Source organism: Rhinopithecus roxellana, chromosome 8 (assembly GCF_007565055.1).
Source record: "Rhinopithecus roxellana isolate Shanxi Qingling chromosome 8, ASM756505v1, whole genome shotgun sequence".
Taxonomy (NCBI): Eukaryota; Metazoa; Chordata; class Mammalia; order Primates; family Cercopithecidae; genus Rhinopithecus; species Rhinopithecus roxellana.
The window spans coordinates 13,588,270-13,656,055 of NC_044556.1; the positions used below are offsets into that span (position 1 = coordinate 13,588,270).

Genomic DNA, 67,786 nt, shown 5'->3' on the forward strand with positions numbered 1-67,786 from the left:
CTACTTCAGCATGACGTCATTGTAACTAATTACCTCTGCATCGGCATCGTAACTAATTACATCTACCCTATTTCCAAATGAGGTCCTACGCCCTGGTACCGGGTGTTGGGACTTCAATATTTTTGTGGGGGACACCCATTGAGCTTTCACTGGACACCCTGAGGGGAGGACAGGGTGCCCCCATCTGACCCTCTGCCAATGGAACTCAGCCCCACACTGCTGTGGAGTGGGAATCCGGGGAAACTGTGAGCCCCTGAAGGTGGTGCACGCCACTGCCACCCCACGTGCACTCTGGGGTGTCCTTGACAAGACTGAGCACTCCACGGATACCAGCCCCATCTCTGAAGGCCAGAGATGGGGCCAGGGGCTCAGGGTCACCCCACTGAGGGAGGCTGGGCCAGAGTGTGGTCGCATGCTCCCAGCAATGGGGGCCCCCAGGGGTCCTGGTCTCCTGGTGTGGTTGGTCTGCCCCTCCCCAGCAGGGTTCACATTCTGCTGGTTCCAGGAAAAGGGCTGGGAGTGTGAGTTTGGGGCCCTGCTGTGCTTCCATGGACCTCAATTTCCTTGTCTGACCAGAGAGCCTGACCGGAGGGGCCTCCTGGTCTTCTGGCGGCTGAGGGAGTGACGGTCCCGGCCTCCGAGGGGATCCCAGAGGCCTCCAAGAGGCCAGGGCTTGATGCTTTGTGCACCAAGAGATGAGGAGCCTAGGGGATCTGGTAGGAAGTGCTGAATGCTGTGGCGATTAACCTAGATTGGAGGTACTAGATATATTATTATTACTATTATTATTGTTGTTGTTATTTGTTGAGACAAGGTCTCACTATGTTTCCCAGGCTGGTCTCGAATTCCTGGGCTCAAGTGATCCTCTTGTCTCCACCTCCCAAAGTGCTGGGATTACAGGCATAAGCCATCATGTCCAGCTTCAAGTATGTTTTTATTGTGGTTAAAGTACACACAGCAGGAAAGGGGCAGTGGCTCACATCTGTAATCCCAGCACTTTGGCGGGTGGATCACCTGAGGTCAGGAGTTCGAAACCAGCCTGGCCAACATGGTGAAACCCCATCTCTACTAAAAACACAAAAAATTAGCCGGGGGTGGTGAGGGGCGCCTGTAATTCCAGCTACTCGGGAGGCTGAGGCGGGATAATTGCTTGAACCTGGGAGGCGGCGGTTGTAGTGAGCTGAGATCACACCACTGCACTCCAGCCTGGGCGACAGAGCAAGACTCCATCTCAAACAATAAATAAAATACACACACACACGGCACCACTTTCACCACTCTAAGGGCCCAGCTCAGCGGCCTGACGCACATTCTCACAGCTGCTCAATTTTCTCAACACTGTCTCATTCAGCACAGAGTCCTTTTTTTTTTTTTTTTTTTTGAGACGGAGTCTTGCTCTGTCACCCAGGCTGGAGTGCAGTGGCTGGATCTCAGCTCACTGCAACCTCCGCCTCCCAGGTTCACACATTCTCCTGCCTCAGCCTCCCGAGTAGCTGGGACTACAGGCGCCCACCACCTCGCCCAGCTAGTTTTTTGTATTTTTTAGTAGAGACGAGGTTTCACCGTGTTAGCCAGGATGGTCTCGATCTGCTGACCTCGTGATCCGCCTGTCTCAGCCTCCCAAAGTGCTGGGATCACAGGCTTGAGCCACCGTGCCCGGCAGCACGGAGTCCTAAAACAGAACAACACAGGCTGGCCGGCTTACACAATCACTTTTTTTTTTTTTTTTAAGAGAGACAGGGTGTCGCTCTAGGGTTTCATCATGTTGCCCTGGCTGGTCTCGAATTCCTGGTCTCAAGTGATCCTCCTGCCTCAGCCTCCCAAAATGCTGGGATTACAGGCAGGAGCCCCGGGTCTGGCCACAACCACTCTTTATTGCTCACAGTTCTGTGGCCTGGAAGTCCAAGATCACGGGGCAATAAAGAGAGGGCCACATCCTGGCTCATAGCTGGGACACCTCTCTTGTGTCCTTGTGTGGCAGACACAGCAAGCTCTGGCCTCTTTTTCTACTTCTTTTTTTTTTGAGACGGAGTCTTGCTCTGTCACCTGGGCTGGAGTGCAGTGGCCAGATCTCAGCTCATTGCAAGCTCCGCCTCCCGGGTTCACGCATTCTCCTGCCTCAGCCTCCCATGTAGCTGGGACTACAGGCGCCCGCCACCTCGCCCGGCTAGTTTTTTGTATTTTTTAGTAGAGACGGGGTTTCACCATGTTAGCCAGGATGGTCTCAATCGCCTGACCTCGTGGTCCGCCCATCTTGGCCTCCCAAAGTGCTGGGATTATAGGCGTGAGCCACCGCGCCCGGCCTCTTTTTCTACTCCTAAGGGCATTAATCCCATCATAAGGCCCTACCCTCGGGACCTCATCTAAACCTGACAACCTCCTCAAGACCCCACCTCCGAATATCACCCCACCAGGGGTCAGGACTTCAACGCGTGCATTGGCAAGGGCACCACAGTCCACAGCAGCCATGCATCTCCAGAGCCTGGGGGGGGGGGTTTGTGGTTTTTGTTTTTAGATGGAGTTTCTGTCGCCCAGGCTGGAGCGCAGTGGTGCGATCTTGGCTCACTGCAATCTCTACTTCCCGGGCTCAAGTGATTTTCCTGCCTCAGCCTCCAGAGTAGCTGGAATTATAGGTGTCCACCACCACGCTTGGCTAACTTTTTTTTTTTTTTTTTTTTTTTTTTTTGAGATGGAGTCTCACTCTGTCGCCAGGCTGGAGTGCGGTGGCACAATATCGGCTCACTGCAACCTCCACCTCCCAGGTTTGAGTGATTCTCCTGCCTCAGCCTCCCGAGTAGCTGGAACTACAGGCGCCCACTACCACGCCCGGCTAATTTTTGTATTTCTTGTAGAGACAGGGTTTCACCATGTTGGTCAGGATGGTCTCGATCTCGCGACCTCGTGATTGATCTGCCTCAGCCTCCCAAAGTGCTAGGATTACAGGCGTGAGCCACCGCGCCTGGCCCAACTTCGGTATTTTTAGTAAAAACGGGTTTTCACCATGTTGCCCAGGCTGGTCTCAAACTTCTGAGCTTGAGTGAGAACTCTCGCCTCGGCCTTCTAAAGTGCTAGGATTACAGGCATGAGCCACTGCACCCGGCACTGTGTTTGTGTGTTTGAGATATGGTCTTGCTTTGCTGCCCAGGCTGGAGTCCAGTGGTACAATGATGGCTCACTGCAGCCTGAACCTCCTGAGCTCAAGCGTTCCTCCTCCCTCAGCCTCCCTGGAGGCTGGGACCACGGGTATGGGCCACCACGTTAAGCTAATTTTCTTATTTTTCGTAGAAGCAGGGGTCTCACTGTGTTGCTCAGGCTTGTCTCAAACTCCTGGACTCAACAATCCTCCTGCCTCAGTCTCCAAAAGTGCTGGGATTACAGGCCTGAGCCAGAGTTGGGCCACATTCCTGGAACTTTCTCACCTTCCCAAACTGAAACTCTATCCCCAGAAACACTCTCCACCCACCTCCCCAGCCCGACACCCCCCATCCTACTTTCTGTCTCTGTGAGTCTGACAGCTGTAGGGACCTCCTAGGAGTGGAATTGGTGTTTGTGCTTTTGTGCCAGGCTTCTCAGTGACCGTGACATCCTCAAGGCGCATCCATGCTGTGGCCCTTGTCAGGGTTCCCTTTTTTCAGGCTGAGTCATGTTCCATCACAGAAGGGATCCTCCATTTCTCCACTATCTATGGATGGGCGCCTGGGTTCCCTCCACCCTTTGGCTGTCGAGTTGTGCTGCCATGAACATGGGTGTGCAAATGCCTTGTCTGAGCCACGGGTACTTAAATCCCTCGGCTGGTCCGTCCACACTTGGCTGCCCGGCCCAGCATCATCCTGGACCTCCCAGGCAGAGCCCAGTTGCAGGGATGGGGCACTGGACCAGTCGGCCTCCTCAGTGCCACCTGGTGGCTGTGTCCCACAAGGTTCCTCCGTGGCCAGGCTGCGGTTCCCAGTGGCTCTGTGGCAGGTGACCTGGGAGTTCTAAGGCATCCTTCCTGCCTACGGGACCGGATGAGATGGGCAGGAAGAGGAAGGCACATGTGATCCACTCACTTAACATGCTTACAGCTGGCACCAGGAGACACACTGTGCATTCTTTTTATTTTATTTTTTTTTTTGAGACGGAGTCTCACTCTGTCACCAGGCTGGAGTGCAGAGGCGCTCTCTCAGCTCACTGCAAGCTCCGCTTCCCGGGTTCACACCATTCTCCTGCCTCAGCCTCCCGAGTAGCTGGGACTACAGGTGCCCGCCACCATGTCCGGCTAATTTTTTTTTTTACTTTTAGTACAGACGGGGTTTCACCATGTTAGCCAGGATGGTCTCCATCTCCTGACCTCGTGATCCGCCCACCTCGGCCTCCCAAAGTACTGGGGATTACATGCGTGAGCCACCATGTCTGGTGCACTGTGCATTTCTTTATGAGACAAGGTGTTGCTCTGTCACCGAGGCTGGAGTACAGTAGCGGGATCACAGCTCACTCCAGCCTCTGCCTCCAGAGCTCAAGTGATCCTCCTGTCTCAGCCTCCTGAGTAGTGGGGACCACAAGCAGCCCCACAAGGCCTGGCTCACATACAATTTTTATGTGGATGTACATTTTCCTGCCCCTGTGAATATACTAAAACCACTGAATTGTACACTTAAAAAAAAAGATTTTAGGGTGTGTGAATCATAGCTCAATGAAAAAAAATAAAGTTAAAAAAAGGCCAGATACAGTGACTCACACCTCTAATCCCAGCACTTTGGGAGCCCAAGGAGGGTGGATCACTTGAGGTCAGGAGTTCGAGACCAGCCTGGCCAACAAGGTGAAACCCCATCTCTATTAAAAATACAAAAATTACGGCTGGGCATGGTGGCTTACGCCTGTAATCCCAGCACTTTGGGAGGCTGAGGTGGGCAGATCACCTGAGGTCAGTTCATGACTAGCCTGACCAACGTGGTGAAACCCCGTCTCTACTAAAAATACAAAATTAGCCAGTGTGGTGGCGCATGCCTGTAATCCTAGCTGCTCGGGAGGCCGAGGCAGGAGAACCACTTGAACCTGGGAGACGGAGGTTGCGGTGAGCCGAGATCGTGCCATTGTACTCCAGCCTGGCCAACAAGAGCAAAACTCCATCTCAAACAAAAACAGAAACCAAAAATTAGCCACATGTGGTGATGCACGCCTGTAATCCCAGCCACTTGGGAGGCTGAGGCAGGAGACCCACTTGAGTCCAGGAGGCGGAGGTTACAGTGAGCCGAGATCGCCCCACTGCACTCCAGCGGGCCACAGGGCGGGACTCCATCTCAAAAAAAAAAAAAAAAAAAGCCTCCTCCAGGAGGGTGAGGCCCTCTCTGAAACCACGTGGGAGACCCAGTAGCTGTGCTGAGTGCTGCTCCTCCAAGGCCACCGGCCTGTGGCTCCAGGCAGGGCAGGGGCTCCCATGTGGGACGCAGCAGCATCCGGAAAGGTGCAAAAGGACAAGAAATGACTGACCCACCTCGGCTGCCCGGAGCTTCCATCTCATTGCAATCGAAACATCCAGGGGCGCCAGAGACCAAGATGCCGCAGCTCCTAGGACACCGTGAGGCTCTGCGAGGCCATCCAACTTTGTCCCCTTCTTCCCGAGGAGCACAGCGGCAGGCAGGGAACACAGAGAGAAACATGAAAGCCTCGGAGGGCACATCCCCGTTGGCCAAGGACTGGTGTATCGATACCCCTGCCAAGGTCTGAAGCGCACAACACGCTGTGTATCTGGAAGCCGGTGTTTTATTTCTCTTGGCTGCAAAGGGCCGCTCTTGTCTAGGCCTGCACACGCGCCACGACAGGGCTCGCGGAGGAGTCCGCAGCAGGGAACCCCACAACCAGGGAACAGGCCTTGGCAAGGAGGACACATAGTAGAAGACCCCACCAAGCCCGGAGCCACCCAGAAGCGTGGGGACTGCCTGTCCGCCGTCCACCCCACCCTCCCTGTCCCACGACCTCGTCCTGGGCCAGTGGCAGCAACGGGCAGCACCCCGCTGAACTGCCCACAAACCCTCCCCCAGGCCTGGGCCTGGGCCAGGGCTGCCTTTGGACGGCTGCTGTGCCTCGGTAACCAGTCCCATCCTGGGTCCCAACCCTCACAGCGCCAGAGGCCACGCTGCCTGGAGGGTCCTGGCGTCACCAATGATGCAGGAGCGAAGGTGAAGGCTGGCTTGGAGGCTGTGCAGCAAAGCAGCCCCGTCCCACACCCACCCTTGCCCTCCGGCTCCTCCCACTCCGTCTCCAGCCTGGGGGCAGTGCACAAGGGCTGGAACAGGACAGGAGGAGCAGCGTCCACAGGAAGCGCCCCCACCAAAGGCCGAGCTCCAGCTGTCCTGGGGCCTGGCCCACCCCAGTGCGCCTAGCGCAGCCCGCACTCCACGCCCTGCAGCTTCTCCTGCTCCAGGGCGCGCACCAGGTCCTGCACGAAGCGCATCTCCGAGGCCACCTGCTTGGCCAGCGCCTCGTAGCGGTTCTCCAAGCGGCTGAAGCGGCGCTTGAGGCCGCTGGTCCCCAACAGCGCGCCCTTGGCCTCCTCCTGCGCCTGCCGCTTGAGTGCCTCGGTCTTGAGCAGCTCCTGCCGCAGCCGCCGCAGGTCCTGGCCCAGGCTGTCGCTCTCCTCGCGGTACCAGGCCTCCTTCTCCTCGTAGATGGCGGCCAGCGCCTCCACGTCCTCGTGGCAGAGCCGCCGGCTGCGCTCCAGCTCGCGCAGGCCCTCCTCGGCCGCCGCCACCTCCTCCAGCACCCTGGAGAAGCGCTCGAAGTTGGCGTAGCTGTTGTTGGGCGGCATGCTGGAGTGCGACTTGATGGTGTACTCCTTCAGACGCGTGGTCTTCAGGCGCCGCCGCTCCGGCTTGCGGCCGCTGTCCTCCCCACGCACGTTCCGCCGCCGGATCGCCTAGGAGGGAGGGAGGCCTGAGCAGGGTCCCCGCGACGCCACCCAGCCCTGCCAGCCCCCACCTGCCAGTGTGAACTGAGGTTCCGGGGCTCATCCGGCAGCCGAGTCAACGCCTCGTGACAGAGACTGCCCGGCCCAATGCAAAGCCGAAAGTGCTCATTCGAGAAAAACGTTGCGGCCGTGGCCCTGGGAGTCTCAGCCCTGCTGGACACACACCAGCCCAGGACGCCACCAGGTCTGTCGGGTGCCAGATGTCCCACGCCCAGGACCCGACCCCCACCACCCAGGCCCACTCCTCTGGGGACCCTTCCCAGCCACTGGGGTTTGTCACATCCACAAGCCTTAAATGCTGAAGGCCATCCGGACCCGAGTGAGAAGGCCAAGGCGGGAAGCCCAGGGAACTCCCCCGCCCCCCGACTTACCTTAATCCAGGAATGTTCCAGGCTCTGGGCAATGGTCATTCTCCGCCTGGAAGACCCCTGCCCTGGTTAGTTACACCTGCACCATCTATCCCGTCCTCCCACGGATGACTGACTCCCAGGACCCCCAAAAGCCCTAACGTCACCCCCCAGCCTCTGCTCAGCCAACCATAGGAGCTGAACAAGGGGACTTCAGGCAGCGCGGGGTTTTCTGGGGGATGGTGGAGAGAGCTGAGACTTCAGGCTGGAGTAGCAAACCCAGGTGCCCGAGAGAGAGGCTGCGTGGCCGGGGAGGCCCAGGGAGGTCTGGGGGTCTGGGGAGGCCTGGGGACGCCCAGGGAGGTCCGGGGAGGTCAGGGGAGGCCCGGGAAGGCCCTGTGAGTGAGGGCTCAGCACTGCCGGGATTCTAACCATTTACAGGAAAACAAGTCACCTGGAACTTTACATGGAACCTTATTTTACACACTGGCAACTAAAAGTTTGTTAAAAACACGGCAAGCAGCCAGACACAGTGTGTCACGCCTGCAATTCCAGCACTTCGGGAGGCCAAGGCAGGCAAATCACTGGAGGTCAGGAGCTCAAGACCAGCCTGGGCAACACGGTGAAGCTCTGGCTCTACTAAAAATACAAAAATTAGCCAGGTGTGGTGGCGGGCACCTGTAATTCCAGCTACTCAGGAGGCTGACATGGGAGAATATCCTGAACCCAGGAGGCAGAGGCTGCAGTGAGCCAAGATCACACCACTGCACTCCAGCCTGGGTGACAGAGCGAGACTCCGTCTCAAGAAAAAACCATGGCAATGGCCAACTTGGGCCATCAGTTTACTCTCTCCAGCCCGAGAGGGAAGCAATGTCCGATCCCCAGCCACAGGGAGGTGGCGCTGGGAGGAGAGGGCCCGTGTCCCATGTCCCACCCCGCGCCCCCTGCCAGCCCCTCGTACTTGGGATCTTTGACGAGCAGCCGGCGAATGAAGTCCTTGGCCAGCTCACTGGTGTTGCTAAAGTACTCCTCGTCGAAGTCATAGTTCACGGCTGAGATGTTGGTGAGCGTCTCCTGCTTGGTCTCGCCCAGGAACGGGGATGCACCGCTCAGGCTGTGAGACGGGCACAGGGTTCAGTGGGGTCCTGGGCTCCCACCACGACCGTGCCGCCTCCCTGGCTGCCCCCAACTCCGTCCTGCCCACGACAGGCAGAGCACAGAAGACAGGCTGACGGCAGGCGCCTGGGCCACTCACACTCCTGAGCTCCTAGAATCTTCCTGCAACGATCCCAGCCACCACCCAAGAGGCATTCAAAATCCACCCCCACACCCCGCCACTGACAGCAGCAGCAATGAACGGGCAGGGTCTCCTTGGAGACTCGAAGTATCTGTGCAGACGCAGGACCCGAAAGACCCCAGTCCTCAGTAACGCCGAGGGGAGGAGGGTAACTGCAGGGGGAGCCCAAGCTGACACCACCTTAGCCAAGGGATCAAAGTCAACAGCCCGACAGCAAGAGGCCCCGACAGTGTCTGCCTCCCAGCCTGATGCTGGGCAACAAGAGCAAAACTCCGTCTCCAAAAAAAGAGAAAAAAAATTAGCCAGCCGGGCATGGTGGCTGTGATCACGGTGGGACACCTGTGATCCCAGCACTTTGGGAGGCTGAGGCGGGCAGATCACCTGAGGTCAGGAGTTCAAAACCAGCCTTGACCAACATGGTGAAACCCTGTCTATACTAAAAATACAAAACTTAGCTGGGTGTGGTGGTGGGCGCCTGTAACCCCAGCTACTCGGGAGACTGAGGCAGGAGAATCACTTGAACCCGGGAGGCAGGGGTTGCAGTCCACAGCCGAGATCACACCATTGCCCTCCATCCTGGGCAACAAGAGCGCAACTCCGTTAAAATAAATAAATAAAAGCTGAGCATGGTAGTGTGCACATGTAGTCCCAGGTACTCAGGAGGCTGAGGTGGGAGGATTGCTTAAGGTGCAGGCTGCAGTGAGCTAGGACAGCACTCCAGCCTGGGCAACAGTGTAAGACCCCGTCTCAACAAATAAAAATACTAAACAACGGCAGGCCCGTGTGTGACCCAGGGAGGAGTCAAAACCCAGCCTGCGGCCAGGTCCCTTCCTTGCACTTTGAGAAGGCTGGGCTCCCTAGCAGCCGCAGGGACAGGAGCATACACACCCCCGAACCCGGGGCCTGCTCAGGGCTCTGTGAGTGTCCTGCCTTCAGAACTCTTCAGAAGCCTCTGGAACAGCAGCCACAGAGAATCACTCATCTGTTCACCCGGTATCCCCTGAGCACCTGTGATAGGTCACAGCCAGGCTGGGGAACCCCGGCGTCCGCATGAAACACACGGAGCCCAGGACCCGTGCCAGCTGTGCTGCACAGCTGAGGGGCCCCCGCCAGGTACTCACAGGATGTAGGTGATGACGCCGATGCTCCTGGGGACAGACAAGAGGAAACAGTCAGCGCAGTGTGGGGCCACCTACCCTCCCAGTGCAGGGCCCTGCCCATCCTCCTAGGACCAGGGCATCCAGAGCCCGTTCTAGGGCAATGGTCCCCCCATACACGAACAGCAGCAAGACCCCGCTTCATCCCCAGCTGCAGCGCTGGCCTGCGCTCCAGGACAGCAGGAAGGCCCAGGGGAGGGGGTGGCACACTCACCACATGTCCGCCTCCAGGCCCAGTGGCTCATAGTTCACAATCTCTGGGGCTGCAGAAAAGGGAGATGTGGATCAGGCGCTGGGGACACACTAGCCAACGAAGAGGCTCAGGACACAGGCACGGGGTCAAGGCTCTCACACATCACAGCCCCTGGGGCATGAATGCGGCAGAGCTGGCCCTCAGGGCCTGACAGTAGGACGCCTGGGCTGCACCAAACGGAGGCCCTGACCTCCTGCAATGCCGGGCCCAAGAGGGGCAGCCTCAGGGCTGTGGAAGCAGCAGCCGGCGCCGGGCATGACCCAACCCATGCCCAGCAGGCAGCCCCAGACCACCCTCCCCAGGCTGGGCTGCCCACTGGGCAGGGCCTCACCCACAAACTCCGGGGTGCCGAAGATGTTCTTGAACTCATTCCCCGCCTCGATCTTGTGCGCGATGCCGAAGTCGATGAGCTTGATGCGTGGGTTGGGCACGTTCTTGTCCAGCAGCATGATGTTTTCCGGCTGGGGCGGAAGGGGGCTCAGCCGAGAAAGCACGGGCCTCCCCCAACCTCACCCAACGCTCCCCCTACGCTCACCCCCACGGTCCCCCCCCACCCTCACCCCCAAGCTCCCCCAACCTCACCCCCACGCTCCCCCAACCTCACCCCCACGCTCCCAAGCCCCCCCTACCCTCACCCCCACGTGCAGGAGGTGCCCTCCAGGCTCTTCCCCGCCCCCACACTGGCTGGCCCCACGGGGCTCACCTTCAGGTCAAAGTGCGCGATGCGCTTGGAGTGCAGGTAGTGGACGCCATCCAGGATCTGCTTGAGGAACTGGGTGGCCTCGTCCTCCGTCAGCGACTCCTTCTCCGCCAGGAAGTCGAAGAGCTCCCCGCCAGAGACCAGCTCCAGGATGAGGACCACATCCGTCTTGTTCTCGAAGATGTCGTGCAGGGTGATGATGTTGGGGTGCCGGATCTCCCGCAGGATGTTCACCTCCCGCTCGATCTCCTCCCGGCTCACCCCGCGCCGGCTGGATGACAGGCGGCGCTTCTTGATGAACTTGGCCGCATACTCCTTGCCCGTGCCTTTCTGCCGGCACTTCCGCACGATCGCAAACTGGCCGCTGGAGGAAGGGGAGGGAGTGAGTGGGGGTGGCTGGCTCCCCGACACCTCCACCTGCTCCTCTGGGCGCAGCTCAGCACCAGGCACATCGAAGGACATGAGCCAGCCGCTTCGGGGGAGCAGACTCCACGCCTTCTCAGAAAGCAATACCCAGAGTCCTGCACCATCAGACACAGCGTTCCCACCCATCCCAGGGCTATGCCCAGCAAGTGTGCGGAGGCGAGTGCAGAGCCAGCACTCACCATATGGCACCAGCATATTATTGAAAAGTGAAAGAATGAAGAGTTCAATGCATATCAAGAGGGAACTGGCCGGGCGCGGTGGCTCAAGCCTGTAATCCCAGCACTTTGGGAGGCTGAGACGGGCGGATCACGAGGTCAGGAGATCGAGACCATCCTGGCTAACACGGTGAAACCCTGTCTCTACTAAAAAATACAAAAAAACTAGCCGGGTGAGGTGACAGGCGCCTGTAGTCCCAGCTACTCGGGAGGCTGAGGCAGGAGAATGGCGTAAACCCGGGAGGCGGAGCTTGCAGTGAGCTGAGATCCGGCCACTGCACTCCAGCCCGGGCGACAGAGCAAGACTCCGTCTCAAAAAAAAAAAAAAAACAAAAAAGAGGGAACTGAGGGGGGGCCAGGCACGGTGGCTTAGGCCTGTTGTCCCTGCACTTTGGGAGTTCCAGGTGGGCCGATGACTTGAGCTCAGGAGTTCAAGATCAGCCTGGCCAACATGGTGAAACTCCGCCTCTACCAAAAATACAAAAAATCAGCTGGGCTTGGTGGCGGGCGCCTGTAATCCCAGCTACTCAGGAGGCTGAGGCAGGAGAACCACTTGCACCCAGGAGGCAGAGGTTGCAGTGAGCTGAGATCACGCCACTGCACTCCAGCCTGGGCAACACAGCAAGACCCTGTCTCAAAAAAATAAAAATAAATTTAAAAAATAGAGAACTGAGCCAGGTGCAGTGGCTCACACCCATAATTCTATCACTTTGGGAGGCTGACGAGGAAGGATCGCTTGAGCCTAGGAGTTTGAGACCAGCCTGGGCAATACAGTGAGACCCCATCTCTACAAGAAAGAAATATTTAAAAATAAGCAAAGGCCGGGTGCAGTGGCTCAAGCCTGTAATTCCAGCACTTTGGGAGGCTGAGACAGGTGGATCACGAGGTCAGGAGATTGAGACCATCCTGGCTAACACGGTGAAACCCCGTCTCTACAAAAAACACACAAAAAACTAGCCGGGCGAGGTGGCGGGCGCCTGTAGTCCCAGCTACTCAGGAAGCAGAGGCAGGAGAATGGCGTAAACCCGGGAGGCGGAGCTTGCAGTGAGCTGAGATCCGGCCACTGCACTCCAGCCTGGGCGACAGAGTGAGACTCCATCTCAAAAAAAGATAAAAATAAAAAATAGGCCGGGTGCCGTGGCTCAAGCCTGTAATCCCAACACTTTGGGAGGCTGAGACGGGTGGATCACGAGGTCAGGAGATCAAGACCATCCTGGCGAACAAGGTGAAACCCCGTCTCTACTTAAAAAAATACAAAAAACTAGCCGGGCGAGGTGGTGGGCACCTGTAGTCCCAGCTACTCAGGAGGCTGAGGCAGGAGAACGGCGTAAACCTGGGAGGCAGAGCTTGCAGTGAGCCGAGATCCGGCCACTGCACTCCAGCCTGGGCGACAGAGCGAGACTCCATCTCAAAAATAAATAAATAAATAAATAAATAAAAATTTAAAAAATAAAATAAAAAAATAAAAATAATAAAAATAAATTTAAAAAATAAGCAAAGTGGCTGGGCGCAGTGGCTCATGCTTGTAATCCCAACACTTTGGGAGGTCAAGGCGGGCAGATCACTTGAGGACAGGAGTTCAAGACCAGCCTGGCCAACACGGTGAAACCCCATCTCTACTACAAAAATACAAAATTAGCCAGGCATGGTGGTGGGCGCCTGTAGTCCCAGTGACTCGGGAGGCTGAGGTAGAATTGCTTGAACCCGGGAGGCAGAGGTTACAGTGAGCTGAGATCGCACCACTGCATTCCAGACCGGGCAACAGAGCGAGACTCTGTCTCAAAAAAACAAAGAGCAAAGTGTGGTGGTGCACCTGCAGTCCAAGCTGCTCGGCAGGCTGAGACAGGAGAAGCACTTCAGCCCAGCAATTCAAGGCTGCAGTGAGCTGTGATCGCACCACCACACTTCACCTTGGGCGATAGAGCGAGACTTTGTCTCTAAATTTTAAAAGAGGCACTCATTTCCAGACAAATAAGAACTGAAAAGAAATAAATGGGAACTGGAAGAGATTTTGATTAATCCAGGGGAATTTTACCCAGTCATGAGAAAGAATAGGCCGGCTCTTTACACGTGGACAAGAAGAGACCTTCATGATGTCACCCACTCCGTGAGGCAGAGAACGCGGTCTTGTTCGTTAGAAAGGTACGGAGCTGGCCGGGTGCGGTGGCTCAAGCCTGTAATCCCAGCACTTTGGGAGGCTGAGACGGGCGGATCACGAGGTCAGGAGATCGAGACCGTCCTGGCTAACACGGTGAAACCCCGTCTCTACTAAAAAAATACAAAAAAAAAAAAAAACTAGCCGGGCGAGGTGGTGGGCGCCTGTAGTCCCAGCTACTCGGGAGGCTGAGGCAGGAGAATGGCGTAAACCCAGGAGGCGGAGCTTGCAGTGAGCTGAGATCCGGCCACTGCACTCCAGCCCGGGCAACAGAGCGAGACTCCGTCTCAAAAAAAAAAAAAAAAAAAAAAAGAAAGGTACGGAGCTACACAGCAGCCTGTCCGCAGCAGGTCCCCCAGGAGGGGGTTAAGGGCGTGCGCACAGAGGGAGGGTTTGCTTTTTATTTGGTGCAGTTCCATCCTGACCAAACTAGTCACCGCAGAATTCATTTCACCATTTTCGTAAATCTACGCCACTGACTTCGAAAGAGCTCCCTACTCAGCGTACAGAGGGAAAGAAACACGCGCGTTCGCAAGACAAGAGACCAGAGTGAGGATGTGGGGCCGGAGCCGCACGCGTCCAGGTGGAGCTGTGGAAACAGCCCGGCCCCTCGGAAGCTTCAACACGGAGTTTCCACGTAACCCACAATTCCACTCCTGGCATCTCCCCGAGAGAAACACACACACACATCCACGTGGTAACTTCCACAGTGATGCTCACAGCAGCAGAGGGTGGAAACAGCTCAAACGCCCGTCAGCGGAAGCATGGTCAACACATGGTGGCCCATCCACACACTGGAGCCCGAGCCAGCCATGAACAGGAACAAGTCCCACCACGGGCCACAGCACAGAGGAACCTTGAGGACATCACACCAGACACAAAAGGCCTAAGCCCTTCAGCCTGCTCCAGGCGCTGGAGTCGCTGCCATGGGCTGGGCGTGGGCCTGTCCTTCCCGGCCTCACGTCCTAGCAGCATGGAGGGCCACAGATAAACAGTGTGTGCTCACTGCACCTCCAGGAGACCCAGGTCAGGGTGTGCTGGTAACAAAACTCCCATGGCGGGCCACCAAGGACATACTCTGCACACACGCGGGGGGTCAGAGGCAGGGACATTCGAGGTGGGCAAGGGGAGGTGCCAAATTACTACTGATCATGGGGGAGACTAAACATAACAGCCCCTTCAAAGACATCATCCACGTGCTCACCCCGGGGACCTGCCAAGATGGCAGTCCTAACAGCAGAAGGCGCTCAGCCGACAGGATGAGGTTAAGGATCTGGAGATGGGAGAGCATCCTGGGTAATCCAGCGCCCAGTGTCCTCATAGCATCCTCGTGAGATGAGAGTCAGAGAGAGGCTGGAAGAGGCTGCGCTGTGGCTGTGAAGGGGAAGGAAGGAGTCCCCGAGAGCCAAGCGGGTGCCTCTAGACTCTTGGAAAGGTGGGAACCGCATTCCCCGCTGGAGCCTCCAGGAGGGCCCAGCCCTGCGGGTCCACGGTAGACTCGGAACCCCTGAGGGAAGCCATGGTTATCCAGGGCACTCACTTGTGGGGTTTGTTACAGCGGCTGCAGGAGCCTCACGCTGACAGCCAAGGGCAGAGGTGGGAGGAAAGCGAGGCAGTCCTCATCAGACTTGGCCCACCCGTCCCAGGCCGCGTGCAACACGACGTCCCCTGCATACATTCTGCTCCCTCCGACTCGGCCCACCCGTCCCAGGCCGCGTGCAACATGACATCCCCTGCATACATTCTGCTCCCTCGGACTCGGCCCACCCGGCCCAGGCCGCGTGCAACATGACATCCCCTGCATACATTCTGCTCCCTCGGACTCGGCCCACCCGGCCCAGGCCGCGTGCAACATGACATCCCCTGCATACGTTCTGCTCCCTCGGACTCGGCCCACCCGGCCCAGGCCGCGTGCAACATGACATCCCCTGCATACGTTCTGCTCCCTCGGACTCGGCCCACCCGGCCCAGGCCGCGTGCAACATGACATCCCCTGCATACGTTCTGCTCCCTCGGACTCGGCCCACCCGGCCCAGGCCGCGTGCAACATGACATCCCCTGCATACGTTCTGCTCCCTCGGACTCGGCCCACCCGGCCCAGGCCGCGTGCAACATGACATCCCCTGCATACGTTCTGCTCCCTCGGACTCGGCCCACCCGGCCCAGGCTGCGTGCAACATGACATCCCCTGCATACGTTCTGCTCCCTCGGACTCGGCCCACCCGGCCCAGGCTGCGTGCAACATGACATCCCCTGCATACATCCTGCTCCCTCCCTGGCGCCGACCTTGCTGTAGCACTCCCTGCACCTGGAGCTCCTTCCTCCTTCCCCTCTACCTGCACCCACCAAGCTGATGGTAATACTTCCACCTCCTATCGCAGGAGGACTCCCACGGCCACAGCATCCAAATCCAGTGGTACCCGTGCGCCAGGAACTCGGCAGGAATATCTGGATGTGTTGCCTCCTTTTTTATTTATTTATTCATTTGTTTATTTTTGAGACAGAGTCTCACTCTGTCGCCCAGGCTGGAGTGCAGTGGTGCGATCTCGGCTCACTACAACCTCTGCCTCCTGAGTTCAAGTGATTTTCCTGCCTCAGCCTCTCGAGTAGCTGGGATTACAGGTGCGCACCACCACGCCCGGCTAATTTTTATATTTTTAGTGCAGATGGGGTTTCACCAAGTTGCCCAGGCTGGTCTCAAACTCCTGACCTCAAGTGATCTGCCTGCCTTGACCTCCCAAAGTGCTGGGATTACAGGCATAAGCCACCACGCCTGGCCGGGCTGCCTCCTTTTTAAACACGCAGATTTTATTCCTCTAGTGTTATTCCAACCTGAACTAAAAAATAGAGGAGGCTGGGTGCAGAGGCTTATGCCTGTAATCCAAACACTTTGGGAGGCTGAGATGGGAGGATCACTTGAGGCCAGGAGTTCGAGTCCAGACTGGGCAACACAGTGAGACCCCCATCTCTACAAAACATAATTAGTGCACACAAAGGCACAAAAGAAGCGTGTCCATGCTCCTTCACCCCCAGTGAATCGGGTCAGGTGAGTGGATGTGGCTCTGCTTTGCTCCCAGCCCTGTCACAGTGGTGATTTCCAGCAGCTAGTCCAAAGTCAATCAACAATAAACGTTGGGAGACACAAAGTTCTGCTTAGAACGGAATCCCGGCTCACTCATGCCTCTGAACCTGAGGTCTTATCACAGTCACCCACGTAAGCCCCAGGCTGAGAATCCGGGGGAGGCCGGCCTCTGGGCCACCAGGTCCACACTTCCTCCCCACCCCCAGCTGATCCGGTCCACGCTTCTTCCCCCACTACAGGGCGGATCCGATCCACACTGCCTCCCCACCCAGGGCGGATCCAGTTCACACTGCCTCCCCGACTGCAAGGCGGATTGGGTCCACACTGCCTCACCTACCCAGGGCTGATCTGGTCCATGCTTCCTCCCCAGCCAGGGCAGATCCCGTTCATGCTTCCTCCCCACTGTAGGGCGGATCCAGTCCACACTTCCTCCCCACCCAGCTGATCTGGTCCACGCTTCCTCCCCACCCACGGCAATCCAGTCCACGCTTCCTCCCTACCCAGGACGATCCAGTCCATGCTTCCTTCCCACTGCGGGGCGGATCCAGTCCACGTTTCCTTCCCACTGCGGGGCAGATCCAGTCCATGCTTCCTCCCAACCTGGGGCTGATCTGGTCCACACTTCCTCCCCACCCAGGACGATCCAGTCCACGCTTCCTCCCCACCCAGGACGATCCAGTCCATGCTTCCTTCCCACTGCGGGGCGGATCCAGTCCATGCTTCCTCCCCACCTAGGCCTGATCTGGTCCACGCTTTCTTCCCACCCAGGGTGATCCAGTCCACGCTTCCTCTCCACTGCAGGGCAGATCCGGTCCAAGGGCCAGACCCTCTTTTTTTTTTTTTGAGACAGGGTCTGGTTCTGTTGCTCAGGCTGGAGTGCAGTAGTTCAATCATGGCTCACTGTAGCCTCGACCTCCTGGGCTCGGGCAATCCTCCTGCCTCAGCCTCTCAAGCAGCTGGGACTACAGGCACACACCACCACACCCAGTTAATTTTTTTTCTTTTTGTAAGGATGAGGTCTCACTCTGTTGCCCACGCTGGTCTCGAACTCCTGGGCTCAAGCGATCCTTCCCAAGTAGGTGGGACTACAGGCACATGCTGCCACACCTAATTTATTCATTTTACTTTTTGTAGAGACAAGATCTTGCTGTGTTGCCCAGGCTGGTTTGGAACTCCTGGCCTCAAGAGATCCTCCCACTCCACTCCCCCAAGTGTTGGCATTACAGGTAGAGCCACTGCACCTGGCCACTCTCCGCATTTCAAAGAAACTGAGGCTGAGAAACAGAAAGCAACTAGCCCAAGGACATGCAGTCAGCCAGCGGCGGGAGGATTCAAACCTTCAAACCAGGTGCTGCAGGCTCCAGAGCCCAGGTGCTCTCACAGGAAGCGGGCACCTGGGGCTGGGCACCGGGCTCCTGCCTGCCCAGCTCCCGGCTCCACCCTGTCTCCTAACAGAGCCAGCTGTCCCAGGGCAGCCTTCAATGCTCACTTTCAGTCTGTGGGACTCAGTGGTCCAGGAAAGGGGTGGAAGGGAACATGACTGGACCTGGGCAACAGAAAACCATGCCCTCCAGCCCAAAGAGACCAATCCAGTGCACATGGCTCAGAACGCCTGCTGGGAAGAGAGCCTCTCTCCCTCTGCTGGGCTTGGATTCGGGCTCATGGCAGGGGCCACCATGTAGAACGCTGCCTAAGAACACACCAGGACAGGAGAGGGGAGCCACCAGGCACTGCGGGTGGCACGTAAGCCCTGTCACTCACTCTGCCAGGGCGCCTCCTCCACGCTGGAGTGGACCTCGGCCCAGGGGACACAGGGCACCGCACACACCAGCACCCAGCCACACCTGCGGCCGCCGAACACCTGGACTCCCCAGTTCCATAAACCACGCCTTTCCCTGTTTTGCTATTGCCAACGGGATTTCAGGTTCTGCCACTGAGTCCTCCTATAGCAACACCAGACCACAGCCGCCAGCCTCCAGACAGCTCCCGGTCTCGCTGGCCACAGACGGACTTGCTCCATAGAGGCAAGGCCACCGGCGTGCTCTCAGTTCCTCTACAGGTGGAACTCTACAGGTGCCTGATCTCCCCAACCAGGAAAGAAACTCCCTGAGAGCCAAGCCCACCCGCTTCGCTTCTCTGTAACTTCCCTGGCCCCCAGCGCAGGTCGAGGACACAGCAAGCCCTCCTCAATGATGGTCTCAGGTATCACTCCCAAACCACTTCCTAAGTGCCTGCCACAACCCAGACACGACCCAAGTGTGGCCTACACACTGACGATTTCTACTGATAGGGTTTGTGATGTTTAAAAATGTGGGCTGGGAAACCAGGCATGGTGGCTGACGCCTGAAATCCCAGTACTTTGGGAGGCAAAAGTGGGCAGATCACGAGGTCAGGAGTTCGAGACCAGCCTGGCCAACATAGTGAACGCCCTGTCTCCACTAAAAATACAAAAACATTAGCCGGGCGTGCTGGAGGGTGTCTATAATCCCAGCTACTCGGGAGGCTGAGGCAAGGAGAATCGCTTGAACCCAGGAGATGGAGGTTGCAGTGAGCTGAGATCGCACCATTGCACTCCAGTCCAGGCGACACTGCAAGACTCCGTCTCAAAAAAAACAAAACAAAAATAGTGTGGGCTGGGGCCAGGCACAGCGGCTCATGCCTGTAATCCCAGCACTTTGGGAGGCAGAGGCGGGCAGATCATTTGAGGTCAGGAGTTCGCAAACAGCCTGGCCAATGTGGCAAAACCCCATCTCTACCAAAAATACAAAAATTGACCAGGCATGGTGGCAGGTGCCTGTAATTCCAGCTACTTGGAAGGCTGAAGCAGGAGAATTGCTTGAACCTGGGAGGCGGAGGTTCCAGTGAGCCAAGATCGAGTCACTGCACTCCAGCCTGGACAACAGAGCCAGATTCCGACTCAATTAAAAAAAAAAAAAAAATGTGGGCTAGGCAAAGTAGCTCACACCTGTAATCCCAGCATTCTGGGAGGCCGAGGTGGGTGGGTCAAACTCCTGAGGTCAGGAATTCGAGACAAGCCTGGCCAACATGGTGAAACTCCCTCTGCACAAAAAATACAAAAAAATTAGCCAGGGGTGGCATGGTACCGGGAGCCTGTAGTCCCAGCTACAGCTACTTAGGGGGCTGAGGTAGGAGAATTGCTTGAACCCATGAGGTCGAGGCTGCAGTAAGCAGAGATCTCACCACTATACTCCAGCCCGGGTGACAAAGTGAGACCCTGTCTCAAAAAAAAAAAAAAAAAAAAAATTAAAATTCCAAACCATTCCTAGCTTGCAGACCATATAAAATCAAGTGTCAGGGAAATAGAAGTGTTTGCCCCGGTTGGGTTTGGCCCACGGGCTGCAGTGCGCTGACTCCTGAGTAAACGAATCAGGACAGCAGACATGAGGGTGCACAGGCAGTCCGTGCTTGCAGTTTAAAAAAATTAGGCCAGGCGTGGTGGCTCACGCCTGTAATCCCAGCACTTCAGGAGGCCAAGACGGGAAGATCACTTGAGGTCAGGAGTTCAAAACCAGCCTGGCCAATATGTTGAAACCCCATCTCTAATAAAAATATAAAAAAATTGGCCAGGCGTGTTGGCAAGCGCCTGTAGTCCCAGCTACTCAGGAGGTTGAGGCATAAGAATCGCTTGAACCCGGGAAGCAGAGGTTGCAATGAGCTGAGATCACACCATTGCACTCCAGCCTGGGTGACAAAGCAAGACTCCGTCTCAAAAAAAAAACACACATTACAGCACGTTATGCTGCATTCTGGGCCTTCATCTTGCACTTCACGTATCTCTGAGAATGTTCCAGACCACTACCTGAAGCAGTGCTATCAGAACAGCAGACACTGGCCACCCAGAGCTGTCAAACCCGTGAGGTGTGGCCAGTCCTAGGAAGAACTGTGACATGAAATACACACCAGACGTCCAAGTCTTCACAGCAAACACAGAAGGTAAATATACCTTTTTAATTATGCATTTCTGTTCGTTTGAGAGACGGGGTCAACTTATATTGCCCAGGCTAGTCTTGAAGTCCTGGGCTCAAGCAATCCTCCCGCTCTGGCCTCCCAAAGCGCTAGGATTACAGACGGAAGCCACCACACCGGCCCTGCCTGGTTCTTTTTAAGAGCTGCATCCTATTCCAGCCCTGATGCAGTGGTTTGGGGGGGCCATTTAAGAGGCTGTTGTTCCCAGCAGGGTGCAGTGGCTCATGCCTGTAATCCCAGCACTTTGGGAGGCCAAAGCAGGCAGATTACCTGAGATCAGGAGTTGGAGACCAGCCCGGCCAACATGGTGAAACCCCATCTCTACTAAAAATACAAAAATTAGCCAGGGATGGTGGCAGGCGCCTATAATGCCAGCTACTCAGGAGGCTGAGGCTGGAGAATACCTGGAACCCAGGAGGCTGAGGTGGCAGTGAGCCGAGATCTCAGCACTGCACTCCAGCCTGGGAGACAGAATGAAACAGTGTCCAGAAAAAAAAAAAAAAGGCCGGGCGCGGTGGCTCACACCTGTAATCCCAACACTTTGGGAGGCCGAGACGGGCGCATCATGAGGTTAGGAGATCGAAACCATCCTGGTTAACACGGTGAAACCCCATCTCTACTAAAATACAAAAAAATTAGCCGGGCATGGTGGCAGGCGCTTGTAGTCCCAGCTGCTGGGGAGGCTGAGGCAGGAGAATGGCGTGAACCCGGGAGGCGGAGCTTGCAGTGAGCGGAGATCGCGCCACTGCACGCCAGCCTGGGTGACAGAGCGAGACTCCGTCTCAACAACAACAACAACAACAACAAAAAAAGGCTGTTGTCCTGGTAAACGTTGTTCTAGCGACTACCCCAGTCTTAAGTCATTCCATCCATGTATTTACATTTTTCCAATGAATTAATTCCTAGAGGTGAAATCAGCGGGTTAAAAGAAATAGACATCATCAATTTGGCTGAATTTTGCTGACTTTTGCCAAATGACCCCTAGCGGGAGGTCCTAACACATTTTCAACACTGAAGCAGAAGTCACTACAGGAGGAGGGGGCGTGCCTTCTCTGCCACTAACGGAGGAAATTCCTGAAGGAGGGACCTCAGGATCCCAAAAGAGTGGCAGCTCTCTCCCCGGGCCTGACACAGAGCTCAGTTATTTACATTCCCTTCTGGTGACATCATGGGGCGGCTCCAGGGAGGCTGGCCAGCAGCAAACTCACCAAATAAGGTTGGAGGCTCTACAAAAGGAGGCAGGGCCTAATGGTGTCTGGCTGGTCTGTAGGGGGCGGGGTCCCAGGGGACCCTCCAAGCTTCAGACAGGCAGGAAATCGGCTGCCTCCCTGGAATAGGAAACCTCTGCTTTTTCCCACAAGAATGTTAAACAGTTGACAGAGGTGTGGGCGCAGGTTGGAGACACGCCCCTCCCTCCCCCTCCTTTAAATATCCAAGAGCTAGGAAAAAACTCAAGGGCCTCCCACAAAAGAGGATTCACATAGGGAGAATTTTTTTTTTTTTTTTTTAATAAATGGGGTTTTACTCTGTTGCCCAGGCCGCAGTGCGGTGGCACAATCATAGCTCACTGCAGCCTCCGACACCTGGGCTCAAGCCATCCTCCCGTCTCAGCTTCCCTAGTAGCTGGAACTACAGGCATGAGCTATCACACCTGGCTAATTTTTTTCATTTTTATTTTTTGTAGAGAGGAGTCTTGCTATGTTGCCCAGGCAGAAGACACACCTTTTAATAACAAAAGCAGCTGGCATCTGTTGCTCTGGTGCCCCATGTCAGGCACGGTATTGGCTGCTGTAAAGGCTCAATTACTTTCCTCCCCACAGGAAACTGAGGATTCACAAGCAGGAATTCACAGCCAGGGCTGTCTGACTCCACGGCCCAAATTTGTTCCACCAGCACACGGTACTGACTCATTCCTTCTCAGGATACAGGATAAAGAACAGGAAGGAGAGTTGCTGTTCAGAAAACCCCACAGTGCCTCCCTCCTGGCGGGGGCGGACAGCTCACCTGCCCAGCTCCTCCCCCATCTCATAATGGTCCTCCACGTCCTCCTGCCTGAACGTGGACATGGCGGCCGGTCTGCCTTCCAGCAGCTTCCACTCCAGGGAAAGTGCAGTCACCGCAGCCTGGAGATAGGACCTCAGGAGTCCCCTAATGGTGACCCTGGAGGAGACAGGGAAAGAGAGAAGTGAGGAACTGAGACACCACCCTTTTCTCCTAGATTAATGGACAGACCTGCCTACCAAACACAAGCCTCCCACCTCTCCACTCTGAAGCTCCAGACTCCTCAGAGAGGTGCTGTGTTTAGTGGGCTGGGTCCTGTCATGTCACCTCTTTTAAAGCCCCATAACCACTCAAAAGGTTAGTAACAGTCCCACTGGGCCACCTTCACCCCACAAAACTCTCCAGACACATAATTCTGACTTCCCTGACGCTGCCTGCGCCTCTTTGCCTCTCCTAGACTTCTCCGAACCTGCTCAGCCAAAATCCCCCACCATTCCTGCACGTTCCCCACGCTCTCCTCAACCTCAAATCCCAGGGCTACCTTACTCCCTGGCCAATGTCTTAACGAAGTTCTTAAGTCTACTTCTTTTTGTTGTTGTTGTTTTGAGAAGGAGTCTCGCTCCGTCGCCCAGGCTGGAGTGCAGTGGTGCAATCATGTCTCACCGCAGCCTGGAACTCCACGGCTCAAGCGATCGTCCCACCTCGGCCTCCCAAAGTGCTGCCATTCTGGTCAAAATTCTCAAGTTAAGTTACTACCTTAACCCTTCCTTGTCCTTGCCCTCGGTAGGTCTCTTAAGAACCTCATCGATGGAACACCCCCGCCCACCCCTAACCATCTCTGACTCCCCCCAATTCTCAATTTTCCAGGAACTGGACGACGCCGTCCACGCTCCTGCAAGCCCACTTTGCCTCCCTCTCGCGCTGACCTCCACCGTCCTCGCAAGATTAACCTCTTCCTCCCCGCTTCACGTTTCAAAGTCCCCCAACCGCAGTCTCCCCTACCCCCCAAAACGGGCCTCCAAAAAGGGCACCATCTGAGTGTCCTCCACCGTCCTCCACCCCTCTCGCCTACAATCTCCGCACAAGCCTCTAGGCAGACCCCAATGGCTACCTTTGCAGAACCGCCCCCAAGGCCTTCCCCATCCCTAAGGCTCCGCTCCAGCATCCCTGGTGCCGCCACGCCCCTCACAGGCCCGGCCGAGCCCCTTCCACGGCCCGGTCAACCAGACGGGTCCCCAAACCTACCAGCCCCTCAGGTTCTCTCCCTCCCTCGCGGGCCCCCGGAGCACCGCCCCGAACCCACCCAGCCCTTCAGTCTCGGCCCGAGCCCGTTCCTCACCCTCCGCCGCCCGGAGTCCCAGAGCCAGCGCCGCCTCGCTGGCTACCGCCGCCTCCTGCAGAAGCCCCGCGCCCCTGGCGACGCGACGCGCCTGCGTCGACGTCACCACACCCGCCAAGTGCCCGCCCCGGGAAGCAGATCCCGTCGCCTATTGGCCGTTCTGTCCGCCGCTCGGGCCGCACCTCAACGCCCCGCCCCCAGCTGCCTTTTCGGCCCCCGCACCCGGATGCAGCCTCGCCATTGGCTGAGGACTCGCCATCCCTGATTTGATTGGCTGCAGTCGACGCTGGTCAGCGGACGGAAAAAAGGGCGACTTCTGGCCCCTTGATCGCCCCGCCCGCCTCTCCTCTGACCCTGGTGCTGAAGCTAGAGAAGTGAGGCTGAAGCCCTGCATCCCGCTTCCTGCCTTCCCGGAGCACCGGATGCGCGAATGGATGGCTCACCTGTGGCTGAGCGCGCATGGCAGCTCCTGGAGTGGACCCTGGGAATGCTTTAGTCCCTATGTGGCAGTTTCCTCCTCTGAAAACTGTTACCATATTCTACATACTTAAACTGCAAATGAGGCCAATCCGGGGTTGTCATTCACAGGGCCCCTGTTCGTCTCAAACTAGAGGATAACAGGCCGGGCGCGGAGGCTCACGCCTGTAATCCCAGCACTTTAGAAGGCCGAGATGGGCGGATCACGAGGTCAGGAGATCGAGACCATCCTGGCTAACACAGTGAAACCCTGTCTCTACTAAAAATACAAAAAAAAAAAAAAAAAAAAAAAAATTAGCCGGGCGTGGTGGTGGGTGCCTGTAGTCCCAGCTACTTGGGAGGCTGAGGCAGGAGAATGGCGTGAACCCGGGGGGCAGAGCTTGCAGTGAGCCGAGATCGCGCCACTGCACTCCAGCCTGGGCGACAGAAAGAGACTCCGCCTCAAAGAAAAAAAAAAAAAGGATAACAGCAAGCATTTTACTGAGACTTAGTATGTGCCAACTGACAACACTGGAAGGTAACTTTTTATTTTTTGAGACAGGGTGTCACTCTGTCACCCAGGCAGGAGTGCACTGGCGGTATCTGGCTCACTGTTACCTCCACCGCCCGGGTTCTAACGATTCCCGTGCCTCAGCCTCCCAAGTAGCTGGGATTATAGGTGCCCATCACCAAGCCCCGCTAGTTTTCCTATTCTTAGTGGAGACGGGCTTTCACCATGTCGCCCAGGCTGGTCTCTCCTGAGCTCAAGCAATCCTCGATCTCTGTGATCGCCCGCCTCGGTCTCCCAAAATGCTGGGATTACAGGTGTGAGCCACAAGCCGGCCTTTACATTTTTTATTTACATTTTCAACATACAATGGGTTGGTCAGGCGTGGTGGCTAGCGCCCATAATCCCACTTTGGGAGGCCAAGGCCGGCAGATCACGAGGTCAGATGGAGACCATCCTGGTGAAACCGTCTCCACTAAAAAGTACAAAAATTAGCCGCGTGTGGTGGCGAGCACCTGTAGTTCCAGCTACTCGGGAGGCTGAGGCTGGAGAATGGCATGAACCCGGGAGGCGGAGCTTGAAGTGAGGTGACATCGTGCCACTGCACTCCAGCCTGGGCAACAAAGACTATCTCAAAAAAAAAAAAAAAAAAAAGTTCAGCTTCCACATACCACCTTAACTTTTGTACTATTAAAAAAGAATAGGCCGGGCGCGGTGGCTCAAGCCTGTAATCCCAGCACTTTGGGAGGCCGAGACGGGCGGATCACGAGGTCAGGAGATCGAGACCATCCTGGCTAACATGGTGAAACCCCGTCTCTACTCAAAATAGAAAAACTAGCCGGGCGAGGTGGCGGGCGCCTGTAGTCCCGGCTACTCGGGAGGCTGAGGCAGGAGAATGGCGTAAACCCGGGAGGCGGAGGTTGCAGTGAGCTGAGATCTGGCCACTGCACTCCAGCCTGGGCAACAGAGCGAGACTCCGCCTCAAAAAAAAAAAAAAAAAGAAGAAGAAGAAGAATAGGGGCCGGGCGTGGTAGCTCACACCTGTAATCCCAGCACTTTGGGAGGCCAAGGCAGGAGGATAGTGAGGTCAGATCGAGACTATCCTGGCTAACACAGTGAAACCCGGTCTCTACTGAAAATACAAAAAATTAGCCAGGTGTGGTGGCGGACACCTGTAGTCCCAACTACTCGGGAGGCTGAGGCAGGAGAATGGCGTGAACCTGGGAGGCGGAGCTTGCAGTGAGCCGAGATCGTGCCACTGCACTCCAGCCTGGGTGACCAGTGAGACTCCATATCAAAAATAAAAATAAAAATAAAGAGCCAGGCGAGGTGGTGGACGCCTGTAGTCCCAGCTACTCGGGAGGCTGAGGCAGGAGAATGGCGTAAACCCGGGAGGCGGAGCTTGCAGTGAGCTGAGATCCGGCCACTGCACTCCAGCCTGGGCAACAGAGCGAGACTGCGTCTCAAAAAAAAAAAATAAAAAATAAAAAAATAAAAATAAAGAATAGGCCAGGCGCAATAATCCCAGTACTTTGGGAGGCTGAGGTGGGTAGATCACGAGGTCAGGAAATCGAGATCATCCTGGCTAACATGGTAAAACCCTGTATCTACTAAAAACTACAACAAAAATTAGCCGGGTGTGGTGGTGTGCGCCTGTAGTCCCAGCTACTCAGGAGACTGAGGCAGGAGAATGGCGTGAACCCAAGAGGCAGAGCTTGTAGTGAGCAGAAATCGCACCACTGCACTCCAACCTGGGCGAGAGTGAAACTGTCTCAAAAAAAAAAAAAAAAAAAAAAAAAACCGGAACAGGACCCGGTATGGTGACTCACACCTATAACCCCAGCACTGTGGGAGGCTGAGGCCGGCTGCTCTCTTGCAGTCAAGTTTGAGACCATCCTGGCCAATGCGGTGAAACCCCATCTCACCTAAAAATACAAAAATTTGCGCCGCCTGTAATTCCAGCTACTCGGGAGGCTGAAGCACAAGAATTACTTGAACCCTTAAACCCGGAGGTGGAGGCCATAGTGAGCAGAGATGACGCCACTGCAGTCCAGCCTGGGCGACAGAGCGAGACTCACCCTCTAAACAGTCATCCAAGCCGCCTACAATTTCCCCGACTGCTGGGAAACATAGTTCAGTTACAGCCCCAATTCAACAGCCAAGCCAAACCAAACCTCAGGCATACCTACGTGTGGGCAAAGCCTCAGCTGAAGCTTGGCCTTGGCAGTGCAGGGCCAGTGCCCCCAGCTTTGCCAGAAACCCACAGTGCTACTTCACAGTCCCCACCTGCCTGAGGACACAGAAACACGCAGAAAATGATGTTAACCTTCTTATCAGCATTGACAAGATTAGGCCTCCTCACATCTTAGGCACCATTTAGAGAATAAATGAGGTGTGGTGGCTCACACCTGAGATCCCAGCACTTTGGGAGGCTGAGACAGGAGGATTGCTTGAGTCCAGGAGGGAGACTAGCCTGGGCAACACCACACAGTGGCTCACACCTGTAATTCCCAGCACTTGGGGAGGCCGAAGCAGGCAGATCACTTGAGGTGAGGAGTTCAAGACCAACCAGGCCACAGCAAAATTCTCAAATAAAATAAAAATTAGCTGGGCATGGTGGCACATGCCTGGAGTCCGTTACTTGGCAGGCTGAGGCAGGAGAGTCCAGGAGGTGGAGGGTGCAGTGAGCTGATTGCACTACACTCATCTGGAAAACAGCAAGACCCTGGCTCTAAAAAATTGTTCAAAAGGCCGTGCACAGTGGCTCACGCCTGTAACTGGCCAAGGCAGGCAGATCACAAAGTCAAGAGATCGAGACCATCCTGGCCAACACGGTGAAACCCCCGTCCCTACTAAAAGTACAAAAATTAGCTGGGCGTGGTGGTACACGCCTGTAATCCCAGCTACTCAAGAGCCTGAAGCAGGACTTGAACCCAGGAGGTGTAGGTTGCAGTGAGCAGATGGTGCCATTCCACTACAGCCTAGGAAACAGAGACTCCATCTCACAAAAAATTTCAAAGCAAACAAATGGGTTTCTAGCAAACTAGTCAGGACTGGATGACCATAGAAAATCCTGATGGTGGATAGAACGTGTGAGCTTGTCAGCAATTCAGAGGGTTGCTGAAGTCCGCAAAGTTCAGTCCGGTGCTCCTCACTCCACAGGGCCATCCAAATGCATTCAAAGTGACATCTTATAATTTAATTCTTGGCCACGCTAATTCCCTGAGCACTTCAAACGCTCAGTAGACCCATGCATCTGGCAGCTGCTTCTCTGAATGACACAGGGGTAGGGCATTCCAACCATTCCAGAACGTTCCACCTAACACACTGAGGCAGTCCCAAGCTGCACCTAACTAGGGCCTGGGTCCCCTTCTAGGCTCTGGTGAGCCCAGTACTGGGCAGCCCTGCTCCCCTAGGAAGACATGGTGAAAAACGCAGAACGGAGTCACCACCATATCAAATTTATTATTCCAATGGCACTAGTACAGCTGGAGGTGCTCATGGTGACACCGCACAGGACTTCCTGCCTGCTAGAAATCATCTACCCGTTTGTTCCTTTCCCCTTTCCGGGGCAAAAGCCACTACGGGCCATTTACCCAAATAAACCTCTTAATGCGTTTGTTAAAATTTGTTTGGACATCTGAGTTTCCCTCTGAAGAAATGGAAAAAGTGTTGGGTGTCCCATCCCACCTCCCCCTCCCCGACCAGCCCAGTAGAAGTCCCTGCTACGAGGGCGTGTCTGCTGCCTCTGGACTCTGGAAATAAATATCGAAAGAAACGGCATCAAGTGTTAAGGTTGAGTGATGGCACGCAGCGGGCCCCGGAAACCTCTCAGGGGAGCGTCGCTGTGTCGGGACAGTCTCCAGGACAGGGTGCTGTGGGTGCTGCGAGTCCCCAGGGCAGCAGCTGCTGCAGGAAGGGCCGCCTACAATTTGTCCAGGAAGTTGTCCAGGGCCGGGATGCCTTCCTTCAGGCCCTTGCGCTTGCGGGTCTCAGCCACCACCTGGCTGGGGCGGCTGCTGTTGTCAAAGGGGTCTCCGGGCAGGATCTGCCAGTGGTCGAACACACACTGGGGGAAGGCCTGGCCGCCCGTGTTGGACCTCAGGTCAGCAGTGAAGCCTGCAGAGGGAAGCGAGAGGCTCACTGGGCTGCCAGGAAGGTGGCAGGACGGGAGGAAAGTCCTCTCGGGAGCTCAGGCTAGTTCCTCAGCCCAAGTCACCCTGCAGACCAGACACTCGGCCTGGTGCCCAGCACTTCACCAAGGGCCTGCTCAAAGGCCTCATGCCTCTGCTGGTTCGGGATGACCCTTTGCTACAGCTCAGCTACTCTACTGGCCCCAGGCCTAGGCCTTCAGAGCTCCAGGCCCAGAGCCATTCTCACACTGGGGATAGGAGAGTCCCTCCCCTGTGAATTCAGTGATTTGGGATCACAAGCAGTCAGAAGCTGGGCCACCTGCTAAGTCCATCACCTGCTTCCATCAGGACGCCTCCTTTAACACCCTGCTAAACTTACTGGGCTTCTGGCCCCCAGATTAGCCTGCCAGGCTCTGCAGGCCACGCCGGGTAAACACTCACCAAAGGACTCGTTGACAGGCAAGTAGGCCTTGACGACAAACATGGGGGTGCCGGCCACTTGGGACTCCTCGAACACGTGGCCCCGCTTCCTGTTCAAAACTCCATAGATGCCACCGACCACTTGCTCTGGACACTGCCAGAAGGGAAAGAGAAGCTGTCAGCAGCTGCTGGGCAGGACGGTGGCAGGGTCAATGGCAGGCAGGCAGACCTCACCTGGATCTCCACAAGGTAGATGGGCTCCATGAGGCGTGGCTGGGCGGTCAGCACACTGGCGTAGAGGCAGCGCCGCGCTGTGGGGATGATCTGGCCGCCCCCGCGGTGGATGGCATCAGCATGCAGGGTCACGTCATGGACGTCGAAGCGCACGCCCCGCATGTTCTCCTCACAAAGCGCACCCTGAGGGAGGGGGAGAGCCACTGTCAAGGGCCGAATGCATCTCGGCTGCTTGCCTTCCACCTGCCAAGTCCTGCAGGTCTCCACCGGGGGACCTGGGGCCTTGCCTGCCTTGGCCCTATTAGGGTCCCTGACTCAGCAGGCAGGATCATAAGGTCCCTCTGGAGCCTGGAAATGGGTGTGGTCTGCACGTGCTGAGCTGTGCCTCACCTCCTTGGTGGCCCACTGGAAGCCGGCCACCACACTGTCCTTGATCTCATTGAGGTACTGCACGCCCTTGGTGATGTCGGTGAGGATGTTGGGGCCAGTGCCGTCGGGCCCAAAGCACCAGATCTTGCGGGCCTCGGCCACGTCCCACTCGTACTTCTCAGCCAGGTAGCGCGCCCGCTGCTTGAGCTCCTGGCGGGCAGACACCTCGCCTTTATCGATGTCCTCAGCCAGGCCATCGGGGAAGGGCCGCGCCTTCATGTACAGTCGGTTGTGCTTGTTGGGGGACTTGGAGAGGCAGAGCACGTTCGACTCTTCACTGACTGTCTCGCGGTACGAGACGACCGGGTCAGATTTCTGCAGAAAGAAGAGAAAGGTCACACACCTGCCTGTCGGAAGAGGAGACTTTACACGCAGACGCGTCCTTAAACGCTTTTCCCAGTAAGGCAGACCTAACACAGCCTGGCAGAGCCACGACAATCAGAACCAAGTGGAATCAGTATTGCACCACCAAGCACATCTCACTCCCTGTAAGGACCAGCAGCAGGGGCTCCACCGAGCTCTCCAGCGCAGAAATCACAGGCTTGCGGAATTTTAAGCATTAACGGGAAAGAAACAAGGTCTGGAGCAGGCCTGGCCCGACCCCACCGGAGCATCTATGTATTTGTGGACAGAGAACAGCAGGATGAGCTGTCTCTGAGTTAACTCAAAAAACAGCCCTGGGCCGGGCGCGGTGGCTCAAGCCTGTAATCCCAGCACTTTGGGAGGCCGAGACGGGCAGATCACGAGGTCAGGAGATCGAGACCATCCTGGCTAATACGGTGAAACCCCGTCTCTACTAAAAAAAAAAAAAAAAAAAAAAAATATAAAAAACTAGCCGGGCGAGGTGGCGGGCGCCTGTAGTCCCAGCTACTTGGGAGGCTGAGGCAGGAGAATGGCGGGAACCCGGGAGGCGGAGCTCGCAGTGAGCTGAGATCCGGCCACTGCACTCCAGCCTGGGTGGCAGAGCGAGACTCTTGTCTCAAAAAAAAAAAAAAAAAAAAACAGCCCTGGAGGCTGGGCACAGTGGCTCACACCTGTACTCCCAGCACTTTGGGAGGCCAAGGCAGGTGGATCAAGAGGTCAGGAGATCAAGACCATCCTGGCTAACGCGGTGAAACCCCGTCTCTACTAAAAATACAAAAAATTTGCCGGGCATGGTGGGCACCTGTAGTCCCAGGTACTTGGGAGGCTGAGGTAGGAGAATGGCGTGAACTCGGGAGGCGGAGCTTGCAGTGAGCCGAGATCGCGCCACTGCACTCCAGCCTCAGTGATACATCGAGATTCTACCTCCGAAACAAAACAAACAAACAAAAAACAGCCCCACATGTCTGGAGAAAACCCTAAAGAGGAGACTTGAGGAATCTAAAATGCTGAGACCAAGACCAAGAGGGAGTCTAGGCGCCTGCACAGAGCCCACCTGGGCTCAGCTTTAAAACAGAGAGCAGGAGTGGGTGCCTGGGGGCCGGGGGTGGAAACCAACTGTCCCGCCTCAGCCTGAGGGGCGGAGACGGCTGATCACTGGCGCCTCACCTTGATGGGGATGCAGGCGTGGTCCTCCTCCAGGTCCTTCAGGCAGATCTCCAGGTGCAGCTCACCGGCGCCCGCGATGATGTGCTCTCCCGACTCCTCGATGATGCACTGAAAGGGACACGAGTTAGCACCAAAGGGGCAGGGGGCTCGAACAGGTGGGACACCAGGCTCCCAGCTTCCCTTTACCTAGGGAGAAGCTGGACCCCGCCAGGACAAGATGTCAGGAGAAGGTGCCGGGAACCTGGGACCAGCACAAACTCCTGAAGAAATGTAAGACCCACCAGCTACAGTGAACATGCGCAGGGCAGCCTAGGAGAGGGTGGGGGCCGCCTGGGCAGGAGTCCCCGTTTACATGACTTCGACCTGGGAGGTGTGAGCCCCACGGAAGCAGGGATTTTTCCCACAGCTGGGAACCCCTCCTTTCATGACAAGTCACCCCAATCTGACAACCACAGCAACCCACACAGCCACAGTGGAGGCCACAAGCTGCCCCCCCTCACGGTGTCTGCTCCCAGCGGGTACACTCCGCGCCCACCTGCACCATGGGGTCGGACTTGGCCAGTCGCTTCAGCCCCTCCACCAGCTTGGGCAGGTCAGCCGGGTTCTTGGCCTCCACAGCCACTCTGACGACAGGGCTGACGCTGAACTTCATCACCCGCATGTTGTGTGCGTGCTCGAAGGTGGTGATGGTGCCTGTCTTCACCAGGAACTGGTCCACGCCCACCAGGCCCACAATGTTCCCACAAGGCACGTCCTCGATGGGCTCCACATAGCGGCCCATCATCAAGATTGTTCTGGAGAAAGCAAAAGGCGGCAGCAGGCCGCAGGGATGATTCTGCTGGATCCTAGGCTAGAGGAGGTCCCTCCCGGGGTTGGTGGCCCTCCTTCCTGGTCCCAGGGCAGGCTGGCTTCCGCAACTCCCTGACTGCTGGGTGGAGGCTGCCAGGAAACATACCCTCTTTGGAGTCACTGCCCTCTCCCTGGGTATGGGTCAAGACTGCCACCACCCACCTGGAGCCCAGGGATACAGATGAGCGGGGATCTGCTGTGCCCTGGGACTTGTGGCTTCTCCAGGAACGCCCTCAATGGACTCTGAGAATAAAAGTTGTGGCTGGCACTAATATCACCCTACACTCCCTCTATGCTCCTCACTTCTAACTCCTGACCGAGAAGCCAAAGACCTGGAGCAGGACAGGGCCCACAACAGTGCTGAGGGGCCCGGCCATCACCCAGCGGCTCACCTCTGGATTGGCTTCAGGTAGAGGTCCTCCTTCTTCCCGGGGGTGTAGTTGGGCCCCATAATCCTGACCTTCAGGCCGGTAGAGACCAGCCCCGAGAAGACCCGTCCAAAAGCGTAGAACCGACCTTTGTCGGAGGTTGGCACCATTTTGGAAATATACATCATAAGGGGGCCTTTGGGGTCACAGCTTTTAATGCCTGAGGAACAGAGAAAACCCGCAAGCTTCATTCCAGTGCAGCTCAGACTCCCGGAAGCCTGAAACCTGCAACCTTAGGCAACAGGAAGTCCTCCGGCTGCAACTCAGGACCCGACCACCAGGACCACGTACCCATGGCAGCCTCGTCGTCCGGGGGCCCCTCATACAGGAGCTCGCAGCGGTACTTCTGGGCCGTCACAGGGGAGGGCAGATGGATGGTGATCATCTGCAACAAGGCGTCTCCGGCGGGCAGCCAGCGGCGCATCACAGCCTGCAGGGGCGGAGGGTGGCGCATCAGACACCTGGGGAGACCTGGATGGCCCCATACACCCTTCCTCTCTTGAAGCCAAGGAAGCCAAAGTCACGAGTCATGTTCTCCAAAGCACGACCCCTTCTGGAAGGGGGCAAAGGCCATGCACACTCCTGCTAAGGCCCTTGTCCGCACCTGTCCCAGATGAGGCTGGCTGCTAGGATGGGTCTCCAGCAGCACCTGAAGCCTAAAGCCAGAGGGACAGCAGCTGTCCCTGTGCAGCTGGGGACCTCAGCCCCCAGGGCCTAGGCTGTCAGAGCATCCAGAAGCCGCAGCCTGCGTTCCCTCCACCCGCGGGCTGGGCCCAGGCCGCACCTTCAGCAGGGGTTTGCCTTCTTTGTCCTTGTCCTCACTGTCCAGTTTGATGTCCAGTTTCTCTATCAGTTTTGCTGTTTCCTCTTTCTTGAAATTCATGATCGCATCAAACACCTAAATTCACCACAAGGAGACAGGAAAGCCCATCTGGGAACGGCAGGAGGAAGCCTGGCGCTGCTTCCTGCTCGGGAGACTGAGGTCAGCGCAGGGCACGCAATGCGGAGCAGGAGCAGGCCTGGCCTGCCTACCAGGGGCCCAGCCGAGCGGATGGGGAGCTGGAGGAAGCCTCGAGATAGAGCAGAGAAAAAGCCCACTCTGACTCATAGACAAGGGCACGAGTTCTGACTTACAAGCACTAAATGGCCACCTGTAGCCAAAACCACAAGTTACCCAAACCCCTCCTTGCAAGGGCGGTCCCAAGGCTCTGGCTGTGCAGTCCAGACCTTAATAGAAGAACCCTGACTCCACCTCAGTTAGGAGCTGCGCCTCCTCCCACCATGCACCTGCCCCACAGGGAGATGGGCCCAATTAGCTCACAGGCTACTGGCCAGAACCAGCAGGGCCAGGGGCCAATAGTCGCATTGGCACACATAGCCCAGGGTGCCCGGCGCAGCCCTCACTCCCCTCACCTTGAAGATGGGGTCCAGGATCAACTGGCAGAAGGTGCGTGGCAGCTTCTTCCCATCGGGGCTGGTGGCTGACTTGCTGAACTTGCCGTTGGCTGGGTCAAAGTACCTGGCAGGGACAGGCAAAGCCAAATCAAGTTAGGGCCTCCAAGGCATGCGGCAGGGGGAGACGGGATCACCAAGGGGACATGCTTGGGCCAGACTCTCTGGGGTGACTGGTGGGCTTCAGCTGTACTGTGAATATGGTACCACAACCCTGGGCGCTGCCACTCCCCCCAGGTGTCAGGAACCCCCCCCAACCATACACCGCAGGGCTCACCTGTCACCCCACAGCTTCTTCATCATGTCCTCCACTTTCTTGGCCCGCTCGGCAGGCCCCAGCTGGCCCTCCCCCTTGGCAGCAAACTTGGCCACGTACATCTCCGCAAACTGCTTCAGGGTGAAGGCCCACCCATGGAGGCCAGACCCGAAGCCCACAGTACCGAGGACAGGATCGATCTGAAAGTGTGAGAAATGGGAAGCGGCTGTGAGGATGGCCCCTAGGCAGAGCCTGCAGGTGCGGACTGGGTGCCTCGGGCATGGGCCTCAGACACTGGATTTCTTCAGTAGACATCAGGTCAAAGTGAAGAAATGATCAGTCATCACCAACAAGGGGACCAGCCCCTCCACCACCCATGTCACCATTCCCTGCGCTCGCCTCTTCCAGCTGCCCAAAGATTAGGGACTGGGTCAAGAAAATTGAGAACATTCCAGCCCCCCTTCTCTGTCACCCCAGCATTCCTGGCAGAAACACAGTTCCAGTCCCCTCAGCTCAACTCCGCTCCCCGCCAGCTCCTGCGGTGCCCACTGCGGCGGGCACACCACCCAGCCAGGGAGGGCCGTACCATGATGTTGCCCATGGGGCCGCTCTCGCCCTCGCCGTAGGTGGAGATGATGACGTTCACGTTCTCCACAATGCGCTGGAAGGTCTGGTAGAGCTCCTCTGGCTCCAGCTGCAGCTCCAGCAGGGCACGGTCCATCTTGTTCATCATCAGCACAGGCTTGATGCGCTCCGCAATGGCCTGCCGCAGCACTGTCTCCGTCTGCACACACACGCCTAGAGACGCAGGGGACGGGGCGGCGCTGTCATCCTCAAACAGGGAAGGCCCTGTGTTCTAGGCCCTGCCTCAGGGGGACCCGCTGCTTACCTGACACACAGTCCACCACAACCAATGCACCATCAGTGACTCGGAGGGCAGCGGTCACCTCCGAGGAGAAGTCGACGTGCCCGGGGGAGTCGATGAGGTTAATGAGGAAGCCGGCGCCATCCTTGCTCTGCTTGATGAAGTTCAAGTCATTCTCCGAGAGCTCATAGAAGAGGGAGATGGCACTGATGGAGGGAGGGATCCATCAGGGGGACAGGATCCACACACCTGGCCCAGAGAGGCTGGGATGCTGTCAGAAGCCAGGCTGCTCCTCCCTCCATGACTCATCCCTGGAGAGGCTCCCACAAGACCCAACCCACCCTTGTCCTTTGCCTCTACAATACCCTCTGTCCGAGACAGGCCCCCCACGACAGGGAACTCCTGGTACCAGCCCCACAGCCAGCTACTCAGAGCCCTCCTGACCAGACACTCTGCCCCACCGACTTGGTGCCCCCAAGACTCATCACACCTGACTCAAAGTAGCAACTAAAGACCCAGCAGGACAGCAAAAGCCTCCAGAGACTCTGGCCCTTCCCTCCTCACTTCTGCCCCTGCTCCAGTGGAAATGAAGAGCTTTAGCCAGAGACCCTCACTGTGGTGCCCACCCAGGACAAAAAGCATTTGGGATCACTGTGCTCTGTGCTCACGTTTTAGACTCTCACCCCACTCACATCAGGGGCCAGAAACTGTCACGGAATGAATGCCATCCAGTGCAACGCAACAGCTTCCCAGCATCCTGAGTGGCAGGAACACCCTCCCCTTCCAGGTGTGACAGCAAAACCTCTCCAGATATTGTAGGAGCCGGGGGAAGTCCCCCAGGGAAGGAGAACCACTGAATGAAGCCCCCTCCTCAAGAAAATCTTCCAGCTCGCAGCACCCCCAATCCCTGTGACTCTTGGTCCCGTCTCGCTGGACTGAACCTCACTCATTCTCCCATGAATTAAGAAACCAGGACAAAGAGCCATTGCCTAGTCTCTCCCCGCCCACCCTGGCCCAGTGGCCTCCAGCTGCCACGCCAGCACCTCCCTGCCTGGGTACAGAGGGCATGGGGAGCTCACGTTGACTTGATGGTGATGCAACGCTCCTGCTCATCCTTCCGGGTGTCAGTGAAGCGTGTCTCCCCGGCCCGGGCCGAGGCGATGATGCCCGCCTTGCACACCAGGGAGTCTGTCAGTGTGGACTTCCCGTGGTCCACGTGGGCGATGACAGACATGTTACGGATGTTAGCCTTCTTGTCCATGATGGCGCGGATCTGGTCTACCGTGAAGTTCACCTGGGCAAGAGGGGGAGGCTCAGACCAGCTCGCGATTTCCAGGAACACGGCTTGGCATGGAGCGTTCAGTCCAAACCGGCATGCCCAAGGCCAGGAGGGGGCTGGTGTTGGGGTGCCCGAAGCCCACCCAATCCTGCCAGCCTAACACGCCTTGAGAACTACCCCGCAATCTCCAAGGATCCACTGTCAACAGATGTCATCCACAATTGACAACCCAGAAATAAAAGCGTTCAGAAATAAAACTCAGTGGCAACAGATTTCCTTGACACCAAATACAAACACTAAAGAGTTATTAGAGGCCAAACACATAAGGGATGAACCCTCTCCCAAAGCCCCCTCCACGTTGTCATCTGGCCACCCAGGCTTCCCCGACCAAAAACCTCCATAATAAAATGCAAGGTCACCCCTCGGCAAGAGGGATCACACAAGGCCACCCTCCCCAGGAGATAACGGGGAGCCGGAACGGCCCTAACAGCCACAAGCCTACATCTCGTGTCTCAAAACGAGTCTTTGCACAGTTGGGAGTCCCAAGGACAAGCGCCTAGGGCCGACGGCTAACAGCATCAGGAGAAGGTATTCGGGAGGAAAAGGGGAGCCTTTCAGGTGTCGTTTTGCTCGTTCTGCCATTTCCCTGCCGCCCCTAGTCCCCCGGCAGAAAATCGATCTCAAACTCGCGGCCCGCGAGTTACATAAGGCGCCTGCCCGTCTCCCCGCTTCCACCGCGGTGCGCGCCATCACAACGCCTGCCACATCATCATACCCCACCCCCATCCTCCTTAACACCCCAGCTCCAACCGGGTCTGGGCAAGGTTACGGCGCCCCCGGAAGCGGAGAAGGGGCTCGGTGAACAGTGCGGCGCACAGACATGGCGGCGGCCGCTGCTCCAGTCCCGGCTCCTCCGGCGCCGCCGCCGCTACGTCTCCTCCCGGCAAGGGCGGCCCCAGCGTCCCAAGCTAGGCAGCGTCGGCCCCGCGGAGGCCCCGCCGCCGTTTCGGGACACCAGCGAGGCAGGGTTACTCACCATGGTGGCGGATGGCGGTGGATTCTCCCAGGTAGAACCGAATGAAGCGAGTCGCGCCGAGGATGGCGACGACGGCGGCGGAAGAGAACGCTGACGTCAACACTCAGCATTTTATAGGCGGACGCCGGTTGGGCGGGTCATGTGACTGCGCTGCGGAGGCGGGGCGAAGCGACGCCGCGCAAGCGCACGGAGGCGTTCCCGCTCGCCTCCCCCGTTAACCCATTCGGCGCTGGCGAGGCTGTTTTAGGATACAGTCTGGGCGTCTCGGGGATGGTGGTCGCCCTCGGTGTGCAGTGTTTAGGTGCACAAAGCAAAGAGCGCCGTTTTAGCTGGGAATAAGAACCATAGCAACGATATTAGCTTACAAAATGTCCAGCATTTCTATTAAAGCCACATTACAAGGTGAATAGAGTCTGTGGATTTTACCCACGTCAATTTCCCGGTTTGGGCGTTGTTATGTAAGTAGATATCCCTGGGAGAAGCTGAGGGAAAAAAAGACACTCGCGACCACTATACTGTTTTTCAACTCCTTACCTGTAATTATTTCAAAATAAAAAGATTTATAAGAAGCAGGCATCGGAATCACTGATCCCACAAATGCATACTGAGCATCTATGCACCAGGCATTGTTAGAGGTTTTGTAGATACAGCAGTGGACAAAACACCTTGTTAGCTTGACCACATTGCGTGCACTTCTACTAGCTACTAGGATTTCTCTTTGCCTCAGTTTCCTCGTCTGTAAATCGGAGGTGATCAATACCACCCTATTGTTTGGGGTGGACTAAAACGAATTAAAGACTTCTAAAAGAATTAGCACCGTGCCTGAGACCCAACGCTCAATAAACGCTATGTATTTTAATTAGCTAAGATTGCTATTAATAAAACATTTATTTCAGGACTGGTTTGCCATGTCCCAGGCACCCGGCTTAGCGCTTTACTGGCACAATTTCATTTTCTAGTTCATTTCCTCTCCAGGGGGAGGCGCAGGAAGACTGTTTAGCATTTGTGTCCTAATCTGACCCTAAGAAACTGTTGAATGTGTTTCGTATCTCATGAATTGGCATTCAGTTGACTATCTCTATTCCTTACGAAGAGCCCAGCCCGCTGTTTAGCACATAGTAGGTACTCAGTATTTCTTACATGAATGATGTTCTCACAGTCCAAATGAACCCCCTGCGGCACGTCTTTCCCTAAACTCACTTTGTGAAACAGAAGAGCCACTGCAGTGCTTTTCCTGGGCTGGGAGAGGGGGAGGTGTGGATCCACAAAAAGCAATGCAAATTCCAGCCTGGACTCTAAAATAAACCTGTACACTCCTCCCCCTCACAAATGCTTCGGGAACTTTGCTTTACAAAGCTGCTGTCTCAACCTTGGTTTTCATTTAATGGATGATTGCTCTTGCTATCACCATTTAACCCGATGGAAAACTGAAAGTATCTTCTGAAAGAATTGAGGCTCCGAAAGGCAGATGGCATGGCAGGGAGCAGAGGTGAGCGCCCAGGGTCCCTAACCACCTACACCTGTGCTGCCTGTGACGCGTTTAATGTTAAGTTACAAGTCAAGCGCCTGCGCCATTTGGGGGATGAGTTTTTAGCAGAGAGGTATTCCGTTTCTCATTCTTTTTTTTTTTTTTTTTTTTTTTTTTTTTGAGACGGAGTCTGGCTCTGTCGCCCAGGCTGGAGTGCGGTGGCCGGATCTCAGCTCACTGCAAGCTCCGCCTCCCGAGTTTACGCCATTCTCCTGCCTCCGCCTCCCAAGTAGCTGGGACTACAGGCGCCCGCCTCGTCGCCCTGCTAGTTTTTTGTATTCTTTAGTAGAGACGGGGTTTCACCGTATTAGCCAGGGTGGTCTCGATCTCCTGACCTTGTGATCCGCCCGTCTCGGCCTCCCAAAGTGCTGGGATTACAGGCTTGAGCCACCGCGCCCGGCCCGTTTCTCATTCTTAATAATAAAATTCTTCAAAATCTTTAAATGCACTAAGCACCTACTACGTGTTGGGTTCCCTATTGGGCGCTTCGCAGCCGTTTTTTCCTTGCAAGGTGGGGGCATTTCAGAGATGTAATGGAAAGGTTTTCACTGAAAGAGGGGTTAGGCGAGAGGCGGAAGTTGCCATTAGCCGAGATCGCGCCACTGCACTCCAGCTTGGCGACAGAGCGAGACTCCGTCTCAAAAAAATTAAAAAAATTAAAAAGGGGTTAGGCTGGGTGCAGTGGCTCTCGCCTGTAATCCCAGAACTTTGGGAGGCCAAGGCAGGCAGATCACCTGAGGTCGGGAGTTCGAGACCAGCCTACTCAACATGGAGAAACCCCGTCTTTACTAAAAAAAAAAAAAAAAATTAGCCGGGCGTGGTGGTGAACGCCTGAAATCCCAGCTACTTGGGAGGCTGAGTCAGGAGAACCGCTTGAACCCGAGAGGCGGAGGTTGCAGTGAGCCGAGATCAGGCCACTGCACTCCAGCCTGGGCGACAGAGCAAGATTCTGTCTCAAAAAAAAAAAAAAAAAAAAGGCGGGGGGGAGCTGTTCACATCTATCCCGGAACTTAATAAAAGAGGGGTTGAATTTGTTCTCAAGTGTACGGATTGCTTATTGAAAAATTCTTATATCATGTAATTTAAAGAAGTAGGGGGAGAGCTTAAGGGAAAAGGGGGAATTTTCAACCCCACAGCTGCAGGGATGGAGCCAGGTGTTGGCAGGGAAGGATCTCTCCCACTGTCATCCCCACATCCACGAATAGCAGAATCCTGGAGTACCACAAGCAGCCACAACCAGGTCAGCTGTCATAAGTACAATAATAAATACAGGCTGCGTTTAAAGGGTGGGGACCAAGAAAAAAATTCACCTCTGCAGAGAATCTCCGTTGCGCATGCGCCTGCTGCGGCGCCAGGAGGGCTCAGAGACCACAGTAGCGGCCCCTGCTGACCGACAGTCGCCAGTGCAGGTCTCTCGACACTGCCTTTTTCTTTTTTTTTTTTTTTTTGAGACCCAGTCTCGCTCTGATGCGCTTTTGGCTCACTGCAACCTCCGCCTCACAGGTTCAAGCGATTCACCTACCTCAGCCTCCCGAATAGCTGGGATTACAGGCGCGCGTCACCACGCCCACCTGATTTTTTCTATTTTTAGTAGGGGGGGGGGTTCACCATGTTGGCCGGGTTGGTCTTGAACCCCTGACCTCGTGATCCGCCCGCCTCGGCCTCCCAAAGCGCTGGGATTACCCGCGTGAGCCACCGCGCCCGGCCAACACTGCCTTTTAACGGTTTATTGAGTGTTTACTAGGACCTGACCTCACGGTCCTTTAAATCAAATACTTCACCTAACCTACCCACACCCTGGGCTTTGGGTGGGCTCCTTTACAAAGCCTGAGAAAATGGAGACTCAGAGAAGCCATTTACCCACGTTCACAGAGCTAGTAAAGGTGCAGCCAAATCCAACTCAAGGAGTGGTTTAATCGGGAAGGAGCCCGGCCCTGCGATTGTTGCCCAGATGCATTTCAGATTTGGGAAACGGGCCGGGCATGGTGGCATGCCTGTAATCCCAGCACTTTGGGAGGCAGAGGCGGATGGATCACCTGAGGTTAGGAGTTCGAGACCAGCCTGGCTAACATGGCAAAACCCCATAATACCAAAAATTAGCCGGGCGTGGTGGCGGGCACCTGTAATCCCAGCTACTCGGGAGGCTGAGGCAAGAGAATGGCTTGAACCGCAGAGTTGGAGGTTGCAGTGAGCCAAGATCAGGTCACTGCACTCCAGCCTGGGTGACAGAGTGAGATTGTCCAAAAAAAAAAAAAAAAAAAAGCGGGGGGATGCAAAGCCAGATGCACTGAGTTTACACTCGGCTTCTTCCCTGTCTGGCTGTGTGACCTTGGGAAAGTTACTCAACCTCTCTGACCCGTGGGTGCTGCATGTAATATATTGAATCATAACAGAATCGTTTTTATAGCACTCTCGTGAGATTTAAAGAAATGAATAGAAATAGGTTAGACATGGTGGCTCACACCTGTAATCCAAACAATTTGGGAGGTCAAAGTGGGAGGATTACTTGAGCCCAGGAGTTTGACCCCAGCCTGGGCAACATAAGGAGACCCCCATCTCCAGTAAAATAATAATAATAATAACAAGCCGGGCATGGTGGCGCGTGCCTGTAATCCCAGTTACTCAGGAGGCTGAGGCACGAGAATTGCTTGAACCTGGGAGGCAGAGGTTGCCGTGAGCCAAGATCTCACCACTGCACTCCAGCCTGGGCAACGGAGCGAGATTCTGTCTCAAAATAAATAAATACATAAATGAGCTTGGCTTGGTGGCATATGCCTGTGGGCTGAGGTGGGATCATTGCTCAAGCTGAGGAGTTTCGGGCTGCCGTCAGCTATGATTTCACTACTGCACTCCAGCCTGGGGGACACAGCAAGACTCTGTCACACACACAGACAAAACTAATATAAATAAAGCACTTAATATACCAGTACCTGGTATAAGATAATCCATATAAAGAGTTGACTCTGGCTGGGTGTGGTGGCTCACGCCTGTAATCCCAGTACTTTGGGAGGCCAAGGCAAGTGGATCATGAGCTCAGGAGATCGAGACCCTCATGGCCAACATGGTGAAACCCTGTCTCTACTAAAAATACAAAAAGATTAGCTGGGTGTGGTGTAATCCCAGCTACATGGGAGGCTGAGGCACGAGAATCCCTTGAACCTAGGAGGTAGAGGTTGCAGTGAGCTGAGATTGCGCCACTGTACTCCGGCCTGGGTGACAGAGTGAGACTCCGTCTCAAAAAAAAAAAAAGGTGGATTTTGTCTTTTGGGAGATTAAACAGATGGGTTCAGGGAGGCCTGGTGAGTCTGCATAGTAAGAACAGGCACAGTGGCTCATGTCTGTAATCCCAGCACTTTGGGAGGCGGAGGTGGCACAGTGGCTCATGTCTGTAATCCCAGCACTTTGGGAGGCGGAGGTGGGTGAATCACTTGAGGTCAGGAGTTGGAGACCAGCCTGGCCAACATGACGAAACCCCGACCCTACTAAAAATATAAAAATTAGCCGGGCATGGTGGCGGGCACCTCCTGTGGTCCTAAATACTTAGGAGGCTGAGGCAGGAGAATCACTTGAACCCAGGAGGCTGAGGTTACAGTGGGCAGAGATCACGACACTACACTCCAGCCTGGGTGACAGTGGGAGACTCCACACCCCCCAAAAAAAGAAAAAAGGAAAAAGGCCGAGCGCAGTGGCTCACGCCTATAATCCCAGCACTTTGGGAGGACAAGGCGGGCAGATCACCTGAGGTCAGGAGTTCGAGACCAACCTGGCCAACATGGTGAAACCATGTCTCTACTAAAAACACAAAAATTAGCTGGGCCTGGTGGTACGTGCCTGTAATCCCAGCTACTCGGGAGGCTGAGACACGAGAATCGCTTGAACCCGGGAGGCAGAGGTTGCAGTGAGCAGAGATCGCGCCACTGCACTCCAGCCTGGGCAACAAGAGCAAAACTCCATTTCAAAAAAAAAAGAAAGAAAAAAAAGAACAGAAGCTCCCAGCAAAAGCTGGTACTTCTGACCACAGAGCTATGCAGAGCCTTTATGGTGAATATGGATTTATGCAGCCCCAGATTACTGAGGCTTAAACTGAGGGTCTTGGTCTGGGTCTGTCCAGACTCCCTCTTCTGCTGAGGACCCCAGTGCCACCTTAGGGACGTGCATTAGAGCCTTCAGCTACCTGTTTTGCATTTCTTTGTTTTTTTAGCTGCCCTGGGGGCCTCTGGGCTAGGGGACTCTCCACTGGGCCACACCCACATTGCCTGCAAACACAAGCATCAGTTTTTCCCCTGGTTTTCAACTTCTTCCGTAACCAAGTTCCTAACATTCCTCAGACCCTGGCACTCGTGTGTCCAGCAACCATGGGACCCAGCTTTAAAAGACACAGAGAGAAATCCCTGCCCTCAGGAGATGGTGGGCTGGAGAGAAAATAGCCAATCAAATAGCTGCACAAATGGAATCTCTCAAATTGCACTAGCAGGGTGAGGGAGACTGAGTAAAGACGCGGCATAATAGAGGAGGGTAGGCTAGGCGTGGTGGCTCATGCCTGTAATCCCAGCACTTTGGGAGGCCGAGGCAGGTGAATATCCTGAGGTCAGGAGTTTGAGACCAGCCTGGCCAACAAGGTGAAACCTTACTTTTTTTTTTTTTTTTTTTTGGAAGTCTTATGACTTTATTACACATTTAGAAAGTCAAGCTTGACCAGAAAAAAACAACCAACTAACCATCCACCCATCCACCTACCAATCAACCAGGTAGGGTTCCTCATATTACTAAGGTGTGTAGTTGCTGGAGGCTTTAGTAAAAATGCCAGCTGTCTTGTCAGTTTCAACCATCACCATTTTCTTTCTCAGCTCCTGGTTAAAACTCTTGTAGGCCTTATTTCTTTCTGACGAGTTCCTGTGGAAGGCTTTCCAATTCCACATTGAAGAGATGTATGAGCTTATCTTGATTCATTTACTCCTTCATTTATTCATTAAACAGTGGAAGCCCATCACAAGCCAAGCTCTGTTCTAGGTTGGCTGTTACTGATGTTCAAAGTGAAAAGTGGCAGCTAGTGAAACCTTACTTCTACTAAAAATACAAAAATTAGCCGGATGTGGTGGCGCACGGCTGTAGTCCCAGTTAGTCGGGAGGCTGAGGCAGGAGAATCACTTGAACCCAGGAGGCAGAGCTGGCAGTGAGCTGAGATTGAGCTACTGCACTCCAGCCTGGGCGACAGAGTAAGACTTCCTCTCAAAAAAAAAGAAAAAACAAAAACAGGAGAGGATTGAGATCTAGCATGGGGAATCAGGGAGGGCCTCATGGAGGAGGTGTTTTCTTGTTTGTTTGTTTTTAAGTCAGAGTCTTGCTCTCTCGCCCAGGCTGGAGTGCAGTGGCGCAATCTCGGCTCACTGCAACCTCCACCTCCTGGGTTCAAGCAATTCTCCTGCCCCAGCCTCCCGAGTAGCTGGGATTACAGGTGTACGCCACCATGCACAGCAAATTTTTGTATTTTTAGTAGAGACAGGGTTTTGCCATGTTGGCCAGGCTGGTCTCAAACTCCTGATCTCAAGTGATCCGCCTGCCTTGGCCTCCCGAAGTGCTGGGATTACAGGCGTGAGCTACCACGCCAGGTCTCTTTCTTGTTTTTTGTGTGTTTTTGTTGTTGTTTTGTTTTGAAGATGGAGTCTTGCTGTCTCACCCAGGCTGGACTGCAGTCGTGCGTTCCCGGCTCACTGCAACCTCTTCCTCCCCGGTTCAAGTGATTCTCCCACCTCTGGGATTACAGGCATCCGCCACCACACCTGGCTAATTTTGTATTTTTAATAAAGAGGGGTTTTGCCATGTTTTCCAGGCTGGTCTCGAACTCCTGACCTCAGGCGATCCACCCATTTAGCCTCCCAAACTGCTAGGATTACAGGCGTGAGTCGCCACAACCCGCCCCTTTCTTGTTTTTATTTTTATTTTTTATTTGTTTGTTTATTTATTTATTTATTTTGAGACAGAGTCTCGCTCTGTTGCCCAAACTGGAGTGCAGTGGCCAGATCTCAGCTCACTGCAAGCTCTGCCTTTCGGGTTCAGGCCATTATCCTGCCTCAGACTCCCGAGTAGCTGGGACTACAGGCGCCCGCCACCTCACCTGGCTACTTTTTTGTATTTTTTAGTAGAGACGGGGTTTCACCGGGTTAGCCAGGATGGTCTTGATCTCCTGACCTTGTGATCCACCCGTCTCGGCCTCCCAAAGTGCTGGGATTACACGCTTGAGCCACCGCGCCCGGCCCCTTTCTTGTTTTTAAAGACAGGGTCTCCCTCTGTCACCCAGGCTGGAGTGTGGGGGTATAATCACAGCTAATCGCAGCCTCAACCTCCTGGGCTCAAATGATCCTCTCACTTCAGTCTCCTGAGTAGCTGGGACTACAGACACACACCACCATGCCTGGCTATTATTATGATTTTTATTACTAATTTTTAATAGAGACAGGATCTCGCTATGTTGCCCAGGCTGGTCTCAAATCCCTGGGCTCAAGCGATTGTGAGCAGGTAATTTTTTTCTTTTTTTTTTTAGATGGAGTTTCGCTCTTGTCCCCCAGGCTGGAGTGCAGTGTTATGATCTCGGCTCACTGCAACCTCCACCTCCCAGTTTCAAGCGATTCTCCTGCCTTGGCCTCCCAAGTTGCTGGGATTACAGGGTGCCCCCATCATTCCCAACTAATTTTTATATTTTCAGTAGAGACAGGGTTTCACCATGTTAGCCAGGCTGGTCTTGAACTCCTGAACTCAGGTAATCTGCCCTCCTTGGCCTTCCAAAGTGTCGGGATTACAGACATGAGCCACTGCACCCAGCATTTTTTTTTTCTTTCCTTTTTTTTTTTTTTTTTTGAGACGGGGTCCCGCTCTGTCGCCCAGGCTGGAGTGCAGTGGCCGGATCTCAGCTCACTGCAAGCTCTGCCTCCTGGGTTCACGCCATTCTCCTGCCTCAGCCTCCCGAGTAGCTGGGACTACAGGCGCCCGCCACCTCGCCCGGCTAGTTTTTTGTATTTTTTAGTAGAGACGGGGTTTCACCTTGTTAGCCAGGATGGTCTCGATCTCCTGACCTCATGATCCGCCCGTCTCGGCCTCCCAAAGTGCTGGGATTACAGGCTTGAGCCACCGCGCCTGGCCCATTTTTTTTTTTCTTTACACAGAGTTTCACTTTTGTTGCCCAGGCCGGAGTGCAGTGGCGCAACCTCGGCTCACTGCAATCTCCACCTCCCGGGTTCCAAGCGATTCTCCTGCCTCAGACTCCCAAGTAGCTGAGATTACAGGCATGCGCCACCAGGCCCGGCTAACTTTGTATTTTTAGTAGAGAAGGGGTTTTCCATGTTGGTCAGGCTGGTCTCGAACTCCCGACCTCAAGTGATCCATCGCCTCGACCTCTCAAAGGCTGAGATTACAGGTTTGAGCTACCGCGTCCGGCCACAGGAGGTAATTTTTAAGCTGTTACCTGAAAGCAGAAAAAGAGCTAATTAAGCAAAAGTACAGAGGGGCACCCAGGGTGAAGGAACAACACAGGTGCAAATCCCTGGGGTGGGGGGCGTGGTTAAGAAGTTGCACAGATCGGCCCGGCGCGGCGGCTCACGCCTGTCATCCCAGCACTTTGGGAGGCCGAGGCAGGCGGATCACGAGGTCAGGAGATCGAGACCATCCTGGCTAATACGGTGAAACCTCGTCTCTACTAAAAAATACAAAAAACTAGCCGGGCGAGGTGGCGGGCGCCTGTAGTCCCAGCTACTCGGGAGGCTGAGGCAGGAGAATGGTGTGAACCTGAGAGGCAGAGGTGGCAGTGAGCTGAGATGGCGCTCCTGCACTCCAGCCTGGGTGACAGAGTGAGAATCCGTCTCAAAAAAAAGAAAAAAAAATGTTGCACAGAGGCCGGTGCGGTGGCTCATGCCTATAATCCCAGCACTTTGGGATGCCAAGGCAGACAGATCACTTGTGGTCGGGAGTTGGAAACCACACTAGCCAACATAGCAAGACCCTGTCTCCACTAAAAGTACAAAAATTAGCTGGGCGTGGTGGCAGGCGTCTGTAATCCCAGCTACTCAGAAGGCTGAGGCAGGAGAATCGCTTGAACCCGGGAGGCGGAGGTTGCAGTGAGCGGAGATCTTGCCACTGCACTCCAGCCTGGGTGACAGAGGGAGAATCTGTCTCAGAAAAAAAACAGAAGTTGCACGGGGCCAACGTAGTGGCTCACGCCTGTGATCCCAGCAGGTTGGGAGCCCAAGGCAGGAGGATCGCTTGAGCCCAGGAGTACCAGGCTGCAGATAGCTATGATCGTGCCACTGCACTGCAGCCTGGGCAGCAGAGCAAGACTCCCACCCGCCACAACATCGTCTTTTGAAAAATAATAGGCCAGGCACAGTGCCTCATGCCTGTAATCCCAGCACTTTGGGAGGCTGAAGCAGGCGGATCTCGAGGTCTGGAGTTCAACACCAGCCTGGCCAACAGGGTGAAACTCCGTTTCTACTAAAAATATAACAATATATTGCTTCAACCCAGGGGGCAGAGGTTGCAGTGAGCCGAGCTCGTGCCACTGCACTCCAGCCTGGTCGACAGAGTAAGACTCCATCTTGGAAAAAAATATATATATATAATAGTAATAATAAAATTAGGCCAGGCTTGGTGACTTACATATGTAATCCCAGCACTTTGAGAAGCCGAGGCAGGTGGTCACTTGAGGCCAGGAGTTCGTGACCAGCCCGGCCAACGCAGTAAAACTGTCTCTACTAAAAATACAAAAAATTAGTTGGGTGTGGTGGTGTGCGCGTGTAGTCCCAGCTACTTGGGAGGCTGAGATGGGAGGATGGATCCCTTGAACCCAAGAGGTGGAGGTTGCAGTGAGCTGACATTACACCACTGCACTCCAGCCTGAGTGAGACAGAGAGACTCTGTCTCAAAAAATAATATTAAAATAAAGTGTAACCTATATACAGAAAGAACATGAATCGAATGTATAAAGCCTCGTGATTTTCACAAACTGAAAACACTCCAACACCCAGCACCAAGATCAAAAAAACATACAACATGATCAGGCCCCAGAAACACCCTCTGCCCTGCCAAGGATAAGCACCCTATCTCCTAACACAGATTGTTTTGTGTGGCCTATTTTTGAGCTTCTCACACCTTGACAGTGCAGCACAGCCTCTTCTGGATCCAGCCTCTTCTTGCACTCAACATTACCTAGAAGAATTTGTCCACTTTGTGGGTGACTGGCATTTGCGCATCCTCACTGCTGTATTCTCTTTTTTTGAGGCCAAGTCTCACTCTGTGTCCCAGGTTGGAGTGCAATGGCGCAAGCTCAGCTCACTGCAACCTCAGCCTCTTGGGCTCAAGTGATTCTCCTGCCTCAGCCTCCCAAGTAGCTGGAAATAAAGGCATGCGCCATCATGCCCGGCTAATTTCTGTATTTTTAGTAGAGATGGGGTTTCGCCATGTTGCCCAGGCTGGTCTTGAACTCCTGACCTCCAGTGATCTGTCTGCCTCTGCTTCCCAAAGTGCTAGGATTACAGGCGTGAGCCATCGCGCGGCCGCCCCAGGGGATTTCTTTTTCCCGCAAGATGTTGCCCAGGCTGGTCTGGAACCATAGGCTCAACCGATTCCCTGCCTCAGACTCCCGAGCACCTGGTGTTACAGGCAGGAATCCGTGCACCTGACTAACCTCCTGTGTGGGTTCTGCTCCAAGGGGACACTTAGCAACGTCTGGGGATATGCATGGTTCTCATGACTTGGGGTGCTCCTGGCATAGAGTGGGTGGAGGCCAGGGATGCTGCTCATTGCCCTGACGGCCCCACCCCAGAGAAGGATCTGGCCCCAAATGTTGATGATGTTGAGGTTGCAATTGAAATCCTGCCTCAATTATTTGGAAAAACATTAAGACACAAGAAAAAACTCCTGACGGGGTGAACAGCATATATTAGGGAGGCCGCAGCTCCCAGGATTCTCCTCTTCTCTCCCTCCTCACTGGGTGTGGATTTCAATGTGTGTGGCCTCCTGGGACCTCAGCAGGGCAGAGGATCAAGAGACACAAGAGTCTCTTGGAGGTCCGTGGAATCCCCTAACCTAGGGGGTCTCAGCCAAGGTCGATCCTGCCTCCCCAGGGGACACTGGCAACATCTGGGGACATTTGTGCTTGCCTTGGCAGAGTGGGTGCTGTTCAGCACCCTGCTTTGGACAGCCCCACCCAAGAGAATTATCTAGCCCAATTGTCAATAGTGCTGTGCTTTAGAAGTGCTGGACATAATTGTTTAAAATGATGAAACGCAGAAACTATTTCACAGTTGCTACGCAGGTTGTATTCACTCATTCCACACATACTTACAGAGCACTTTGTATCTGCCAGACATTAACTGAGGGACTGGGGACACAGACCTGGTGGTGCTGGCATTCTAGTGAAGGTGACAGCAGGGAGATGATGCAGCAGGTTGTGCACGGCCTTGTGGGCCTCAGCAAAGACTGGCGCTTTTATCCGCAGGAAGGTGGGAGCCATAGAGGGCAGTGGGCAGAGGAGGGACAGGATTTGACTCAGGTGCTCACACACGCCCTCTGCTGGCTGCTGGAGGGAGAATAGACTGTAGGTGGCAAGGGTAGGAGGCTGAGATCAGCCGAACAAAAGTGGCAGGTTCTCCCAGCTCAGGGTACCTTAGGGCAGTGGAAATCCAACGTGTGAGCAGCTTGCACCCTGGCCCTTTGGCACTGCCCCATGGGACTTGGAAGACTTGGGGAACAGATGTCAACATGATATTCATTTGGCCTGCTGTGGTGTGAGTTTGTTTGTTGAGACAGTCTCGCTCTGTTGCCAGGCTGGAGTGCAGTGGCACAATCTCGGCTCACTGCAACTTCCGCCTCCTGGTTCAAGCGATTCTCCTGCCTCAGCCTCCTGAGTAGCTGGGATTACAGGCCCACGCCACTATGCCCAGATAATTTTTGGATTTTTGGTAGAGACAGAGTTTCACCATGTTGGCCAGGATGGTCTCGATCTCTTGACCTTGTGATCCGCCCGCCTTGGCCTCTCAAAGTGCTGGAATTACAGGTATGAGCCACTGCACCTGGCCCTGTTTTTTTATTTCCATAGGTTTTGGGGACACGGGTGGTATTTGGTTACATAAGTTTTTTTTTTTTTTTTTTTGAGATGGAGTCTCACTCTATTGCCCAGGCTGGAGTGCAGTGGCTCACTGCAAGCTCAGCCTCCCGGGTTCACGCCATTCTCCTACCTCAGCCTCCAGAGTAGCTGGGATTACAGGCGCCCACAACCACGCCCAGCTAATTTTTTTTGTATTTTTTAGTAGAGACAGGGTTTCACTGTGTTAGCCAGGATAGTCTCGATCTCCTGACCTTGTGATCTGCCCACCTCGGCCTCCCAAAGTGCTGGGATTACAGGCATGAGCCACCACACTCAGCCTACATGAGTAAGTTCTTTCGGGGTCATTTGTGAGATTTTGGTGCACCCATCACCCGAGCAGTGTATACGGAGCTCAATTTGCAGTCTTTAACCCCTCACCCCTTCCCAAACTTTCCCTCGAGTCCCCAAAGTGCAATGTATCATTCGTATGCCTGTGCATCCTCATAGCTTAGCTCCCGCTTATCAGAGAGAACATACCATGTTTCCTTTTCCACTCCTGAGTTAGTTCACTTATAATAATAGTATCTAATCCCATTCAGGTTACTGTGAATGCCATTAATTTATTCCTTTTTATGGCTGAGTAGTATTCAATCATATATATATGCCACAGTTTCTTTTTCTGTCCTTTTGTTTTTTTGAGAAGAAGTCTCACTCTGTTGCCCAGGCTGAAGTGCAGTGGCAGGATCTCAGCTCACTGCAAACTCTGCCTCCTGGGTTCAAACGATTTTCCTGCCTCAGTCTCCCAAGTAGCTGGGATTACAGGCATGTGCAACCAAGCCCAACTAACTTTTTTTTTTTTTTTTGAGACGGAGTTTCACTTTTGTTGCCCAGGTTGGAGTGCAATGGCATGGTCTCGGCTCACTGCAACATCTGCCTCCCAGGTCCAAGCGATTCTCCTGCCTCAGCCTCCCGAGTAGCTGGGATTACAGGCATGGGCTACCAAGGCCGGCTAATTTTGTATTTTTAGTAGAGATGGGGTTTCTCCATGTTGGTCAGGCTGGTCTCGAACTCCCCACCTCAGGTGATCTCCCTGCGTCAGCCTCCCAAAGTGCTGGGATTAGAGGATTGAGCCACTGCATCCCGCGGAGTCTATCTTTTCAAGTCTCTGGGGTATACACCCAGGAGTGGGATTGCTGCTTTATGTTTCTCAAACAGTCGGGCGCGGTGGCTCACGCCTGTAATTCCAGCACTTTGGGAGGCCAAGGCGGGCGGATCATAAGGCTAGGAGTTCGAGACCAGCCTGGCCAGCACGATGAAACCCCGTCTCTACTAAAAATACAAAAATTAGACGGGCATGGTGGCGCGCCTGTTAAGTCCAGCTACTTGGGAGGCTAAGGTAGGAGAATCGCTTGTCCCTGGGAGGCGGAGTTTGAAGGGAGCCTAGATGGCGCCACTGCACTCCAGCCTGTGCGGCGGAGCTAAACTCGGTCTCAAAAAACAAAAATAAAAAAAAGGCCAGGCGCGGTGGCTCACGCCTGTAATTCCAGCACTTTGGAAGGCCGAGGCGGGCGGATCACGAGGTCAGGAGATCGAGACCATCCTGGCGAACACGGCGAAACCCCGTCTCTACTAAAAATACAAAAAAACTAGCCAGGCGAGGTGGCGGCGCCTGTAGTCCCAGCTTCTAGGGAGGCTGAGGCAGGAGAATGGCGTAAACCCGGGAGGCGGAGCTTGCAGTGAGCGGAAATTGCGCCACTGCACTCCAGCCTGGGCGACAGAGCGAGACTCCGTCTCAAAAAAAAAAAAAAGAAGACAATTGAAAAAATTACCCTCCCAGGTAGAAATTCCCGGCTGAGGGGGTGCATCTGTTCAGCTCGGTGTTGAGAGCTCAAGCTCTTTTTTTAACGCTTTGCCTCGCTGTCCCCAAAGTATTGCCTTCATCCTCGTAGTCCAACGTATCCACCATCGCATTCACATTTCATCCAATAGGAAGAAGGAAAGAGAAAAACAGGAAAAGAGTTTACATGTCACTCCTGCTATTGGCCAGAATCGTGTAACGTGACCACACCCAGCTGCAAGGGTCACTGGGAAATGTAGTCTTTTTTTTTTCTGGGAGGCCATGTGTTCGGCTTAAAATTGTCTTTTCTTTTTCTTTCTTTCCTTTTTTTTTTTTTTTTTTTTTTGGAGTGTTGCTCTTGTTGCCCAGGTTGGAGTGCAGTGGCGCGATCTCGGCTCACTGCAACCTCCACCTCCCGGGTTCAAGCAATTCTTCTGCCTCAGCTTCCTGAGTAGCTGGGATTACAGGCGCCCACCACCATGCCCAGGTAACTTTTTGTATTTTCAGTGAAGACGGGGTTTTACCATTTTAGCCAGGCTGGTCTCGAACTCCTGACCTCAGGTGATCCACCTGCCTCAGCCTCCCAAATTGCAGGGATTACCAGGGCCTTTTACTTTATTTCCTTTCTTCCTTCCTTCCTTCCTTCCTTCCTTCCCTTCTTCCTTTCTTCCTTCCTTCCTTCCTTCCTTCCTTCCCTTCTTCCTTCCTTCCTTCCTTCCTTCCTTCCCTTCTTCCTTCCTTCCTTCCTTCCCTTCTTCCTTTCTTCCTTCCTTCCTTCCTTCCTTCCTTCCCTTCTTCCTTTCTTCCTTCCTTCCTTCCTTCCTTCCTTCCTTCCCTTCTTCCCTTCTTCCTTCCTTCCTTCCTTCCTTCCTTCCTGCCTGCCTTCCTTCCTTCCTTCCTTCCTTCCTTCCTGCCTTCCTTCCTTCCTTCCTTCCTTCCCTTCTTCCTTCCTTCCTTCCTTCCCTTCTTCCTTTCTTCCTTCCTTCCTTCCTTCCTTCCCTTCTTCCTTTCTTCCTTCCTTCCTTTGTTCCATCCTTCCTTTTTTCGTTCCTTCTCCCCCTCCTTCCTTCCTTCTTTTTTCTTTCCTTACTTCCTTCGTTCTTTTTTCTTTTCTTTTTTATTTTTCTGAGACAGAGTCTTGCTGTGTCACCCAAGCTGCAGGGCGCAGTGTTGCCTTCATGGCTCATTCTGGCCTCGAACTCCTGCGTTCAAGCAATCCTTCTGTCTCAGCCTCCATAGTAGCAGGTATGCACCACCACATCCAGGTAATTTTAAAGTATTTTTAGAGTTGGAATCTCACTATGTCGCCAAGGCTGGTTTTGAACTCCTAATCTCCAGGAACCCTCCTGCCTCTGTCAGTTTATTTTATTTTATTTTTTTTGTAGAGACGGGGTCTCACTGCGTTGCCCAAGCTGGTCTTAAACTCCTGGGTCCAAGGGATCCTCCCACTTCAGCTTCCCAAGGTGCTGGATTACAGGGATGAACCATCACACTCAGCCAGAATTTTTGTTTTCCTTTTCACAAAGTACCAAAGAAGCAGCATGGTTGTGTTGTGTTTTGTTTTTTCGTTTTGTTTTGTTTTTGGTTTTTTTTGAGATGGAGTTTTGCTCTTGTTGCCCAGGCTGGAGTGCTGTGGCAGGATCTCAGCTCACCGCAACCTTTGCTTCCCAGGTTCAAGCGATTCTCCTGGCTCAGTCTCCCGAGTAGCTGGGATTACAGGCATGCGCCACCACACCCAGCTAATTTTGTACTTTTAGTAGAGATGGGGTTTTTGCATGTTGATCAGGCTGGTCTCAAACTCCGGACCTCAGGTGATCCACCCACTTCGGCCTCCCCAAAGTGCTGGGAATACAGACGTGAGCCACTGCACTGGGCTTAATTTTTGTATTTTTAGTAGAGATGGGGTTTCACCATGTTGGCTAGGATGGTCTCCATCTCTTGACCTTGGCCTTCCAAAGTGTTAGGATTACAGGTGGGAGCCATCGTGCCCGCCGTATTTTTTTTTTTTTTTTAATTGAGATAGAGCAATCTCAGCTCACCGCAACCTCCCTTTCCCAGGCTCAAGCAATTATCCTGCCTCAGCCTGTTGAGTAGCTGGAATTACAGGTGCCCGCCACCACGCCTGGCTAATTTTTGTATTTTTAGTAGAGATGTGGTTTCGCCATGTTGGCCAGGTGGGCCTTGAACTCCTGACTTCAGGAGATGGGCCCACCTTGGCCTCCCAATATGCCGGGGTTACAGGCATCAGCCACCATACCTGGCCTTTATTTTTGTGGTTTTTTGTTTTTGTTTTTTTTTGAGATGAAGTCTCACTCTTGTACCCCAGGCTGGGGTGCAATGGCACGATCTCGGCTAACTGCAACCTCTGCCTCGCAGAATCAAGCAATTCTCCTGCCTCAGCCTCCTGAGTAACTGGGATTACAGGTGCCTGCCTCCCCATCCAGCTAATTTTTAGATTTTTAGTAGAGCCAGGGTTTCACCATGTTGGCTAGGTGGGTCTTGAACGCCTGACCTCCAGTGATCTGCCTGCCTTGGCCTCCCAAAGTATTGGGATTACAGGCGTGAGCCACCGCACCCGGCCTGTTTTCATTTTAAACTTTTTTTCTTCCTTCAACTTAGTTTAAGTTCTGGGGTACATGTGCAGGATGTGCAGGTTTGTCATATAGGTAAATGTGTGCCACAGTTGTTTGCTGCACAGATCAACCCATCACGTAGATATTAAGCCCAGCATCCCTTAACTATTCTTCCTGATGCTCTCCCTCCCCCTACCCCCAAGTCCTAATTTTTTTTTTTTTTTTTTTTTTTTTTTTTTTGAGATGGACTCTCGTTCTGTTGCCCAGGCTGGAGTGCAGTGGCACGATCTCGGCTGACTGCCAGCTCCGCCTCCCGGGTTCCCGCCATTCTCCTGCCTCAGCCTCCCAAGTAGCTGGGACTGCAGGTGCCCACCACCATGCCCAGCTAATTTTTTGTATTTTTAGTAGAGACAGGGTTTCACTATGTTAGCCAGGATGGTCTTAATCTCCTGACCTCGTGATCCGCCCGCCTCGGCCTCCCAAAGTGCTGGGATTACAGGCGTGAGCCACCGCGCCTGGCCAAGGTCACACCTTATGTACAACATCAGAACAAGAAATATGACATTAGTACAATGTGTGTATACAGTTCCAAGTTATTGTAGCTGGACACCGTGGCTCATACCTGGAATCTCAGCACTTTGGGAGGCCAAGGAAGGAGGATCCCTTAAAACCAGGAGTTTGAGACCAGCCTGGGCAACATCATGAGACCCTATCGCTAAAAAAAAAAAAAAAAGGTAGCTGGGGGTCGGGGCACATGCCTGCAGTCTCACCTCTAGGGAGGCTTGAGCCCAGGAGGTCAGGGCTGCAATGAGCTATGATCATGTCACTGCACTCCAGCCTGGGTGACAGAGTGTGACTCTGTTAAAACAAAAACAGACGCTGGGCACAGTGGCTCACGCCTGTAATCCCAGCACTTTGGGAGGCTGAGGCAGGTGGTTTGAGGTCAGGAGTTTAAGACCAGCCTGGCCAACATGGTGAAACCCCGTCTCTAGTAAAAATACAAAAATTGACCACGCGGCCGGGCGCGGTGGCTCAAGCCTGTAATCCCAGCACTTTGGGAGGCCGAGACGGGCAGATCACGAGGTCAGGAGATCGAGACCATCCTGGCTAACACGGTGAAACCTCGTCACTACTAAAAAATACAAAAAAAAACCTAGCCGGGCAAGGTGGAGGGCGCCTGTAGTCCCAGCTACTCAGGAGGCTGAGGCAGGAGAATGGCGTAAGCCCGGAAGGCGGAGCTTGCAGTGAGCTGAGATCCGGCCACTGCACTCCAGCCTGGGCAACAGAGCGAGACTCCGTCTCAAAAAAAAAAAAAATTGACCACGTGTGGTCATGGGCACCTGTAATCCCAGCTACTCGGAAGGCTGAGGCAGGAGAATCACTTGAACCTGGGAGGTGGAGGTTGTGGTGAGCCGAGATCGCACCACTGCACTCCAACCTGGGCAACGAGAACGAAAGTTTGTCTCAAAAAATATGTATAAATAAATAAAATAAAAACACACAGAACTATTTCATCACCACAAAGATCACTGTTCTGTTACCTCCTTATCGTCACAACTATTCCCTTCCCCATGGCCCTGCCCTGATCCCTAGAAACGACTGACCCACATTCCAGCTCTATAATGCTGTCATTTCAAGAATGTTTTTGTTGTTGTTGTTGTTTTGAGACGGAGTCTCACTCTGTCACCCGGGCTAGAATGCAGCGGTGCGATCTCGGCCCACTGCAACATCTGCCTCCCGGGTTCAAGTAATTCTCCTGCCTCAGCCTCCCGAGTAACTGGAATTACAGACACCCGCCTCCACATCTGGCTAATTTTTGTATTTTTAGTAGAGACAGGCTTTCATCATGTTGGCCAGGCTAGTTTTGAACTCCTAGCCTCCAGTGATCCACCTGCCTTGGCCTCCCAAAGTGCTGAGATTACAGGCATGAGCCGCTGTGCCCAGCCCAGATTGGCTTTTACCCCCCACTAAGCAGAATGTCCTTGAGACTCTCTTGTCCTTTCTAAATTAATGGCAATCTAATAATATTTCACAATTCTTGAGGGCTTACCGTGTACCAGACACTGAGCTAAATGCTTTGTGGCCCTACAATCACCCTGTAAAACAGATACTATTTGTGGTGCCCAGCCTGCACAATTGTCCCAACGAATCTGCCCTCCTGACATCCAGGTATGACCTGCTCACACTGAACAGGGCTGAGGTTTATGGGGTGTTTTGAAAATGGGAGGGTGCTGTCTCAGGCTAGGTTACACAAGACATCATGGCAGGTCCCAGTAGCTCACATCTGTAATCCCAGCCCTTTGGAAATGGGGAAGATTGCTTGAGGCTAGCAGTTCAAGACCAGATTTGGCAACCTAGGGAGACCCAGTATCTACCAAAAACCTTTTTTCTTTTTCTTTTTTTTTTTTTTTTTTTTTTTGAGATGGTGTTTTACTCTGTAGCCAGGCTGGAGGGCAGTGGCACAATCTTGGCTCACTGCAACCTCCGCCTCCAGGGTTCAAGTGATTCTCTTGCCTCAGCCTCCCAAATACCTGGGACTACCGGCGCCCGCCATCAAGCCCAGCTAATTTTTTTTTTTTTTTTTGTATTTTTAGTAGAGACGGGGTTTTACCATATTGGCTAGGATGGTCTTGATCTCTAGACCTCGTGATCCACCCGCCTCAGCCTCCCAAAGTGCTGGGATTACAGGTGTGAGCCACCACGCCCAGCCCTCCAGAAACCTTTTTTAATAAGCTGGGCATGATGGTGCACGCCGGTAGTCTCAACTACTTGGGAGGCTGAGGCAGGAGGGTAACTTGAGTCCAGGAGTTTTTTTGTTTGTTTTGTTTTGTTTTGTTTTGTTTTGTTTTGTTTTGTTGAGACAGAATCTCGCTGTCGCCAGGCTGGAGTGCAGTGGCATGATCTCAGCTCACTGCAACATCCACCTCAAGCGATTCTCCTCATCTCTACAAAAGCTGCAAAAAAATTAGCTGGGCATGGTGGCATGTGGCTGTAAAACCAGCTACTCAGGAGGCTGAGGTGGGAGGGATTGCTTGAACCCAAGAGGCGGAGGTTGCAGTGAGCCAAGATTGTGCCACTGCACTCCAGCCTGGGTGATAGAGTGAGACTCAGTCTCAGAAAGAAAAAAAAATAGTAGGTGGGTGGTTATTCCTATGAAAGAGAGTTCTGTGTCCCTGAGAAAATGCCCTGAGCGTGGGGAGGTGGGAGAGAGAACAAATTCCTTAACTCCCAATGCAATTATTTACTTACTTGTTTTTAGACAGCATCTCACTGTTACCCAGGCTGGAGTGCACTGGTGTGATCATAGCTTACTGCAGCCTCGACCTCCCAGGCTCAAGCAGTTCTCCCACCTCAGCCTCCCGATTAACTGGGACTACAAGTTCACACCACCATACCTGGGTATTTTTTTTTTTTTTTTTTTGAGACAGGGTCTCACTCTGTCGCCCAGGCTGGAGTGCAGTGGCCGGATCTCAGCTCACTGCAAGCTCCACCTCCCGGGTTTACACCATTCTCCTGCCTCAGCCTCCCGAGTAGCTGGGACTACAGGCGCCCGCCACCTCGCCCGGCTAGATTTTTTGTATTTTTTAGTAGAGACGGGGTTTCACCGTGTTAGCCAGGATGGTCTCGGTCTCCTGACCTCGTGATCCGCCCATCTCGGCCTCCCAAAGTGCTGGGATTACAGGCTTGAGCCACCGCACCCGGCCAAGATGCTTTTAATATTCAGCTAACACCCAATTCACAATTTCATAAGTATTATCATTATCATCATTTTAAAGATGGAGTCTCCCTCTGTTACCCAGGCTGGAGTGCAGTGTTGTGATCTTGGCTCACTGCAACCTCCGTCTCCCAGGTTCAAGAGATTTTCCTGCTTCAGCATCATAAGTGGCTAGGGTTACAGGTGCGTGCCACCATGCCCCGCTCATTTTTTTTTGTATTTTTAGTACAGACGGGGTTTCACCATGTTGGCCAGGCTGGTCTTGAACTCCTGACCTCGTGATCTGCCCACCTCGGCCTCCTAAAGTGCTGGGATTACAGGCGTGAGCCACCGCGCCTGGCTCATAGGTATTTTTGCCCAGGAAACGACTCCATTTATTTAAGTGCAAAAAGGGAATAACTCTCTGTATGTATATCTACCTCTCCCCATCTATCTCTATGTATCTTACATAATAGTGGAGGTGGTTTGTGAATTTTGTCAGAATTGCAAAGGATCTGATTTAGAACTGATGAATTTTGTCCTAAAACAGGCTGTAAAGCTTTAAATTGGTCATGCGGGGATTTTCCATAGCTTCCCTCTCCTCTTTCTTGTCTGTCTACCTCCCATCAGTGTCTGAACATGTTCTGTATTTAGCCTTTTTTTTTTTTTTTTTTTGAGATGGAGTCTCCCTCCATCGCCCAGGCTGGAGTACAATGGTGCGATCTCCGATCACTGCAACCTCCATCTCCCGGGTTCAAGCGATTCTCCTGCCTCAGCCTCCCAAGTAGCTGGGATTACAGGTGTGTACCACCACACCCAGCTAATTTTTGTATTTTTGGTAAAGATGGGTTTTCACCATCTTGGCCAGGCTGGTCTCGAACTCCGGGCCGCAGGTGATCTGCCCGCCTCGGCCTCCTAAAGTGCTAGGATTACAGGTATGTGCCACCGCGCCTGGACCTTCAATTAGCTTTTGATTTTGTTTGTTAATCTCCCTCCTGGAATGTCAATTCCACGAGGACAGGGAATTTTGCCTTTTGTGGTCACCACTGAGTCTAAGCATCTCTAACAAAGATTAGCAAGCTACAGCCCTTGGCCCTAATCTAACTTGACACCTTTGTTATTATTTTATTTATTTATTTATTTATTTATTTATTTATTTATTTTTGAGACGGAGTCTTGCTCTGTCACCCAGGCTGGAGTGCAGTGGCACAATCTCAGCTCACTGCAAGCTCTGTCTCCCATGCTCACACCATACTCCTGCCTCAGCCTTCTGAGTAGCTGGGACTACAAGCACCCGCCACCATGCCCTGCTAGGTTTTTTGTGTGTGTTTTTAGTAGAGACGGGGTTTCACCATGTTAGCCAGGATAGTCTCGATCTCCTGACCTCATGATCTGCCTGCCTCGGCCTCCCAAAGTGCTAGGATCACAGGCATGAGCCACCACGCCTGGCTTTTATTTATTATTTTTTGAGATGGAGTCTCGTATGTTGCCCAGCCTGTTGCCTAGGCTGGATTGCAGTGGCACAATCTCAGTAACCTCTGCCTCTCGGGTTAAAGCGATTCTCCCGTCTCAGCTTCCCAAGTAGCTGGAATTACAGGTGCGTGCCACTATGCCCCAGCTAATTTTTGTACTTTTAGTGGAAACGGGGGTTTCACCATGTTGCACGGGCTGGTCTCAAACTCCTGACCTCAGGTGATCCTCCTGCCTCAGCCTCCCAAAGTGCTGGGATTACAGGAGTGAGCCACCATGCCTGGCCTACAATCTGTTTTAGAGCCAGAAAATGCAATCAATAGTGATAATACATTGTACATTGAGCTACCATGCCTGGTATATTATTATTTTTTTTAAATTGTTATTATTAGTGAGACAGAGTCTTGCTCTGTCACCCAGGCTGGAGTGCAGTGGCACAATCATGGTTCACTGCAGCCTGGAACTCCTGGGCTCAAGCCATCTACCCAAGTAGGTGAGACTGTAGGTGTGCACCACCATGCCCAGTTAATTTTGTATTTTTTTGCAGAGACAGGATCTCATTATGTTGCTCAATCTGGTGTAGAAGACCTGTGTTCAAGCAGTCCTCCCACCTAGATCTCCAACAGTGCTGGGATTGCAGGCATAACCCACAGTACCCAGCCTTCTTTCTCTTTAAAATGTTCAAACAAAAGCATAATAATAATATAATGACGTGTGAAAATACATAAGATTGAACTCTCTGTGTTTATGAAGTTTTACTAGCATACAGGCTCAGTGGCTCACACCCATAATTCCAGCATTTTGGGAGGCCCAGGTGGGCAGATCACTTGAGGTCAGGAGTTCAAGACCAGCCTGGCCAACGTGGTGAAACCCTGTCTCTACTAAAAATACAAAAATTAGCTGGACGTGGTGGCGCACACCTGTAGACCCAGCTACTCAGGAGTCTGAGGCAGGAAAATCGCTTGAACCCGGGAGGCAGAGGTTGCAGTGCGTCGAGATCAGGCCCCTGCACTCCACCTTGGGCAACAGAGCAAGACTTTTTCTCAAATAAATAAACCAATAAATAAAGTGTTACTAGCATACAGCCACGCTCACTTGTTTGTTTGTTTATTTATTTATTTTGAGACGGAGTCTCGCTCTGTCGCCCAGGCTGGAGTGCAGTGGCACAATCTTGGCTCACTGCAAGCTCTGTCTCCCGGGTTCACGCCATTCTCCTGCCTCAGCCTCCCGAGTAGCTGGGACTACAGGCACCCGCCGCGCGTGGCTAATTTTTTGTATTTTTAGTAGAGACGGGGTTTCACCGTGTTATCCAGGATGGTCTCGATCTCCTGACCTTGTGATCCGCCCGCCTCGGCCTCCCAAAGTGCTGGGATTACAGGCATGAGCCACCGCACCCGGCCCACTTGTTTATTTATAGTCTATGGTTTCTTTTACCCTTAGATGGCAGAGTTGAGTAATTGCTCTAGACATTATATGTGGTCCAGAAGCAGAAAATACTTCCCTGATCTCTACAGAAAATGTTTGCAGATCCCTGAACCAGAAAACAAAACAGTGGCTTAGTCAATGCCTGGGCAGGTGTTCCTATCTGAGCCTGGCTTTCATCATCAGAGAATGGGGGGTTGATGGGGATGCAGCTAACATGGAAACACCTTATTCTGACAGTTTCTAGGACAGGGCTCAGCAATTTTTTTTTAAATTAATTAATTAATTAATTTTTTTTTTTTTTGAGACGGAGTCTTGCTCTGTCGCCCGGGCTGGAGTGCAGTGGCCGGATCTCAGCTCACTGCAAGCTCCGCCTCCGGGTTCACGCCATTCTCCTGCCTCAGCCTCCCGAGAAGCTGGGACTACAGGTGCCTGCCACCATGCCCGGCTAATTTTTTTGTATTTTTTAGTAGAGACGGGGTTTTACTGCGTTTGCCAGGATGGTCTCAATCTCCTTACCTCATGATCTGCCCGCCTCGGCCTCCCAAAGTGCTGGGATTACAGGCGTGAGCCACCACGCCCGGCCTTTTTTATTTTTTTGAGACGGAGTCTCGCTCTGTCGCCCAAGCTGGAGTGCAGTGGTTCGATCTCAGCTCACTGTAACCTCTGCCTCCTGGGTTCAAGCGATTCTCCTGCCTCAGCCTCGAGTAGCTGTGATTACAGGTGCCCACCATCATGCCCAGCTAATTTTTGTATTTTTAGTAGAGACCGGGTTTCACCACGTTGGGCAGGCTGGTCTCAAACTTCTGGCCTCAAGCAATACACCTGCCTCGGCCTCCCAAAGTGCTGGGATTACAGGCATGAGCCACTGCACCAGGCTATTGCTCAGCAATTTTAGGTACAGAACGTCCTGAGTCCCTCCTGATCCATCCTTCAGGTTCAACAATTGGCAACACAAAATTCATTTTGTTTTATTTTTCTCCCTCAATACTCTTCCCATTGTTTATTTTCTTCTTTTTTTTTTTTTTTTTTTTTTGAGACCGAGTTTTGCTCTTGTTGCCCAGGCTGGAGTGCAGTGGCGCGATCTCAGCTCACCACAACCTCTGCCTCCCAGGTTCAAGCGATTCTCCTGAGTAGCTGGGATTACAGGCATGTGCCACTACACCCGGCTAATTTTGTATTTTTAGTAGAGACAGGGTTTCTCCATGTTGGTCAGGCTGGTCTCGAACTCCTGACCTCGGGTGATCTGCCCGCCTCGGGCTCCCAAAGTTGCTGGGATTACAGGCATGAGCCACAGTGACTGGCCTCTTCCAATTATTTCAATGTAAATCCTATACTATTTTTTCTGTAAATATGCTTGGCAGTTGTTTGTAACTGATAAAGACTCTTTATTGATTTATTACAGTTATTTTTGAGACAGGGTCTGGCTGTCACTCAGGCCGGAGGACAGTGGTGCTATCACAGCTCACTGCAGCCTCAAAGTCCTGGGCTCCAGTGATCCTCCTGCCTCAATCTCTGGAGTAGCTGGCACTAAAGGTATGTGCCTCCATGGCCAGCTAATTAAAAAAAAAAAAATTGAGGGGGCCGGGCACAGTGGCTCACACCTGTAATCCCAGCACTTTGGGAGGCCGAGACGGGCAGATCACCTGAGGTTCAGAGTTCAAGACCAGCCTGGCCAACATGCTGAAACCCCGTTTCGACTAAAAATACAAAAATTAGCCGGGTGTGGTAGCACGCGGCTGTAGTCCCAGTTAGTCAGGAGGCTGAGGCAGAAGAATTGCTGGAACCCAGGAGACGGAAGCTGCAGTAAGCTGAGATCACGCCATTGCACTGCAGCCTAGGCAACAGACCCAGACTCCATCGCAAAAAAATAGAAAATAAAAAAAAAATAAAATAAATTTTTCTGTAGAAATGGGGATCTTGCGTTATGTTGCCTGGCTGGTCCCAAACTCCTGGGCTTAAGCAATCCTCCTCCCTCAGCCTCCCAGAGGGCTGGAATTACAGGCTTGAACCAGGCACCCAGCCCAAAACATATTTTAAAACACAGACACAGTACCTTGATTACACAGAACCTCAAACCACAAGGGTTGCAGGAATCTACAAGTAAGACAAAATTTCACAGAACTGCCACGCACACTGTCTCATGCCTGTAATCCCAGCCCTTTGAGAGATTGAGGCAGGTGGATCACTTAAGGTCAGGAGTTCAAGACCAGCCTGGGCAACATGGCAAAACCCGTTCTCTAGTAAAAATACAAAAATTAGCTGCATGTGGTGGTGCCTACCTGTAATTGCAGCTACTCGGGAGGCTGAGGCATGAGAGTTGCTTGAACCTGGGAAGCGGAGGTTGCAGTGAGCCGAGATCACACCACTGCACTCCAGCCTGGGCAACAGAGCGCGACTCTGTCTCAAAAGAAAAAAAAATAAAAAATTCATAGACCCAAACACACACACAGAGGAAGGTGCACGTAAAAACGGGTGAAATCCAAATAATGTCTACACTTGAGTTGACTCCATTATACTAACATTAACGCCCAGGTTTGGACAACACAGCACGGTTTTGTAAAATTTTTTTTTAATCTTTTTTTTTTTTTTTTTTTTTTTTGAGACTCTGTCACCCAGGCTGGAGTGCAGTGGCTCCATCTCGGCTCACTGCAACCTCCACCTTCCAGGTTCAAGCAATTCTCCTGCCTCAGCCTCCTGAGTAGCTTGTATTACAGGCGTGTGCCACCACGCCCGGCTAATTTTTGTATTTTTAGTAGAGGGGATTTCACCATGTTGGCCAGGCTGGTCTAGAACTCCTCAGGTGATCTACCCGCCTTGGCTTTCCAAAGTGCTGAGATTATAGGTGGATCCACCATGCTCTGCCCATTCTTTTTTTTTTTTTTTTTTGAGCTGGAGTCTCACTCTGTCACCCAGCTGGAGTGCAATGGCACAATCTTGGCTTACTGCAACCTCCGCCTTCTGGGTTCAAGGGATTCTCCTGCCTCAGCCTCCCGAGTAGCTGGGATTACAGGCACACGCCACCATGCCCAGCTAATTTTTGTATTTTTAGTACAGATGGGGTTTCTCCTTGTTGGCCAGGCTGGTGTCGAACTCCTGACCTCTGCCTTGGCCTCCCAAAGTGCTTGGAATACAGGTGCGAACCACCGTGCTTGGAATACAGGCACAAGCCACCATGCCTGGCTTTTTTTTTTTTTTTTTTTTCACACGGAGCGTTGCTCGTCTGGGCTGGAGTGCAATGGCGCAATCTCAACTCACTGCAACTTCTGTCTCCCGGGGTCAAGTGATTCCCCTGCCTCAGCCTCCTGAGTAGCTGGGATTACAGGCGCATGCCACCACGCCTGGCTAATTTTTGTATTTTTAGTAGAGACAGGGGTTTCACCATGTTGGCCAGGATGGTCTCGAACTCCTGACCTCAGGTGATCCACCCGTCTTGGCCTCCCAAAGTGCAGGGATTACAGGTGTTAGCCACCACGCCCAGCCAGTTATATAAAATGTTATCACTGGGGAAAGCTGGGAGAAAAGTGCACAAATCTCTCTGTACTATTTTTGCAACTTCTTGTAATCTGGATCTTCACCAAAACAAATATAAATTATACTTAAAAAAAAAAAAAAAGGCCAGGCATGGTGGCTCACACCTATAATCCTAGCACTTTGGGAGTCTGAGGCCAGCAGATCACTGAAGGTCAGGAGTTCAAGACCAGCCTGGCCAACATGGTCAAACCTTGTTTCTACTAAAAATGCCAAAAATTAGCCGGTGTGGTGGTGCACACCTGTAATCCCCACTGCCTGGGAAGGCTGAGGCAGGAGAATCTCTTGATCCTGAGAGGTGGAGGTTGAAGTGAGCCAAGATCCCACCACTGCACTCCAGCCTGAGTGACAGAGAGAGACCCTGTCTCAAGAAAATTAAAATAAAATAAAATAAAATAACATTAGAAAAATTAGCCTGGCGTGGTGGCGCATGCCTGTAATCCCAGTTATTTGGGAGGCTGAAGCATGAGAATCCCTTGAACGTGAGAGGCGGACGTTGCAGTGAGCCGAGATGGCACCACTGCACTGCAGCCTGGGTGACTGAGCAAGATCCTGTCTAAAAAACAAAACAAAACAAAAACAAAAAAAACCCCATCCCCAGCAGAATCAGCAGGGCTGGAATGAAGGTGAGGTCAGACTCATACGTGCAATGGCAGAGCTGGGTTCTGTTGTCAATGGACAACATTTTAACACATTTAAGGACATTAACTGGCTTCACTGCAATTTGCTACACTTCATTCCATAAAATAGGATAATTGTTCCAATCAGTTGGGCAGAAGTTGACTCTATAGGCAGAGAAGGATTGTAGAGAGCAAAAGCAAAGAACAGGCTGGGCGGGGTGGCTCATATCTGTAATCCCAGCACTTTGGGGGGATCCCTTGAGCTCAGGAGTTCGACAGCAGCCTGGGCAACTTGTCAAAATCCCATCTCGACAAAAAATACAAAAATTAGCCAGGCGTGGTGGTGTGCATCTGTCGTCCCAGCTACTCAGGAGGCTGAGGTAGGAGGATCACCTGAGCCCGGGCAGTTGAGGCTGCAGTGAACCATGATTAAACTACTGCACGACAACCTGGGAGACAGAAACTCGATCTCAAAAACAAACAAACAAACAAACAAAAAACCCAACAGCAAAGAATGTGTTAAGTCATTAGTTACCACTAGGTTGTTTCAGGCTAGTTCTCTTTATGTAAGGATTAAAGCAATTAAGCAGAGGGAACTTCAGAGCACTGCCCACTGAAGACTGAAACTGGCCTGTTTGGAAAATTGGCCAGGCAGCGGTGGCTCACGCCTGTAATCCCAGCATTTGGGAGGCTGAGGCGGGCGGATCATCTGAGGTCAGGAGTTCGTGACCAGCCTGGCCAATATGGTGAAACCCCATTTCTACTAAAAATACAAAAAAAATTAGCCGGGTGTGGTGGCGTGCACCTATAATCCCAGCTACTCAGGAGGCTGAGGCAGGAATATCACTTGAACCTGGGAGGCAGAGGTTCCAATGAGCCGAGATTGCGTCTTTGCATCCCAGCCTAGGCAACAAATGCGAGACTCCTCCAAAAAATAAAAGAAAAAATTGGCTAATAGGGCTCCCTCCTGATTTTCCCAAAGGTCAGATAACTTAATTTTGTCATGGTGACTTAGAATCTGAGTGTGAGTAGCTATGTCTTGTTTATTTCAGTCTGTTGGTGCCTAGTGCAAGAGCTTAGTCCAAAACAACCATCTCCGATAATTTTGTCGCCCAGTCACATGATCAAAGCTCACTGCAGCCTCGAACTCCTGGGCTCAAGTGATCCTCCTGCCTCAGCCTCCTGAGTAGCTGAGACCACAGGCGCACACCCCTATGTCTGGCTCTTTACTTCAAATTTTGGTATTTCAGGCTGGGCGCCGTGGCTAACACCCCCAATCCCAGCACTTCGGGAGGCCGAGGCAGGTGGGTCACCTGAGGTCAGGAGTTCGTAGACCAGTCTGGCCAACATAGCGAAACTCCATCTCTACTAAAAATACAAAAATTAGCTGGGTGCGATGGTGCCCATCTGTAGTCCCAGCTACTCGGGAGGCTGAGGCAGGAGAATCACTGGAACCCAGGAGGCAGAGGATGCAGTGAGCTGAGATTGAGCCACTGCATTCCAGCCTGGTGAAAGTGAGACTCCATCTCAAAAACTAAACAAAACAAAAATTAGCTGGGTACGGTGGTGCACGCCTGTAATCCCAGCTACTAGGGAGGTTGAGGCAGGGGAATCGCTTGAACCCAGGAGGCAGAGGTTGCAGTGACCAGAGATTGCCCCACTGCATTCTAGCCTGGGTGACAGAGCAAGACTCTCAAAAAAAAAAAAAAAAAAAAAAAAAAAAAAAAAAAAGAGTCCGGGCATGATGGCTCATGCCTGTAATCCCAGCACTTTGGGAGGTTGAAGCGGTCAGATCACTTGAGGTCAGGGGTTCGAGACCAGCCTGGCCAAAAAAAAATTAGCTGGGTGTGGTGGCAGTCACCTGTAATCTCAGCTACTTGGGAGGCTGAGGCAGGACAATCCCTTGAACCTGGGAGATGGAGGTTGCAGTGAGCTAAGATCGCGCCATTGCACTCCAGCCTCTGCAACAAGAGTAAAACTCTGTCTCGAAAATAAACAAATAAATAACAATTTGGTATTTCATCCAACATGGACTCTTTTGCATTGATTTTTCTATGTTTAAAATGTTGGACTAGCCGAGTGTGGTGACTCATGCCTGTATTCCCAGCACTTTGGGAGGCCCAGGCAGGAGGATCATTTAAACCCAGGCATTCGAGACCAGCCTGGACAACATAATGAGATTCTCGTCTCCACAAAAATAAAAATAAAAAATAAATGCACTAAAATACTTCATTACGGAAGTTTGAACTCCACTTCT

General features: G+C 53.5%; 2 protein-coding genes and 1 non-coding gene across 3 annotated transcripts; all 3 read right to left on the minus strand.

The window, feature by feature from the left end:
• Positions 1 to 5,724: 5,724 nt before the first annotated feature.
• On the minus strand, positions 5,725 to 24,005 carry DAPK3 (death associated protein kinase 3). Its single transcript, XM_010367266.2, has 9 exons — positions 23,906 to 24,005; positions 22,570 to 22,725; positions 10,704 to 11,064; positions 10,332 to 10,461; positions 9,962 to 10,010; positions 9,712 to 9,738; positions 8,255 to 8,407; positions 7,318 to 7,363; positions 5,725 to 6,895 (listed from the first exon to the last, which is right to left on the minus strand). Exons 2-9 carry the CDS (start codon positions 22,629 to 22,631, stop codon positions 6,359 to 6,361), a joined length of 1,365 nt encoding a protein of 454 aa, XP_010365568.1. The 5' UTR covers positions 22,632 to 22,725; positions 23,906 to 24,005; the 3' UTR covers positions 5,725 to 6,358.
• Positions 24,006 to 28,314: 4,309 nt separating this feature from the next.
• Positions 28,315 to 37,873, minus strand: EEF2 (eukaryotic translation elongation factor 2). Its single transcript, XM_010367265.2, has 15 exons — positions 37,781 to 37,873; positions 36,545 to 36,759; positions 35,490 to 35,671; positions 35,187 to 35,398; positions 34,622 to 34,800; positions 34,306 to 34,411; positions 33,677 to 33,790; positions 33,184 to 33,322; positions 32,857 to 33,052; positions 32,151 to 32,409; positions 31,616 to 31,723; positions 30,047 to 30,400; positions 29,657 to 29,839; positions 29,444 to 29,576; positions 28,315 to 28,988 (listed from the first exon to the last, which is right to left on the minus strand). Exons 1-15 carry the CDS (start codon positions 37,781 to 37,783, stop codon positions 28,795 to 28,797), a joined length of 2,577 nt encoding a protein of 858 aa, XP_010365567.1. The 5' UTR covers positions 37,784 to 37,873; the 3' UTR covers positions 28,315 to 28,794.
• Positions 34,886 to 34,951, minus strand: LOC115899453. The gene has a single exon (XR_004059156.1). It is a non-coding gene; the product is annotated as a small nucleolar RNA SNORD37 (small nucleolar RNA).
• Positions 37,874 to 67,786: the final 29,913 nt, after the last annotated feature.

Bases quoted from the DNA above. Each gene is read 5' to 3' on its own strand.
- DAPK3 (XM_010367266.2), bottom strand. From the start codon at position 22,631: ATGTCCACGTTCAGGCAGGAGGACGTGGAGGACCATTATGAGATGGGG. The intron at 10,462-10,703 runs GTGAGCCCCGTG...CTTCCGCCCCAG, and splicing joins TCGCGCACTTTGACCTGAAG to CCGGAAAACATCATGCTGCT. The intron at 9,739-9,961 runs GTGAGTGTGCCA...GTCTGTCCCCAG, and splicing joins GGCCTGGAGGCGGACATGTG to GAGCATCGGCGTCATCACCT.
- EEF2 (XM_010367265.2), bottom strand. The intron at 35,399-35,489 runs GTAAGCAGCGGG...CTGCGTCTCTAG, and splicing joins TGTGGTGGACTGTGTGTCAG to GCGTGTGTGTGCAGACGGAG. The intron at 28,989-29,443 runs GTGAGTGTTTAC...TTCCCTCTGCAG, and splicing joins GCCTGTCAACGAGTCCTTTG to GCTTCACTGCTGACCTGAGG.